The following is a 72,089-nucleotide window of genomic DNA, read 5'->3' on the forward strand; positions in this document are numbered from 1 at the left end:
GCAGGGGTAAGAAGCAGATTGTGCAAACGTGCACAATTAGAAAACCAAATCATACTTTACAAGGGATTTGTAAAGAGAATCGGTGTCAATCACCACCCTCCTCCTCAAACAAGATTATAATAAATGCAACCGCAGTGCTGGGGGAATAGAGGGTAGAATGTACAATTGATGGTAATTAGGGAAGGATGTAGCACCTGAAAATGATTTTGGAGGCCACATCCACCTTTTTTTTACAGAAGACCTCTGCACTGCTTTGATAACTGAACACAAAAACAGGTACTGTTTTCTACCCGTGAATACTAATGTGTCATACTATTATGTTATTTTCAAAATCACCACACAGAGTGACTTGGGAAGCTTATTTTTTCCCAGCTTATGATTTGGCCAGCGTGAACGTACAACCTCAGGAAAGAGCAGGCTACCTTTACAAAAGTATCATTGTGTGTGGAATCACAAAGTAGATGAACAGCACCCAGTAAAAGAGATAAGGTTATTATGTGACTTCAGAGAAGCCATGTCATATGACCCGAGGTTACAGGCCTCAGTTATGAGTGGGCAGGATCAGTCCCCCAGGATGAGTGAGGCCCCTGAGATCTTTAAGAAATGCTATCAATATTGTAAAGGAATTAGCCTCCAACTAATAAAAATAAATGGGAAAAAAATAAAATTAAATTTAAAAAAAGTAATAAATGACTTGTTCTGGAAAAAAAAAAAAAGAAAAAAAGAAACGCTATCAGCATCATGTCCTGCCGTGCTGATGTAGAGGCCGTAAAACCCAGGCTCCGACTGCTGCGGGCAGGAGGACCTTCGGCACTCATCACTCATACACAGGCAATTAGCTTCCTTGCCCTGCCTCCTCCTGCTGCTTCTGCAGAAGCTCCGGGAGGAGACGGGTCACCCGCTTCTCGTTGGGAGGCCCTGTGATGTCCACTGTCCCCTCTCTGTACTGCCAACGGCCACCTCACTGTTTCAGATGAAGGATCGTCCTATAATCATGGTAATTGGTGATCATTAGCCTGCACATAATCCCAGACAAATAAGCTTGATGACATACACAGTCACAAAAATGGTGGGCTCTTTTAGTTCCCAATATAAGCTATCCTACTATCATTCTTTGAAAGGCTTTTAAGATAATTTTCAAACAGCGCTGCAGATAGTTTTCCAAAACGCGTAGGCTGCCAACATCCTTTTGAAGACAACTGTGAATGCAGCGTACTGTAGCAGAAAAAATCTAGTTAACAATCCCAGCTCAGCCCCTTATTAAATCTGTGACTTTTAATCATGTTAGTAATGACTCAGGCCCTAGATTCCTCATCTGGGAAAGAGAGGTACTATTTTCTAGGACTGTTGTGAAGGTAATATACACAGGTTTGGGGACAAAGTCAGCACACAATAAGTAATAACTCTGAACATGATTCATTTTATTATGATTATTACCTCTTCTCTTTCTTCAAATCTAGACCTACATCTAACAAGCCAGGTTCTCTGTCACATTCTTTCTAACAAGCAGTTCTGGGAATTCTCTTAACCGTAACTTTTAGTTAAATCTGTAAAATAATAAGAAATTTCATATACTTTGGAATTTGCAATATTAAAGTCCTATTTTCTTCACAACTCACTTGGCAAAAGGGCTTCCCCAGTGGCTCAGATGATAAAGACTCTGCCCGCAACATGAGAACCCTGGGTTTGAGTCTGGAAGATCCCCTGGAGAAGGGAATGGCTATCCACAACACTTGAACACTTTCAGATGGTAAAATAAACCCACAGACCGAAATGTAGAAGAAGCTCCCTGGGAGACTAGTCCTGCTAGGGCCATCAAACGGAGGGACCCAGGACAGGTGGTGGGAGCAAAAGCTGGGCTGGAAAAGCTATTGGACTTCTCTCACATCACGATGTAAGCAACATAGTAGAGACGTTATATCAACAAATGTGTGGAGGGCTCTCTACGTGTCAGGAGCCGTTCTAGGCACTGGAAATAAAGCAATTAACAGAATTAAGTTCTCGACATTATAGATCTTGCCCTTCACTTGAGGAAAGAGGCAATGAATAAGGAAATGCACAGATCTGTGAAGGTAAGTGCTACGAAGGGAAGTAAAATGGAGCGAGGAATTCCAGTTGTTGGCCGGGGAGCCGAGGAGCATGCCGTTTTAAGATGACCTTTAAAACGGACAGAGGAAGTCTCACTAAATGATGATACTTGAGCAGAGACCTAAAGAAAGTGAGGGAACAGCCAACAGCCATCTGGGGGAAGAGGGTGCCAGGCAAAATAGCAAATGCTTTTGGAAAATTTTGAACAGAAGAGTGATGTGACATGATGTTTTTAACATGTAAATCCATGGCTGATTCATATCAATGTATGACAAAACCCACTGGAAAAAAAAATAATAATAATAAAAAAAAATAAATAAAATAAAATCTTTCTAGATGATGTCTTAAAAATCTCTCTAAATGCTATATTGAGAGTAGATGTTTACATCAAGGTCAGAAACAGGGAGACCAATAATCCAAGAGAAAAGAGACAGTATCATGGCCCAAGGTAGTAGTGGGAAAGATATTAAGATGTACACAGTCTGGAAGCATTTTTTAATTGAAGTATTGATTTACAATATTATTAGTTTCAGTTGTACATTACACTGATTCAATATTTTTATAGATTATATACCACTTAAAGTTATTATAAAACATTAGCTATATTTTCCTCTGATGTACAATATATCCTTGATATACAATGATATACAAAAGTTTGTACCTCTTAATTGCCTCCCCCTATCTTTCCCCTCGAACTTTTCCATTCCCCAGTGTAACCACCAGTTTTTTCTTGATATTTGTGAATTTGTTTATGTTTTGTTAGATACATTTTTTTGTTTAATTTTTTACATTCTATGTGTAGGTAATATCATATAATTGTCTGACTTATTTCACTGAGCATAATACCCTCTAGGTCCATCCACATTGTTGCAAATGGTAGCATTTCATTCATTTTAATAGCTGAGTAACATTTCATTGTCTATCTATAATATCTCTTATTCATTCATCCATCAATGGACATGTAGGATGCTTCCATATTTTTGTTGTAAATAATTCTGCTATGAACTTTGGGATGCATGGATCTTTTTGAATCAATATATTGCTTTTTGAGAAAATTCCATACTTTTAACCATAGTGGTTGCACCAATTTACATTCCCACTAACAGTGTATTATGGTTTCTTTTTCTCCACACTGCCTCCAACATTTGTTATTTTGTTCTTTTTGATGATAGCCATTCTGACATGTGTGAGGTGATATCTTACTGTGATTTTGACTTGATTTCTCTGATGATTACCAACATTAAACATCTTTTCATGTCACTGTTGGCCATCTGCATGTCTTATGTGGAAAAATGTCTATTCAGATCTTCTGCCAACTTAGGTTGTCTGTTGTTTTTTCATGTTCAGTTGTATAAGTTGTTTATATATTTTGGATATTAATCCCTTATCAGTCATTTCATTTGCAAATATTTTCTCCCATTCTGTACGTTGTCTTTTCATTTTGTCATTGGTTTCCTTTGCTGTACAAAGGCTTTTAAGTTTAATTAAACCCTATTTATTTTTGCTTTTATTTATTTTGCCTCAGAAAGCTGATCCAAGAAAATATTATTAAAATTTATGTCAAAGAGTGTTATGCCTAGGTTGTCTTCTAGGAGTTTATGATTTCAGACCTTTCACTTAGGTCTTTAATCCACTTTGAGCTTATTTTTGTATTTGGTGTGAGAAAATGTCTTAATCTCATTCTTTTACACATAGCTCTCCAGTTTTCCCAGCAGCACTTACTGGAGAAACTGTCTCTCATTCACTGTGTATCGTTGCCCTTTTGTTGCAGATCAACAGCCCGAATATGTGTGGGTTCATCTCTGAGCGCTCTATTCTGTTCTATGTGTCTGTTTTCATGCCAGCACCATGCGATTTTTGATTCCTGTAGCTTTGTGGTATCAAAGCCAGGGAGTGTGATACCTCCAGCTTTATTTTCTTCCTCACGATCACTTTGGCAATTTGGGATATTTTTGTGGTTTCACATGAATTGTAGTTTTCTAAAACTAAACTAGCTGTTCTAGTTTTGTGAAGAATGTCTTGGGTATTTTGATAGGGATTGCATTAAATCTGTAATTGCTCAAAGATTGCTTTGAGTGCTATGGACATTTTAACAATGTTAATTCTTCCAAATCTAAGAAAACAGGATATATTTTCATTTCTTTGTGTCATTTTCAAATCTTTAATCAATGTCGTATAGTTTTCAGAGTATAGCTCTTTCATTTCCTTAGTTAAACTTATTCCTAGGTATTTTATTCTTTTTTGATGTGATAGCCTGGGTTTATTTTAAAGAGAAAGTCAGAGAATGTCCCAATGGATTGGGTACGGTTGTGAGAAAATCATGGATAATGCTAACATATTATGCTGAGTATCTGAAAGAGTGATGATGCTATTTACGGAGTTGAGGAAGACTGAGAAAGGAGTAAGTTTGGGAGGAAGAGAAATAGTTCCATCTCAGGCATGTAAGTTTAAAAGACCTATTAGACAGCTAAGTGGAGATGTTGAGTAGGTAACTGGTTATTCAAATCTAGAATCTAGCGGAACGTCTGGGATGTAAACACAAATTTGGGAACCATTAGCTCACAGATGGTATTTACAGTTTTGGTGCTAAATAAGATCTCCAATGGAGTGAATACAGGATGGCAAGAGAAGAAATTTGAGAACTGAAATTTTATTAAGTAGCCAAAGCAGAATGAGACAGAAGTCTGACATAATTAGAAAATCTTTAAATTGTATGTGACGTAGAAGGGCTTCCAGAATTTCTGCATGCTCTGGGGCAGACTTGGAGAGTAGCTGATGATGCTGGTTGGTGAACTTGTCAGGAAAGTAGTTGATCGTGCTGGCTGGTGAACTTATACGAAAATGTGACTATACTGAGAACAAGTGGTCCCAAGGTGAGAACTACAGCAAAATGTTCATACCAATGAGATACTCAGCCTAATCCAGGACCAAGGTGGGGAACTGAATCCTTAGTCTCTGAGTCCACCAGGATCTGACTCAACCAGGAAAGAAAATTTCCCAAGTTTATAAACTGTAGATTTAACCATCAGATGCCAGTAAGGCACCACTGCCCAGAGGAATCATGGCATGGCCTGGGCCTAGAGGAGCCACGAAGATGCTCCAAGGACCCAGGCTCTTAGCACTGGGACATCTCCCCTTCCCTGCCTCCACGTGGTCACCTAATCTCCCTGCTGCATATTCCAAGATCCATATTGGAGAGAAGCAGAAACTGGGAAAACATAAAAACAAATCTATCCAAAAGAGACTGAATTATATATCAGATGCTATTTAAGTTAGCAACTGAGTTTACTGAATTGGACTAAGTTTAGTATCCTCTTGCACCTGCTACCAAATAAGGAAAGGCCTCTTTTGAGATGATTAGATGAATTATGAAAAGTACAGAAGCTATACTTTCTCTGCATATTTGAATGTGCTATGTAAATTTACAATCAGGAAAATTTATAAATGCATCTTGTCAAGTGTGAACTACTTAGTCTGAGACATGTAGGAGTGTGGGGTGAGTAAAGAAGCCCTGAAAGTTTCAAGAGGTTGAAACACAGGACACATACTCAGAAGTTTCTATAAGCTGGTGATTAGGTAAAACTATTAATATGTAAATTAGACTTCAGTGCCTGGGAAGATAATGGAATCAAAAAGGAAATAGTAAATATCTCAGGGAATTAACACAGTCACATCAAATAGTACTATAAATTATATGGTGTGCTTAGGGTTATTCTTTAAGAAGCAAAAATTAATTTACAGACATCTCCTCAGTTCAGTGAGTCTTTTTGGATCACCTTGACACTATGTCACAACAAGCCTCCCAGCATCCCCACATGGCAGGAAAGAAGGGATATGCCAAATATTTAGCCTCTTTTCAATTTACTAATGGAGCCATGAGTCAAAGGGTGGTAGAATATCGTGAGTCAGTCTCTTCTGCGTCCCTGTTCCAGCGTTCCCCTGTGCTGGGAAAAAGCATGAGAATATGCTGACAGGACTCTGACTTGGAGGCTTCGCAAATCCAGCAGGATCTGAACTGCTACTTAACATTTGTTTTAAGCTTTTAGGAATAAATGTTACACATATGTAAAGCTTGTATCAGTCCCACTCACCACACACACACACACACACACACACACACACACACACACACACACACACACACTTACACACATACACACAATTCTCCTTCACTTTTGTTCATTCTTTCATTTACAATTTCATTCAACAAAGAAATAGTGAGAACCTACTCTATTTCGTACATTCACCATTATGTCAGGTTCCAAGTGTAAAAAAATGCCTCGCACCTTACCTTAAGCTGTTCACTGTTTAATAAGAAGAGTCAAACATACCAACATATGATGGAGATGCAAAGGAAAGAACAGTGCCTCACCCACTTCACGTCCAGTCAAGGACAGCACTTATTTTGCCCATCAGCCTGCATGCAGCCTTGTAACCACTTCCAAATTTTTATTTTATCCATCATCTATACCTTCCTATTAAAACCAGTTTGCTCTCTAAATTTCCCTATTTTTATCAGGGTTATGGTCATTTACAAGTTGCACAGAATTGAATAACTTGGGTATCCCTCAGTCTTACTTATCTTTCATTATTTTTAATCCAATTCAAACTAATCAAAGCCTCATAGGTCAAATTAGCAGAAAACCCAGGATCTTCCTTAGCAATTATCCAAGGACTAGGGGAACTTGATGGGCTTCCCTGGTAGCTCAGCTGGTAAAGAATCTGTCTGCAATGCATGAGACCACAGTTCAATTCCTGAGTCAGGAAGATCCCCTAGAGAAGGGATAGGTTACTCACTCCAATATTCTTAGACTTCCCTACAGTAAAGAATCTGCCTGCAATGTGAGAGACCTGGGTTTAATCCATGGGTTGGGAAGATCCCCTGGAGGAGAGCATGGCAACCCACTCCAGTATTCTTGCCTGGAGAATCCCGTGGACAGAGGAGCCTGGTGGGCTGCAGTCTGTGGGGTCACAAAGAGTCGGACACAGCTGAGTGAGCACAGCACAGGGGCACCTGGTCCACGGGAATGACAGACCCTGACCCGGCACCAGCCTGCTGACAGTGACACAGGTGGTCTGGAGGTCAGAGCATCCACTAGTCACCCGGATGCTGACAAGGTGACTGGACCCCCTTCCCCAGCCGAGTGTTCCTCCTCTGGGGCAGAGCGCCCCCGACCCTGCCCAACACTTAATGTCCAAGCCCAATATCAGCACACAGTCAGCCACACACAGACCATAGTCACTCTAAGACCAGACACAGAGTGCAGTGGTGGACCTGTCGCGTGGCCTAGATGTCCCTATTCTGACCAAATTCCCCGATTTCTCCAGCTACCCAGAGTGTTGTCTGCTGAGGGTTCTCGATTTAGTCCCTGCCCAGGAAGAAAGTGTCTTCTTTCTTAGCATAGGCACTTTCCCCTCCAGTAACCTTGCACTCGAAGAGTCTCTGACCAGGCAAGGATACACAAAGATCCAGCCCCCCGGGCTAAATTCAGGACACCTCCAAGGGGCAGCTCAGTTTTCAAGTCCCTGAGAGCATGAACTGCATCACAGTTCACCAGTCCTGCTGGTTTCTGTTGCTCAATGGCCCTGAACACAAACCTCCATCTCAGGCTATTTCCTGGGCAAACCAACCCTGGAAGGTGGTAGGTGACTCGACTTTGGAAGACTTACCCATTCCCCCACCCTGCCAACCTCGTCTTCCATCGCCTAGACCTTGTGTTGAATTGGACTGACTCTTCAGCAGTAAAATTTTTCCCATTCAGTGTTTCATCTCTGGCCTCTTAATCTTTATTTTGCATTTATTACGAGGCTGTTCTATCTGCAAATGCTTCAGGGAGCTAGAATATAGATCTAAGCCGCCTCTTTCACCTGCTTTTACTTCTGCCACTTTCGCATGTTGTCTCTGTGAAAACTGGATCATTGAACCTGCAAAAATTCCATCCTTACTGTTACATATTCAGGTACAACTCACAAAAGGAACCCCAGTTCCAGGATGGCTGGGGCCTGCTAAGCACAGTCAGTGATACTAAACGTAAGCCTTTCTGGTTATCAACCCAACCAAGATGCTGAGGCCGAGGAGAGTTTCCTCTTGGGGCTCCTTTTTTTCTGACTTTCAACCTCACCAGGAGCTTCTAAATTCAAAAGACTTTCTTATAGCATTAATTTCAAGCATTTCAGAGACAAAGCACTTGGGAGTCTCAAATGTTCTTCTGGCAGGAAGTTTCAAGGACCTGTATCAATTTGCCTATTTCCTAAGAATTTAGAAGAGTGTTAGGAACACAAGAGCCTATTTATCTCACATTTGCCTCAACAAGAGGGCCCTGACCAGAACTCTAGAAACAGTACCCAGATGATGATGCAGCTGGCAACTTTTCCATAGAAGCTTTATTTTTTTTAAAAAAAATTGTAAAAAGTCCATCAAATCAGGCAGCCCATTACATTACTCAGTACGAATTCTTGGTAATAATCAAAGTTTTAAATGGCAAATAATAAATCCCTTAATCCACTGCTTATTCTTATTTTCAATTTTTAAGTCAGTCTCTGTCTTCTGAGGGAGTTTCTGATAGAGAATGTAGGCTGAACTTCTTTCCTCTGGTAAAATTAAAGATTTACAGAACATAAGCATAATTTAACTGAGTAATAGACACTAGTGGCCTAAAATAAGCTCATAATCTTTTCCGCTGACAATTGCCTAGTTTGACTTGTAAACAACAGTTTGTAAATGTGTTTATCATTGTTCCCTGCAGAGGATATTAACCTATCCTTGGACTTGGCCTGAGTTTTCCATTTTAGATCACTAAATAAATACATGAGCAATAAATAAGGAAAGAGGGAAGGAAGATATGGTAATAGATTTTTTTGCTGCAATTCTTCTTTTGAGGCAAGAGACTCAATTTCATATCCTACCCCAACCACATAAATTTGAACTTTTCTTGCATTCTCCATCTTGGTAAATAGCACCAAGTAATCAAGGTATTATTCTAGCCATCTCTCTCACACACTAATCTTCCACCAAGGCCTGTATATGCCACATTCTGCAGAGCACTTAATACTTTCCCGCCTCTGGTTAACTGAATTAAGCCATATGGACCCTGCTCTCGCAGCCTAACCCAGCAAAGGCTCTGTGCCTTAGTAGGGAAGAGTTCTTTTTCCTTTCCATTTGAGCAGTTGAACGATAAAGCTGAACTGACACAGCACAAGCTTTATTCAGTGGCCAAAGAGTGGAGAAGCTGTAACTACGTTTATAGACAAACTTCTCACTCACCTTGCAAGAGGGACTTTATTTTTAAGACTAAAGACAAAGGGAAGAGGAATGGGGTTAGTGATGGGGAGGCATGCACATTAATCTACAGAAGGAGCAGGGCTTGTTCTAGCACTTTGTGAAGAGGGTAAACTGGTCAAGATGGCATGTCCAGACTCTCTCCCCCACGTTTTGTAAATAATGGCCATGTAACAGCTGAGGTCACTCACAGCATTGCAAGCACACGCTTCACGAGGTACTCGCTTGGCCTGGGGCTACTTTGGGCGGTACACCTGTGTAAGCTTCGCCTGGAAAAGCCCGGAAGGGTTGTGTGTGGTTATGCGTGTTATATTGTGCCTGCTCTGCCCGCCAGGAGAGAACAAACGCATCTACAGTTCCTCTGACTGGTCAAGCTTTCTTCCAGCCTCTTAGCTCGCGCCTTGCCTACCTATGCGTTCAGCAAGCAGTGCGCACAGTGAGATACAGGGAGACCGCTGGCATCACGAACAGGATCGGCGATACAATTGGCAGAGTCCTCAGTATCCCCAACAGGTAGAGAAGCCTGAGGCTTCACGGAAGAACAGGGAGGATACCCAGCAGCTAGGGGAGCCTTTAGCTCCGCTGGATGGAGGGAGCCAGTGGCCACCACATAGCATGTGGTACCACGTGTCCGTGATCCTCTGGGCGTGGGCTCCAGTGGAAGACTGGGAGGCGGTGGACACGTGACCGGATAGCACTGAAAAGGTATTATAGGTGGTGAGTTCCCGTTTGCCGAACAAGGCGGCACGGTCTGTCAGCGGAACCGTGGGCTGGATTTTCCTGACTGCCCTGAAAGCCAATATGGATAGTGCCCTACACGATGCACCAGGGCACGGTGTGCAGAGACGCTTGGGAGAACTAGAGCAGCGTATACTGGTGCCAGAGCAAGAACCCCGTGGCCCTGGAGACGCAGCATCTCAGACAGTGAGGCGGTCAGTGACGGAGATGATGAACATTATGAGACCAAGATGATGGTGGTGAACGCTATGAGACTGCGGGTCCCTGCTTGGCAGAGAGGCCTGTTGTGCAGCAGAACGTGAAGCAAGAGCAGCCTACGGCCCGAGGTGGGGGACATCTTCAAGGGGCCCCCAGTGTGACTGAGTTCATGACGTATCGACCGTATACTCAAGCGGAGTTGGTCAACTGCTGTAGGCAAGTTCAGCAAAAGCAAGCATGCCTCTTGCAACTTTGGGACCCGGGGGTGGACAGCATCCTGTGTGCTGGGGGGTGAGGTGGAATGGCTGGCATGGATAACCACTCACCCCTCGTTGAGACAAAGGTGCAGAATGCTAGGCCACTCCTGCAGGGGGCGCCCACCCAAGCACACAGCCTCATGGAATGGATTAACTCTGCCATCTGCACCGTGTAGGCAAATACGGGGAGCTCCTGGATACTGTGAGTAAATGGCACACCTGTACCGAGTTGACCCACGTGGTGAGGAACTGGGCATGAAGCTGTCGAAGTTTAACCCAAATACCCGAGGACCAGGTGATGAGTATTTTACTGGAGGCATTCGAGACGCCAGCTTGAACAATGCCCCATCCACCACTTTCAGATCCCTGGCTGCTATTCTTGCACCCTATGTGGGGTTCCCCATCTATGATGTGACCTCAGTGGTGGCTAGCTTGGGAGAAATAGAGGGACGGTGGCAGGCAAAGGGGATTAGAAGGGTGAAGACCCTGAAGGGCGCCTGAGCTGGTAAAGGCCCTGTCTGGATGATGAGAATACAAATGTGGGCTGGTTTGCTGGCAGCGGGAGTAGGCAGAAATAAAACTGACAGACAGCCCAATGCTCTGCTCCTAGAGCTATGGAGGCAACTGAGACCAGACCAGCAGTTTACCAAGCTTGGGAAGCACGCACAGCAAGAGGTACAGGTGATTCAGTGAGAAGATTGCATGGTGCCCAAGGTTGTTCCTTTTAATGATGCCCTTTTCTGCTTTGAATGGGGCTCAGACCAAGGTGTCCTCCTGAAGAGCCCAATCAGGGACCGGAGGCCCACGTGGAATCTGCACTTCCCTGGTCACTTGCTGATTTACAGAGAGGAACGGCCCTGGCTGACACTGGTGCTGAATGCAGCCTTGTTTACAGCAAGCCGAAGCCGTTTCCCTGTCCTAGTGCATGCTCTGATGATGGCTATGGCGGCCAAAGGACGTAGATGTAGGCTGTGTCCTATGGTGTAAGTTTGGAACAGTGTCCTGTAAAGGTTGTGTCCTCAGATTTAGAAAAGTGTGACCATGTGGGTGGGCTGTGAAGGCTGCAAAAATCCCCTCCTGGAAGGGGTGGACTTAGCACCTCTGGGGGCTTTTGCCGGTCCTGAATAAAACCGTACAGGAGTGGAGTTGCCCCTGTGGAGGCTTTCCGGCAATCTCTCAAGGACAGACAGTGGACTTGGTCAAGGCAGATAAAGGCACTCCACATGCAGTGGGTGGTCCTTCTAGCCCCATGAAGGCGAGGACTGCAACATGAGTTCCAGATAATACCTGGTGTTGGATTTTGCTGTGTGTTGGGGATTTGACTGTTCGTGTTTGTAGCCACTGCTGTTGCAAGATGTAAATCCAAGGGTCAGTGTTACTCACCAAGGGATTATTGCAGATGATGGCCTGCACACAGAATGTGAGGTGAGAAACGCCTGAAGGGGTGGAGTGTGGGGAGAGAGCAAATTAGCCAAGATGGCGTGTTCAGGCTCTCTCACCCCACCTTTTATAAATAACGACTATGTAACAGCTGAGACCATTTATAGCACTGCACGTGTGCATCATGAGGTACTCACTTGGTCACGGGCTACTTTGTGCGGTACTTCCGTGTAAGTTCCACCTGGAAAAGCCCAGAAGGGTTGTGCGTGGTTAAGTTGTGTTATGGCTGCTGCATCAGCCAGGAGAGAATAAACTCATCTGCAGTTCCTATGGCTCCTCGCATTTTCTTCCAGCTCCTTAGCTCGTGACTTGTCTACCATGGATTCAGCAAACCGTGCACTGTGAGATACAGCGAGACAATTGGCGCTATAAGCATGATCAGCGATCAGCTTTCTGTGCTTTTTTGATTCTCAATGCCTGGTCTAGGCTGCCAGTAGATGTGTCATTTAATATGCTGATAGGCTTCTGCAGTGGTTCAGTGATAAAGAATCTATCTGCAATGCAGCAGATGCAGGTTCGATTCCAAGGTCAGGAAGATTCCCCTCGAGGAGGAAATGGCAACTCACTTCAGTAATCTCGCACAGAAAACCCCATGGGCAGAGGATCCTAGTGGGCTATACTCCATGGGATTGATGAGAGTCGGACATGGCTGAGCCCTGACTGCAGATGGTAAAAATCAGTGTATAAGTCAGGGTCTGTTGGAGGTCAGAGTCACTGTCATCTTGGTCCTAGCTGGCTCCATTTGAGTTTTTTGTTTATAGCTTCCTTTCTTGTCTCTGGACTCGTTAGCTTAAAGATTTATGCTGAAAAAGTGAAGTGAAAGTGTTAGTCACTCCAGTCACGTCCAAATCTTACTGACCCCATGGACGGTAGCCTGCCAGGCTCCTCTGTCCTTGGGATTCCCAGGCCAGAATACTGGAGTGGGTTGCCGTTCCCTTCTCCAGGGGATCTTCCTGACCCAGGGGCTGAACCCAGGTCTCCTGCTCTGCAGGCAGTCTGTTTACCATTTGAGCCACTAGGGAAGCCCCAAGATTTATGCTAATTCCTGCTAAAAGTGGGAGTTGGCAGGTTTTAAGCAAGGACACTCCTGCTAAAGGTGGGGTTGATGGATTCTGAGCAAGGACCTGTAGCAGCTCTGGCAACACTGTCATCACCTACTTCAATTTCTTTCCCTCAGGCCCACTCTCTTCCCCAGTGACTCAGATTTTCGCCGTTATCTCCAGACTGATCTCCCCACCCCTAACTTTATCTTTCTCTGATATTTCCTCTACATTGCAACTAAACTGATCTTTCTAGAGTGAAAATTTGATCAAATCACTTCTTTCCCTTCCCTCTGTACAATATTTCAGTGGGTTCATCAAAACAAAATCTGAAATGATTATACTTAATTTTCCTTATTGATACTTACTCACCTCTCTGGTTTCACCTCTTAAAAATTTCCGTGTCATGTTCTAGCTCCACTGAACTTCTTACACTTCTCTGAATACTCTGTCTTCTCTCTTCACTCTGTGTCCTTGACACTCCTCAACCTTTGATTGAATGTTTAAAAATGCCATCTTCTTTATAATCTCCTTTACACTCCAATCTTTAACCGTTTAGGGTAAATACTTTTTTCCTATATATCATCACAGTAGCTATTATAGCTCATGGGTCACATTAGTTACATTACACAACTATCAACCAGTTATGCACTTGTCTTTGTCTTTAGGTTCTAACATCCTTAAAGATGAGGAAACATTTTCAGTTTTGATCCCTAGTGCTCAGTGAGAGCCTAGTATTTAATAATTTCTCAGTCAAAACTTATAGAAATAACTAATCCAACAACAGAACAGTAAGAAATGTCTAGGCTCCCCAGTTGGTGCTAAATCACTTCATGGTGACATCAGCTCTTCGTGATTAGCAGAAAATTTTGTAAAGATAAACGCTTAGTTGCATGAACTCCTCTTTCACCAAAATCACATAGATTGACCTTCCATCCCTAACTCTTTGGAACAGCATCTCAGAGCTATGTGAAATGCTGTCTCCTGGGTGATGGTCCACATTTTGCCCCAGATAAAACTTAACTGGTAACTCTGATGTCGTGTGTCTTTTTTAAGTTGACAAGAAGAAAGGAAAGACAGTTTGCATCTTCCCTTTGAAAGCATCCTTCCAAACATCCCACTCAATATGTCAACTTACATCTCATTAGCCAGATCATAGTAACCTAACTATATTCAGTGATAAGATAGAAACTAGACTTAGTCATTCTGGCACATGGCACATTGCCCTGAATGTCTATTTTGCATCATTTTAAGTGGGAAATATACAGTATACTTCATTGTTTTATTTCATAACACATTTAGTGCTCACAACAATCTTGTGAGATAGTTATATGAATAGTTCCATTTTAATAGGTGAGCTTAGACATCAAACACAAAAGTTGAAGTAATTTCCCCAAGGTCGTGCAGCTGAATTTGTTAGAAATGTTGACTCAGGGATGCATCTAGGGGAAAAAAATTAGTTAGTTCCTTGGCTAAAGGAATCCTTATTTCTTATTTAAAGACTATGTTTATTAATTGAACAAATATTTACTGACCTTTCACTGTTTTCCAGATAATATCTCAGGTTCTATGGAAAGATTAGTGAATAAGAGAGATAAGGTCCCTAACCACATAAAAGTTACATTTCAAGAGCAAAAAATCCATAAAGAGATTGTGAATTATGAGCTACACTGTAAATAAACAGTTAAATTTGCTATGAAGTGTATCAGTCAGGATAGGCTAGGAGGTTACGCTACAGTTACAAACCAGCTCCCTCTTTGTTCACAGGGGAGCCTGACTCACGGTGCTATTTTGGGAGAGCCTTAGAGAGACACCATCTCTAAACTCCAACATCAACTCAGCAAGAAAATAGCGTCGGCTTCATACTGTCATTAAATATTTCCTCTCAGGAGCAACGTATCAACACATGTCACTTTGACTCACATTTCAAATCATATCAGTTCCTTAAGCTCATGTAGAGGGGCCATGCTCCAAGCATGGGATCAGAGGAGGAGAATGGCCTGGCCTGATGGAAGGGCAGGAGTACCCTCTGTCCCGCAGGGAGAGAGCTTGGCAGCTGCTCTTTCCTGAGCACCCCTCTAAGGTCACCAAGCCTCTTCATCCGCAGACTGGACCCCTGAGTAGGGTTTTGGTTGGGCTATTTTACCGTAAATACAGGAACATGCGGTCATGCCCGGAAGTCCGTCTGCTTTCCACTCTTTCCCTTACCGTGAGGGCTTCTTATTATATCCCCTTATTTGTCCAGTCGTATCTCCATAATCCTGGCACCTCTGTTCTTCTGCCCCTAAACCTAACCATGGGAATCTGAAAGAAGAAATTCACCAGTCTATCCACCATTTTTGCTGAAATACAGCACAGAGAATGTCTGGAGTCACAGTGACCGCAGTGCTTCCTAAAGCTGCAATGTCAATAAAGTTTGTTTCACTGTGTATAACCTCAATTGATTGAGTCTCAATCAAGCTCATATTTCATTCTGAAGAACATTTTATAATCACCATCTGAAGTTTTCACTAGCAGGATATGTCTATGTTCTACAACTTTCTTTCAATCCAGTAAGAGGGAAATGACCATGCCATTTCTTTGGGGACGTAATTGGTCTATACCAATAATTTCACTAAATGGCTTCAGTACCTGGTAGATTTTTGTAATATTTTTTGGAAACTGTGATAAAAATTTTAGAGCCATCCATCTTGTCTTGGCACATTTCCACTCTTTGAGTCTCTAATGGTTTCCATTATTTCTTCCCCTACAATATACCTCTCTAATTTTTCTTTATTGCTCTGTGGTTACTGGTGCATTGCTATTTCTGTAAAGAAACTTTGGAACCTGCTATATCCTACAGGTTTTGTTCTGATTTATATTCATTTTTGTGAAATGTTACTAAAGCAGAATTAATTTAAAATTTGTCAATTCAAAACATTCCAAAGAGCCACCTTCTAAACCTGTAATTGAGCCAATTATTTCATTTAAACAATAGAAAAGAACAGTAATTTCCGTGATCCATTAATGAAATGACAATGGATTGGTTTTGTTCTAAAAAGAACTACTTTGGCTTTCAATATTTGTGGTGCAACTCATTTTAGCTGATGTCCTTGGTTCAATAAGGCTCAATAACATGGTTTAGTCTGAACTGAAAACGTGTTGTACCAGACACTATTCACCCACCTAATAGTTATCCTCCCCTTTTTAGAATGACAGAATGTACTTACACTCTGGGAGGCAACATGCCTGTCTAGGAACTGTGTTTCCTGACTTTCTTCGCTGCTGGAATAGCCAAGTAACCCAGTTTGGGTCAGTGGGAAGTAAGTGATAGTCACTGGACAGGAATTCTGGGAAAGCTACTTAAAGAGTAGGCTAACTTAGATGGCTTACAGATTTGCCTTTTTCCTACTCCTTCTTCCTTTATGGATTTCAAGTATGATGATAGATAAAAAAACAACTATCTCGTGTTCATGGAACTGTATCAGACACTACATTGGTTTTTTGTTTTGCTTGTTTTGTTTTGTTTTTTAAGCCAAGGCAGAAAGAGGCTGGTCCCTGATGACATTGTGAAGCTGCCATCGACCCTGGGCTGCTCATTTCTGGAGTTCTCATTAAATGAGATAAACAAAGGAACTGATTTATTTCAGGTACTGCTTTTCAAGTTTGTTACTCAGAATCTAAAAATCAATTTGAGAAAAATCGCCATCTTAATAATATTCAGTTCTCCAGTCCATAAAAATGGAATGCTTCTTTGTTTATTTGGATCTTTAATTTCCATCAGCAATATTTTGTTGTTTGCAGCATACATATCTTGTACTTATAGTTGTTAAATTTATTTTTAAGTATATTTTTCTCTTTGACACTATAATTAATAGAATTATCTGCTTAATTTCAATTTTGGATTGCTCATTAAAGGATATAGAAATACAATTGATGTGGGTATATTAATTTGTTAGTATGGAGTATTACATTAATTGATTTTTCAGGTGTTAAACCAACTATGGTGGACATAATCTTAATGTGGTCCCCATGGTCTCTATATCCTGACACTAACCACCATCCCCTTGAGTATGATCAAAACTTGTGGCTTGCTTGTGATAAATAGAATACAGTAAATATGACTGACTGTATAAAATTACATGATCACATAAGATTGTAATACCTGGAGTCTCTTTGCACCTTGCTGGCTTTGAAGAAGCAAGGGACTACACTGAGGAATTTCAAGTTGTAAGGAAATGGAAGTAGTTTCCAGATTAGAGGGGTCTCCAGTCAATACCCGGGAAGTAACTGAGGTCCTTTGGCCACAAGGAACTGACAGAACCTGAGTGAGCTTGTAGGAAGACCTATGTGTAGCTGAGCCTTATGCAGCGCCGGATAACCCCGGGGCCCAAATAAACCGTGCCTTGGCCGCTGACCCCCAGAACCAGTGAGATAACAAATCAAACTGGGATAATTAAAATAAACTGCGGCTAAAACTATGGTAACATTCTTACTTGGCAATAGGTAATGTACCAACTTTGTGTTCCTGAGATAAATCCTACTTCACCATATGTTTCTGGATTCCATTTGCTAATATTTTTTTGAATATTTTTGGGTCAGTTTTTACATGTGACATTGATCTGTAGAGTTGGCTTTGTTATCAATGGCCCCAGAGAATTAATTGGAAAGTTTTCCTTTTCTATTTTCTGGAAGAATTTGTGAAGCACTGATAAGATTTATTCTTTAAGTGTTTGATATAATTTACCAGTGAAACACCATTTTGGTTTTAAACTTCTCTGTATCTTTCTAGAAATTTCATCTAAGTTGTCAAATTTATTGATATTAGTTGTCTGTAACATTCAATTTAATTTTAATTTTTGTCAGCAATTATGTCCCCACTTTCACTTCTGACTTTGGAAATTTGTGTCTTCTCTCTTTTTTCCTCTTGGTCAGTCTTGCTAATACTTGTTCATTTGAAAAATATTTCCAGAGAATCAACTTTTAGTTTAGTTGATTTCTCCATTGTTTTTATATTTTCTATTTCATTGATCTCTACTCAGATTGAAGTTGTTTCCTTCCTTTTGCTTGATTTGGATTTTATTTGCTCTTCTTTTTCTGTTTTCTCAATGCAGAAGCTTGGGTTATTGTTTCAGGATCTTTCTTCTTTTCTAATAAATGCTTTTAAAGCCATAAATTTCCTTCTAGTTACTGTGTTAGCTGCATCCCATAAATTAATTTGTTGTGTCTTCATTTTTGGTCAATTTAGAATATTTTCTAATTCTCTTGTGATTGATGCTTTTGAACTTGGTGTTGGAGAAGACTCTTGAGAGAGTCTCTTGGACTGCAAGGAGATCGAACCAGTCAATCCTAAAGGAAATCAATCCTGAATATTCATCAAAAGGACTGATGCTGAAGCTGAAACTCCAATACTTTGGCCACCTGATGCGAAGAACTGACTCACTGGAAAAGACCCTGATGCTGGGAAGCATTGAAGGCAGGAGGAGAAAGGGACGACAGAGGATGAGATGGTTGGATGGCATCACCAACTCAATGGACATGAGTCTGAGTAAACTCCAGGAATTGGTGATGGACAGGGAAGCCTGGCATGCTGCAGTCCATGGAGTTGCAAAGAGTCGGACACAACTTAGTGGCTGAACTGAACTGATCTTCTTTTAGAGTATGCTGTTTAATTTTCAAATATTTTGGATTTCACAGATTTTCTTCTGGTGTTGATTTTTAATTTAATCCCATTGTAGTCAGAGAATGTACTGTGTATGCTTGTGATTCTTTTAAATTTATTGAGAATTTTTATTGCCAAGCATGTGGTCTAACCTGGAAATTGTTCTGTGTATGTTTCAAAAGCATTTACATCCTATTGTTGTTGAATATTCTACTGAGTCATGTTGAGTGAAAATATTCAGGTTTTCTATATATTTTTTTGTTTATCCTGCTTGGAGCTCATTTAACTTTGTGAATGTGTTGATCAATGTTTTCCTCAAATTTCAGAAGTCTTCAGCCATCATTTCATTGAATGTTTTTTTCCATTTCCCTCTCTCATCTTCTTCTGCGATTGTCACTACATGTTTTTCGGGATGCATAATACTGCCTCATATTTCACTTCATTTTTCCTCAATCACTGTTCTCTCTGTTCTTAAGTTACATGGTCTTGACTGATCTGTCTCCAAGTCCACTGATTCTTTCTTCTGTCATCTGAAATCTACTATAAAATCCAGTATAGTAAATTTTTCATTTTTGTTATTTTACTTTTTAATACCAGAATTTCTATTTGGTCCTTTTAAAAATAATATTTCTTAGTTGATATTCCCTACTTGTAATAATACTTTTGTTTAATATTTAAGAATGCTTTTATTCAGTTCTTTAAGCATATTTATTATACTATTTTGAAGTCTTTGCTAAGTTGAACATCAGGGAGAAATCAGAGATAACTTTTATTTTCTGCTTTTATGCTGGGGATACTCATTCATAAGATTTTTTTCATACCTTAGTGGAAACTGGACCTTTGAAAAACATCATAGCAGCTGTGGATTTTTATCACCTGCTATTTGTTCCCTTGGTAACTTAGCTGAACTAAGTCTCTACTTCTCTCTCCCACACTGGGTATGGCCTCTGAAGCCTCAAGCAGTTTTGTAACTCTTTTGTTGAGATTTTAAGTCTGACATTCAAGCAGTCAGTGTAGGGCTAGCCTAGCTGAGTGGTCCACAAGGATTGGTCAGATTGTGTGCTGAAACACTTACCAGGAAACCTTCCACTCTTCACTAGTGGATCTGCATTTGGGTTGAATACATTCAGAATGCAAACAGTTTTCAAGTTTCCTCTCTTTTTCTTTCTGTGCTTTAGCCACCACGTTTAGCCAGGGACACATAAGTATCTAGAGACGTCTTCAGTCCCTCCTGTGCATACATGCAGCCTTGTGCCTATTTTCAGCTGCCAGACCGCCAGGGGTGTGTAGGAGCTTATCAGAGCTCACATATTGCTGTTTAATTTTTGACTGGTCTTCGGTCTACTGCTTGTCTCAAAGCTTAAAGAGTCTTAGGTTAGGTGCGTTATTAGATGGCCTTGATCGTCATCTAAGATAAAACTATTGTTTTTAATAATGTCCCTGCACGTGAGTCTCTTTCCAAGTCAACCCTGCAGAACAGTGAAGCTGCCGTGCCCACGGCTTGCTCTTCCCTGGTTACAACTACCGCGCCATGGAGCTGCAGGGAGGAGGATGAGGATGAGGGCATCCTTAGATAAAAAGGTGCAGATTCTCACTGTTCTTGCCAAGGTTTACTATTTTTTTCTTTAAAATTCTTTCCATTTGTTGTATGATTGATTCAGAGCCCTTAAGGACATTCAGAGTCCTTAAGTGATTATTCGTATCTATTCCATTTTATCATTGCTTTTTGGTGAGTAAATTTACGGAACTCCTCTTTCAGTCAATCCAGAAATAATCTTTAAAATTTTCCCTCATATAACTAAAAGCTCTCTACATGTGCTACTTTTAGAGATAATTCCTCAGTATTATTTTCCAATTTCTAGCCAGGTCTATTCTTTTTACATCCTTTGTTTGAGTTGTTTTGTATAAATGAGTCTGGCCTGGGGTGATGGGTGGCAATTGTGTATGTGTGTTAAATTTTCAAGTTTTTCTCTAGTGGTTTCCTTCTTATGAAGTCTTAGTCTAATTTTATGATGAAATATCCTGTTGACATTCTCTAGGCAGAATTTTTAACTTCTTTGCCATTTTTTGCACTTTATTTCCTTGAGGGTTTTGTCTTTTAGATAATCCATTTGCTGCCTCTGTATTAATGGCAATAATACTAGTGCCCTACTCCAGTCTCAAGGAGAGAATTCTGTTCTTCACTCATACATTGTTCATGAGGCATGACAACTACTATCCTAAGAGCTGTTCTGAAAGCCTGTACTACAAGGACTGACCTCAGACTTTATTACTGAGAGGCTCCTTGCATGGGCCAAACTTCATGTGGCAGAGACAAGTTATCTAACAACTTCCTGGGATCGCAAGTATAAATATAATTAGGAACTAGACCTGTTTAACTGCATAATTAAAAAGAAGTGCAGGTGGTAAGTAGTTTTCAGAACAATGGTAGAATCTGTTTTTGGAAGCAGAAACTGTTTTAAAACTTTTTTTAAAATTTTCATGGGGAGTGAGGAGAAGAGTAGAATTAACATGCATGTGTCAGTTCAGTTCAGTCACTCTGTCATGTCCAACTCTGGACAGCAGCAAACCAGGCCTCCTGGTCCATCACCAACTCCTGGAGCTTGCCCAAACTCATGTCCATCGAGTTGGTGATGCCATCCAACCATCTCATCCTCTGTCGTCCCCTTCTCCTCCTGCCTTCAATCTTTCCCAGCATCAGGGTCTTTGCCAATAAGTTCACATCTGGTGGCCAAAGTATTGTAGCTTCAGCTTCAGCATCAGTCCTTCCAATGAGTATTCAGGACTGATTTCCTTTAGGATGGACTGATTGGATCTCCTTGCTGTCCAAGGGATTCTCAAGAGTCTTCTTCAACACCACAGTTCAAAAGCGTCAATTCTTCGGCACTCAACTTTCTTTATGGTCCAACTCTCACATCCATACATGACTACAGGAAAAACCATAGCTTTGACTAGATGGACCTTTGTCGGTAAAGTAATGTCTCTGCTTGGTAATACACTGTCTAGGTTTGTCATAGCTTTTCTTCCAAGGAGCAAGCATCTTTTAATTTCCTGACTGCAGTTACCATCTGCAGTGATTTTGGAGTTCAAGAAAAGAAAGTCTGTCATTGTTTCCATTATTTCCCAATCAAGTTGCCATAAAGTGATGGGACCAGATGCCATGATCTTAGTTTTTTGAATGTTGAGTTTTCAACCAGCTTTTTCACTCTCCTCTTTCACATTCATCAAGAGGCTCTTTAGTTCCTCTTCATTTTCTGCCACAAGGGTGGCCTCATCTGCATATCTGAGGTTATTGATTTTCTCGCAGCAATCTTGATCCCAGCTTGTGCTTCATCCAGCCCAGCATTTCTCATGATGTACTCTACATATAAGTTAAATAAGCAGGGTGACAACATATAGCCTTGACATACTCCTTTCCCAATTTGGAACCAGTTCGTTGTTCCATGTCCGGTTCTAACGGTTGCTTCTTGACGTGCATACTGCTTTGTCAGCAGGCAGGTAAGGTAGTCTGGCATTCCCATCTCTTGAAGAATTTTCCATAGTTTGCTGTGATCCACACAAAAGCTTTAGCATAGTCATTGAAACAGAAGTACATGTTTTTCTGGAATTTTCTTGCCTTTCTATGATCCACCAGATATTGGCAATTTGATCTCTGGTTCCTCTGCCTTTTCTAAATCCAGCTTGAACATCTGGAAGTTCTTGGTTCACACACTGTTGAAGCCTGGCTTGGAGAATTTTGAGCATTACTTTACTAGCATGTAAGATGAGTGCAAGTGTATGGTAGTTTGAACATTTTTTGGCATTGCCTTTCTTTAGGATTGGAATGAAAACTGACCTTTTCCAATCCTGTGGCCACTGCAAATTTTCCAAATTTGCTGGCATATTAAGTGCAGCACTTTAACAGCATCATCTTTTAGGATTAGAAATAGCTCAGCTGGAATTCCATCACCTCCAGTAGCTTTGTTCATAGTGATGCTCCCTAAGGCCCACTTGACTTTGCACTCCAGGAAGTCCAGCTCTAGGTGAGTGATCACACCATCATGGTTATCTGGGTCATCAGAATCTGCAGTTCACTTTAACATCATCATCTTCTAGGATTTGACACTGAGAACACAGAGCCTATTGACAGCCCAGAGTCTTAGCCACTGGTCAACCAAGGAAGTCCCACATATACACACGACCACGTGTAAAGTAGACAGCTAGTGGGAAGCTGCTGTATAGCACAGGGGTTTCTCCTCAGTGCTCTGTGATGACTTACACTGGTGGGATGGGGAGGTAGAAAGGAGGTTCCGAGAGAGGGAGTGTGTGTGTACACATAGCTGATTCACTGTATTGTGTAACAGAATCTAACACAGCATTGTAAAGCAATTATACTTCAATTAAAAATTAAAATTAAAAAGAAACACAGTCAGTGGAATATAATATATATTTCATGACCTTTTTTAGGGGGCATTTCAAGAAATAGTTTTATGTAGAATGTATTCTGGACAAAGTTTATGTGTGCAATATGTAGATATTATATTCATGATATAACACTACCAAGAATTAAATTAGTACTATTATTATCAATAGTCCTTGTTAAATCAAAGGTAACAAACTATTTACCTCTCCCCACAATAATGATTGTGATTAGATAAAATAATGCCTCATACAACAGTAAAATTGACTGCAATTTTAAATTCAAATGCAAACTTTATGGATAGTGGAATAATACAGACTTAAATTTTAATTTCTCAATGAAAAAGGAAAGTGGTTTTGCCTGACAAAGGTACATTCTGATGATGCCTAGTAAAATGACTAACAACTATAAAGTTCCATAGTCTGTACTTTAAATTATTTTTTCATACTTGTTTACTTGTTTCAAGATTCCTGAATTCCAGGGAGAAATAAAACCCAGTTTCAAAAATAAACTTTGCATTTTAAAGTGAAAGCAGGCAAGTTTTCCCTTGTGCAGAACAAGCTATTTTTGAGCTGTAGTGAAATTAGTCAGCTTGTCAAAGGGCAGCATTATTAGGCAATGCAAGACATTTGTTGAACAAATAACTATAGAGACTTCTTCTATATGAGAACCCTGACCTTAAGAACATATCTATCTTATTGGGAAGTTGCAAGAAAAACTCAAGAAAGCTTTGGTAAATGCCATATGAGTCAAAAAACCTTGGTGAGGAGAGTGAGAATATTTACCTGAAATGTGTAGAAAAACTTCCTAGTAGATTTAGCACTTGGACTGAACTTTGAATCAAGGCATCAAAGAATGAAAGAATCTTAGATCTGGAGACTCAGGGTGCAAATTCAGGTTCCAGGCAAGTAGTAAAAGTAAAACATGTGAGCTAAAGCTAAAATAATTGGGAATATTGGGACTGTGGTGAACTAGGAGGTGCTTGACTTCTCTAAAGGAAGTAATCTGTTCTTTTTGTTTTTGTTTTATTTTTTGTCCCACTCTCTAGCAAGGGGGATCTTAGTTCCCTGTGCATGTTCAGCCATGTCCAGCTCTTTGTGACCTATGGACTGTAGCCTTCCAGGCTCCTCTGTCCATCAGATTCTCCAGTCAAGGATACTGGAGTGGGTTGCCATGCTCTCCTCCAGGGGATCTTCATGACCCAGGGATCCAACCCACATCTCTTCAATCTCTTGCATTGGCAGGCAGGTTCTTTATCAGTAGGGCTACCTTGGAAGTTCTATTCTTGGCAGCACCAACTACTGCCAAATGAGAATGCAGGCCCAGTATTGTAATTTCTGAAAAATTTCCCCTAGAAAACCTGAAATATCAGATTTTTAATGTAAATCTTGTATAAATCTTGAATCATAAACATTCACAACTAAACCCATTTGTTTTACAGCATCATGTAGGCCAGATTGGCTGTGAGCTGTTGATCTGGTTTAACAATTGCTTACTTCAGAATCCTTGGATTTCCTTCATGAGTTTTCCACCAAGTGGTTATCCACCCTCTACTCTAACTCCTCCTGAAATGGGAATCTCAATGCCTGGCAAGGCAAACTGACTGGTAGAACTTTCTTTCTTTTATTTGTCCCCAAAATTATGCTAGTTTTTTTCTGTGCACTATGCAGTTTTTCTACATAAAGACTTGAAGTATTTGCAAATAGCCATTATGTTCCTCATAAATTTTGTCTAGTACCTTCCACTTTTGCCCAACTGACACAATTTCAAGTTCCTTACCACCTTCAACTGGATGGATTCGATGATCCATTTTCCTCAGTGCATAATACCCAGAACTAAAAGAGGTAGTCTAGGCAAAGAATGAATATTACCACCCTAGTTCTAGGCATTACAGCTAATATCAGTCAGGTATCAAGTGCCTGAAACTAAATCCCATATAGTTTAGTAGAAAGGGATTTACATACTATGAAATCATTAGAACTGTTGAAGGAGAGTGAGCTAGAAGGTCATTCCTGGGCTTCAAGGATATGGAACTGTCAAACTTTTGCAAAGCAGCTCGGCCTTTTTCCATTACACAACACTGAATGAGAACTCATTTCTCTATATTCTCAGCAGCATTTTACATAGTCCATCTTTAGTTTCAAATCTTATGTTTTTAAAATATTTAAATAAGTTTCATTTAGATTCCACCATAGGAAGAGAGATATGTACAGTTTTTCTCTACTAATATTTTTAAGAATTGATTAATATTGAATTGATTATTACCATTACAAAAGCAAAAGTAATTTATTCCCTTTAAGCTACAGAGAATGACCTCATCTGAGGCTTTGTGCCATCCAAAAGACATCATATGGTCCAAAACTGTCTTATATATAGATACTATACTTAGCCCCCTTACTATAATTTGGAACAATTCTGTTGTCAACCCAGCAATGGTGTTCCCTATAGAACTGACCAAGGCCTCAGTCACACTGAGGCATTGAAAGTTACCTTTTCCCTCAGCCCAATTCTGCTCTTATTTCCTAAGAGAAGTATCTCCTGAAAGCACTCTCTAATCACCCTTCTACACAAAATTTTCCATCTCAAAGTTGTTTTCAAGAACCCAATCTAAAATAGCCTCTCTGACTCTTAGTCCCATGATCCATTAAAGCGAGGACAGCAAAAATTTCCCTGTAAAATCACTATATGTGCACATTTGTCATTCCTCTGAACTCCTTTCCACGTTTAATAAATTGGTAGGAAATAAAAACTGTCCTAGCTGAAAACACTAGCTAGTTATTTTTCTAAACATCTTTGCTGCAAGTGTAGAGCCAAATGATGTCAGCTCTTCAACATATTTCCATTGTCTCAAGAACTGGTAATGTAGCAGCAGTACAACAGTTAAAACTTCATGGGGGCAAAAATGGCAGTAATATTAATGGTACAAGCATTTGCTATGAAGTTTGTTTTCTAGCATAGAAGGTGATGGGTGCACCACTCTAGTCTTTGGTAGAAGCTGTGATTTTTCTCATCAGACCAGTTTAGGTGGTATAGGTATCGCCCTAGATAGGTCAGTCTTGAGCCTTGTTTTCCAGCCCTCCAAACATCTCTGTGGAATGGCCAAAAATGTGGAACTCTTTATAATGGCATCCTTTTTGCAGAGTCAGTCAATTAGGCTCTGCTGTTTGCAACTAAATACCTGATTGAAGATTAAATAGTGCAATGTGTATAAAGCATGTGACATACTATGTAAAGAAGCTCATAGTATGTATTAGTACATGGCAGGTATTATAATTTGATAGCCTTTCTGATGGCTGTGTGTGGTTTTCAAATCATGGTTTTGGTATTGTGAGGAACAATTAAGTTAATAAATGGAAAGCGGTTAGAACAATGGCTTGCACAGAATAATCATTCAGTACATGTTTGCTCTTAACACTTTTGCCATTTAGTCACACAATCATCTCTATATACCAAGTTGTTAATTCAGGCTGGGTAAGGGATTTGGGGACTTGGATTGAATCAAGATGTCTTTGTGTTGACAAGATGTCAGAAGCAGGACCTGAACCCAGCTCTCCTTAGGAAGACCTGATTCCCAAATGAGCAGTGTTCTCTGATTAACTGGTATTCTGGGCCAAGTCCTGCCATCTATCCCATGTATTTGAAGCTAAAGGCTTTATGAAGAAGAAAACTTTTACTCTCAAGCCACAATTGTAATGTCATCATTTGCCATGGAGGAGAAGCAGATGGTTTCAAAGGACATTCAGATCAGCATTTGTCAGAAAACTCTATATACTTGCTATGATCTGTGTTTCCAGGATGACCTGAGCATTTTTTAACATTCTTTATTTACCACAAGAGAACTTAATAAAATTTTTTTGCAAAAAGTTTGTAAATCAAAGATTTGGAAGTTGTCTCTTTGATGACTGATCTCCTCGATTTCACTAAGCAAAACCTTTCTGTCTTCTATAAAAGAATATACATTTGGGCTTCCCTAGTGGCTCAGTGGTAAAGAATCCACCTGCCAACACAGGAGATGTAGGTTCGATCCCTGACCTGGGAAGATCCCACGTGCCATGAGCAACTAAACCTCTGTGCCACAGCTACTGAGACTGTGCTCTAGAGCTGGGGAGCTGCAAGTACTAAATCCACGTGATGCAATTACTGAAGCCCATGTGCCTTAGAGCCCATGCTCTGTAACAGGAGAACCCACTCTAATGAGAAGCCTGTGCACCACAACTAGAGAAAAGGACATGAGCAACATGACCTTGCAGAGCCAAAAATAATTAAGTAAATAAAAAATAAATAAAATTATTTAAAAATGTATATATTTATTTTCCCTTTGTTGAGACTTGAATTTACACAGACTAAGTTTCTCACGGTCAAGGCAATGATTTCCGACATGGGTCTTGGTCAGAAGACATGATTCATTAGTCTTCATTTTCAATAATGTGAACAGGAAAAATATCCTCAATTAAAATGGAAAAAGAGAGCCTCTCCAAATTTAATCTGTTTGTCTCTAGCACTCAAACAGAGGATATGCAGAAAGAAGTGGTCTTGAATGTGTTCACTCTGCTTAGAAGTAGAGATTTTAGTAATCCAATGTGCTTTCAGAAATAAATATTAACATATTGAAGTACAAAGTAACTAAATATCTCAATTATACTTCTCCATGTAAGATGATGCATATGCTTTTAATAAGCTCTGATTATTTTTTCCAGGCAAATTAATTTTTGAAATTACAAAGTAATGGGACATTCTGCTCTGCATCCTCTTTTTGTGAGGTGGCCACTCTTGGAGTCACAGCCTGTGCTTCTTCAGTGAACAGTGGTAAGGCCATCTTATCTAGTGGCCATTGTTAAGAAATCCACAATAGTCTGAATCTAAGGCACATTCAACACCACTATCAATACTAAAGCTGAAATTTGATCTCCATTAGCCCTACTCCCAAGTATATCTCTATGACTTAAAAACTCAATAAGGAATAAAGAATACAATTTTTGTTTTCTCCACAAACCCCAACATCAAGGACCCTAAGGGCATCATTGAAATGCTGAATTAATCAGCCTTACGCCTCTCACTTTGTTATGTGAGAATACTAAGATCTGCACTTAAAGCTGAAAGCAAGAGAATTTGCTGAGAGCAAAAGAACTCCACCCTTCTTTCTTTTTCATCCATTCAAATACTTATTGAGCATCTTCTCTGTTTCAGGCATAATGCTTCCTATGGGAAGCTACTTCATTAGTAATCGTTCTTTCATCTATATTTTCTGCTTTTCCCTCTTAATAGTTTCCTTACCTCAAGCCAAGCAGCCACTCTCTGGTGGTCCTGCATGCACCCCTGTGATGTCCCCCTGACTCATCCTCACAGCATCCTCCTCCACTTCGCATACTGTGTTGGTGTAATACTGTAAATGTTGGTGTAACACTGTAAATGTTGGTGCAATATTGTAAATGTTGGTGTAACACTGTAAATGTCGGTGTAGCACTGTAAATGTTGGTGCAATATTGTAAATGTTGGTGTAACACTGTAAATGTCAGTGTAGCACTGTAAATGTTGGTGCAATATTGTAAATGTTGGTGTAGCACTGTAAATGTCGGTGTAGCACTGTAAATGTTGGTGCAATATTGTAAATGTTGGTGTAACACTGTAAATGTCAATGTAGTAGCACTGTAAATGTTGGTGTAATACCATAAATGTTATACTTAAATGTTGGTGTACCCCATTTCCATTGTCCAGAGTTACACTGCAGGCTCCCCCCATTTTCATTTCCATTCACATGAGAATTAAAAGACCCACCAAATCTCCCTTGTCAGATTAAGAAATATAATGGTTTTGAAAGTGCTTCCAATTAAGAAAAGTGATTTATAGACTATCGTGGAGAAATATCAACAACTTCAAATATGCAGATGATAGCAATTTAATGGCCAAAAGTGAGGAGGAACTAAAGAGCCTCTTGATGAGGTGAAAGAGGAGAGTGAAAAAGCTGGCTTAAAACTCAACATTCAGAAAACAAAGATCATGGCATCTGGTCCTATCCCTTCATGGCAAATAGACGGGGGAAATATGCAAACAGTGTCACATTTCATTTCCATTGCTTTTGTAGAGGAATCCCTTAAGTAATAGTGTGGGGAAAATAAAAGTGGTCAGCAAGCTTATTTTGAATAAGGGCTGTATAATCAGAGGGTACTCCAGTCAATTTGGGAGGCTAATGTAATGTACAAACATATAATAACTATAAATAAAATATAACCCTCCCCCTGGTGGCTTAGAAGGTAAAGAATCTGCCAGCAATTCAAGAGACTCAGGTTCAATTCCTGGGTCAGGAAGATCGCTGGAGAAGAGAATAGCTACCAGCTCCAGTGTTCTTGCCTGGAGAATTCCAGAGGAGCTTGGTAGGCTACAGTCCATGAGGGTCACAAAGAGTGGGACAGACTGAAGTGACTAACATTTGCACTTTCACTTTCCCTCAGTTAAATATAGCACTGAGTTCAAACCAAGAAAGGAAAATTCCTAGTTCCATAGATAAAGGAGAAACTCAAAGCCAAAGAAGTGAGTGGCATCCAAGTTCAGATCCTCACAGAGGTTTTAAGCATAAACACTAGTTTGTGCTCGTGGTAAAGAAGTGGACTGCCAATACAGGAGAATCAAGAGATGTGGGTTCTGTCTCTGGATTGGGAAGATCCCCTGGAGGAGGGAAAGGCAGTCCATTCCAGTATTTTGCCTGGAGAATCCCATGGACAGAGGAGACTGGTGGGCTACAATTCATGGAGTCCACAAAGAGTCAAGCATGACTGAAGTGGCTTCGCACAAGTGCAGCTATAATGACATAAAAGTGGGGGCATGTGGCCCTTGCTTACGGACTATAGGACTAAACACTCTAGTGAATCCAGCAGCCCTGTAAGGCTGATCCAAATGTGAATTGAACTCTAGAAGACTTCTGTTTACCACCCCAGAAAGAAGATTGGATGTTTGCTAGTTTGCTATCAAATCAGAGTCCTAACAGGAAAAAAAAAAAAAAGTTTTTTCTGAGATATTGTAGAATATTATCTCTTGAAAATAGCATGCAAATTTAAGCCTTATACTTAATTTTTATAGCCTCAATACACATAGATAAAAGGTCAAAATTAATCCTTCTCTTTTGGTACAAAAGTAAAGCATGGCCCAAGTCTTGTGTGTTCTATAGGTCCCAGAGGCAAACTCAAATCTTTGAGCATACTCTTAGCTTCACAACTCCAGAGAAGGTAACTAGCCTGAACAGGAGATTACAGGCTCAAATAAAAAGTTGTAATGCACAAAGATAAACTACCATGACCAGAGAATTTGTACCACAAGATCTGAAGATGGTAAAATCACCTGAAAGAGACTTTAAAATAGCATGATGAAACATTCAAAGAGATGAAGGAAAAAATAAAAATCAATGAAAGGAAAGGAAGGTATAGAAAAAAAAGAACAGCTTGAAAAATAAGAAAATAGAAATTTTATAAGTGAAAAATAAGAAAACAAACTTCAAGTGGTGATTATTGTAATACAATTCAAGAGAAATAATGAATTAGAAGGAAAAAAAAGAGCTGAACATAAGATTGTGATAACAAATATGAAAGAGATGCTAAAAGATTAAGTAAATGTGAGAAAGGTTAAAAGACATGTGCACACACACACACACACACATACAATTGGAGCTCCTAAAGAAGAAATAGAGGAAAGGTAAGTGAGGTGATATCCAAAGAGATACTAGCTAAGAAATTTCCAACACTGATTGAAAGCATGAGTCCTTACATTGAAGGAACACATCAAGATTTGAGCATAAAAAATCAAAACAAATATACATCTGGACTCATGGTAATAGAGCACTAAATACTCAAAGTCAAAGTAATGAAAGCTACCAGAGAGGGTAAACCTTGAAACATTGATTGTCTTTGCTAATGAAATAATTCATCACAATGAATTTTACAAAAATCCTTCTTTATAGTTGAGGGTTATATTTAGTATTATATCAGAGTGTTTCTGGGCTTCCCTGTTTGCTCAGATGGTAAAGAATCTGCCCAAAATGTGGGAGACCCAGGTTTGATGCCTGGCTTGGGAAGATCCCCTGGAAAAGAGAATGGCTACCCACTCCAGTATGCTGGCAGGAGAATTCCATGGACAGAGGAGCCTGAGAGCTCTAGTCCACTGGGGTCACAAAGAGTCAGATACGACTGAGAAGCTAACACTTTCACTTTCATGGCACTTCTAGTAGATGAGGAATTAAAAAATAAAGTTTTACTGTGCATTTACTAATTGGTAGTCAGATCTTGGTATAATTACAATCATTTTGCCTCACTTTTTAACAAAACTCTCTTTTGCCCCTAAACCCATGCTGTGTGGTTTATACACATATCACGTGGCAGTGTCTCTTAGTTAAATCCGCCCTCACTATACCTCTGTCTCAACTTATCTGATCCTTGGCTAAGAGCTTCCTCAGAGAAGGTGAGGCAATTCAGTGTTTGAATTTAGAAATAATATTAAAATTTCAACAGGGACCAGTACTTGTCTATTGGAGCGGCAGCTGCATGGCACTGGAGCTACTTTGAGGAGATGCCCCATGTCCAAGGGCAGAGGAGAAGCCCCAGCAAGACGGCAGGTGGGGGAAAATCGCATTTAGATCAAACCCTGTACCAGACAGAGACGCTCAGAGGGCTCAAACAAACCTTGTGCACACCAGGACCCAGAGACCCCACGGAGACTGAGACAGAACTGTGTCTGAGCATCTCCTGTGGAGCTACGGGTCTGCAGTGGACTGCCACAGGGGCAGGCGCTCTGGGTGCAGCAGACCTGGGTGCGGCATAAGCCCTCAGGAGGAGGTCGCCATTAACCCCACCACAGAGCTGCCAGAACTTACACAGGACTGGGGAAACAGACTCTTGGAGGGCACAAACAGAAACTTGTGTGCATGAGGACCCAGGAGAAAAGAGCAGTGATCCCGTAAGACCCTGACCCAGACTTGCCGTCAGTGTTCAGGAGTCACCGGTGGGGGTGTGGGCCGTGGTGGCCTGCTGCAGGGCTGGGGGCCCTGAATGCAGCAGTGCCTACATGGGATCTTCTGAAGGAGGTCGCTGTTATCTTCACTGAAGTAAGTGAATTAAAATTGCTCGGTCGTGTCTGACTCTTTGTGACCCCATGGACTGTAGCCTATCAGGCTCCTCCCATGGGATTTTCCAGGCAACAGTACTGGAGTGGTTTGCCATTTCCTTCTCCAGAGGATCTTCCCCACCCAGGGATCGAACCCAGGTCTCCAACATTGTAGGCAGACGCTTTACCATCTGAACCACCAGGGAAGTCCTATTATCTTCATTACCTCCACCATAGTGAAGTGGTTTGCAATTCCCTTTTCCAGTGGACCACCCTTTGTCAGAACTCTCTACCATGACCCGTCAGTCTTGGGTGGCCCTACACGGCATGGCTCATGGTTTCATTGGGTTAGACAAGGCTGTGGTCCGTGTGATCAGATTCGTTATTTTCCTGTGATTGTGGTTTTCATATTGTCTGCCCTCTGATGGAGAAGGATAAGAGGCTTATGGAAGCTCCCTGATGGGAGAGATTGACTGAAAGTAAACTGGGTCTTGTTGATGGGTGGGGCCATGCTCAGTAAATCTTTAATCCAATTTTCTGTTGATGGGTGGGGCTATGTTCCCTCATTGTTATTTACCTGAGGCAATAGTGAAGTATGAAAAGGCAAAAAGATAGGACACTGAAAGATGAACTCCCTAGGTCCGTAGTTGCCCAATATGCTTCTGGAGATCAGTGGAGAAATAACTCCAGAAGGAATGAAGGAATGGAGCCAATGCAAAAACAACACCCACTTGTGGATGTGACTGGTGATAGAAGCAAGGTCCAATGCTGTAAACAGCAATATTGTATAGGACCTGGAATTTTAGGCCCATGAATCAAGGCAAATTGGAAGTGGTCAAACAGGAGATGGCAACAGTGAACATCAACATTTTAGGAATAGGTGAACTAAAATGGACTGGAATGGGTGAATTTAACTCAGATGACCTTATATCTACTACTGCAGGCAAGAATCCCTTAAAAGAAACAGAATAGCCATCATAATCAACAAAAGAATCTGAAATGCAGTACTTGGATGCAACTCAAAAATGACAGAATTATCTCTGTTTGTTTCCAAGGCAAGCCATTCAGTATCACAGTAATTCAAGTCTATGCCCCAACCAGTAATGCTGAAGAAGTTGAAGCTGAAAGGTTCTATGAAGACCTACAAGACCTTCTAGAACTAATATGCAAAAAGATGTCCTTTTCATCATAGAAGACTGGAATACAAAAGTAGGAAATCAAAAGATACCTGGAGTAACAGACAAATTAGGCCTTGGAATACAGAATGAAGCAGGGCAAAGGCTAATAGTTTTGCTAAGAGAATGCACTGGTCATAGCAAACACCCTCTTCCAACAACACAAGAGAAGACTCTACACATGAACATCTACCAAAATCAGATTGATTATATTCTTTGTAGCCAAAGATGGAGAAGCTCTATACAGTCAGCAAAAACAAGACCAGGAGCTGTCTGTGGCTCAAATCATGAACACCTTATTGCCAAATTCAGACTTAAATAGAAGAAAGTAGGGAAAACCACTAAGCCATTCAGGTATGACCTAAATCAAATCCCTTATGATTATACAGTGGAATTGACAAATAGATTCAAGGGATTAGATCTGGTAGACAGAGTACCTGAAGAATTATGGATGGAGGTTCATGACATTGTGCAAGAGGCAGTGATCAAGACCATCCCCAAGACGAAGAAATGCAAAAAAGGCAAAATGGCTGTCTGAGGAGGCCTTACAAATAGCTGTGAAAAAAAGAGAAGCCAAAGGCAAAGGAGAAAAAGAAAGATATACCCATTTGACTGCAGAGTTCCAAAGAATAGCAAGGAGAGATAAGAAAACCTTCCTCAGTGATCAATGCAAAGAAATAGAGGAAAACAAGAGAATGGGAAAGACTAGAGATCTCTTCAAGAAAATTAGAGATACCTAGAAAACACTTCATGCAAAGATCGGCTCAATAAAGGACAGAAATGGTATGGACCTAACAGAAGCAGAAGATATTAAGAAGAGGTGGCAAGAATACACAGAACTATCCAACAAAGATCTTAATAATCCAGATAACCACAATGGTGTGATCACTCACCTAGAGCCAGACATCCTGGAATGTGAAGTCAAGTGGGCCTTAGGAAGCATCACTGCGAACAAAGCTAGCGGAGGTGATGGAATTCCAGTTGAGCTATTTTAAAACCTAAAAGACGATGTTGTGAAAGTGCTGCACTCAATATGCCAGCTAATTTGGAAATCTCAGCAGTGGCCACAGGACTGGAAAATGTCAGTTTTCATTCCAATCCTAAAGAAAGGCAATGCCAAAGAATGCTCAAACTGCCACACAATTGCACTCATCTCACACACCAGCAAAGTAATGCTTGAAATTCTCCAAGCCAGTTTTCAACAGTACATGAACCATGAACTTCCAGAGTTTCATGTCAGATTTAGAAAAGGCAGAGGAACCCAGAGATCAAATGCCACCATCCGTTGGATCACTGAAAAAGAGAGAGTTCCAGAAAAACATCTACTTCTGCTTTATTGACTATGCCAAAGCCTTTGACTGTATGGATCAGAACAAACTGTGGGAAATTCTTAAAGAGATGGGAATACCAGACTACCTGACCTTCCTCCTGAGAAATCTGTATGAAGGTCAAGAAGCAACAGTTAGAACTGGACATGAAACAACAGAGTGGTTCCAAATCGGGAAAGGAGTACATCAAGGTTGTATATTGTCACCCTGCTTATTTAACTTCTATGCAGAGTACATCATGAGAAATGCTGGGCTGGATGAAACACAAGCTGGGATCAAGATTGCCAGGAGAAATATCAATAACCTCAGATATGCAGATCACACCACACTTATGGCAAAAAGCAAAGAAGAACTAAAGAGTATCCTGATGAAAGTGAAAGCTGCTGCTGCTGCTAAGTCACTTCAGTCGTGTCCAACTCTGTGTGACTCCATAGACGGCAGCCCACCAGGCTCCCCCACCCCTGGGATTCTCCAGGCAAGAACACTGGAATGGGTTGCCATCTCCTTCTCCAATGCATGAAAGTGAAAAGTGAAAGTGAAGTAGCTCAGTCATGTGGAAAGTGAAAGGGGAGAGTGAAAAAGTTGGCTTAAAACTCAACATTCAGAAAATTAAGATCATGGCATCTGGTCCCATCACCTCATGGCAAAACTATGGGGAAACATTGAAAACAGTGAGAGACTTTATTTTGGGGGCTCCAAAATCACTGCAGATGGTGACTGCAGACATGAAATTAAGACGCTTGCTCCTTGGAAGAGAAGTTATGACCAACGTAGACAGCATATTGAAAAGCAGAGACATTACTTTGCCAACAAAGGTCCCTCTAGTCAAGGCTATCGTTGTTCCAGGAGTCATGTATGGATGTGAGAGTTGGACCATAAAGAAAGCTGAGCGCTGAAGAATTGATGCTTGAACTGTGATGTTGGAGAAGACTCTTGAGAGTCCCTTGGACTGCAAAGAGATCCAACCAGTCCATCCTAAAGGAAATCAGTCCTGAATATTAATTGGAAGGACTGATGCTAAAGCTGAAACTCCAATACTTTGGCCACGTGATGTGAAGATCTGACTCATTTGAAAAGACCTTGATGCTGGGAAAGATTGAAGGTGGGAGGAGAAGGGGACTCCAGAGGGTGAGATGGTTGGATGGCATCACCAACTCAATGGACTTGAGTTTGAGTAAGCTCCAGGAGTTGGTGATGGACAGGGAGGCATGACGTGCTGCATCCATGGGGTTGCAGAGTCAGACACGACTGAGCAACTGAACTGAACTGAACCAAACTTGTCCATTTTAGGTTCTAACTCCCATTCTAAGTCTCTCTCTTGTCCTTTCCCCACTGAGCCTCTCCAATATTCAGCACACATGGTCGCTCTCCAACGTGGTTTTCTTTCCTTTGCTGTCTCCTCTTGGTCAGCATCCTGGCTTCTTCCTTGACCTGCTTCTTTTCTCACTTCAGACCCTCTTGAAGGTTGATCTTGCCTGTTCCCTCAGTGTCAGTGTTTCCACACTGATGTCACCAGCCCAGCTCCTTCCCTGGGAACTGGCCCCACCAGCATGACAAAGGCAGAAAACCTAAAATAACCTGATGAGCCCCTCTCTTCCTTCTCCTTTCTCTGTGTGAAGCCCCTGTTTAGGGAGGACACCAGACCCTTTCTTTGTTCATGAGGTGGATTCCAAGGACCTCATGGTGAAGCAGAGAAGCCACTGAGTAGGCTGGGATGGGAAGACCCACCGAAACAGAGTCAGGACGCAGCCCTCTCAAGAGCACTGAGAGACAGAGCCGGGTCTGGAGGCCACGTCCAGAGGGCCAGGGGTGCTCCTGGATGGAGGCACAGGTTCAGGAAGATCGTCACCGTGTCACAAGTCGGGTGCCTAGTTCTGGAGTTGGTTAGGTAAAAGTGAAATGGGTGCTTGGACAGCCCTTGGGCTTTCTTCTGTCGGCCAGGAAGAGTGTGATCCTGAGGATGATGTTTGGCTGCTCAAAGCAAAATAGACAGAGAGGACAGTCTCAGCCTCCTAGACTGGAAACGAGGAAGTATCATTGGCTTCCCCCTCTTCAATCCAAGTGCCTTATCTGTCGATTTAAATTCCATTATCTCCCTACCGCAGGCCCTTCTTTCTCATTTGGCCATAATCAGAGTTGGCCATCCGGATCTACTGCATCTAATCTTGCAGCCTCTCATCCATTCATCACACCAGTTCCAGAATATTATTTTCAAGTTACTAAGTGATTGTGTTATTTCCATGGTTGAATCCTTCAGCAACTCCAGCCATGACCCATATATAACCTTGGTGGTGCAGTAATGGGATATTAGAAAATATTTTTGGAAGAAAATGGGTTGGGAAGGTGGAAAGAAAGATTATATCCAAATTCTAAATTCCTTAGCATAGCATATAAGACCCTGCCTAATTTCAAACCTTATTTCCTGCCTATCTTTCTTCTCCATGAAGATTAACCACACAAAATTTTGTTTTCCCCTAAGTTAATGATGCTGGCATAAAATAAACTGTGGTTAGATAAACACTGTCACATAAATAGCTGCCTGGGCCCCGAAGCCCTGTGCTCCAGCTATGGAAAATGTTCTGTGTTTAAAAGAGGTACCATTGAGAGCCTTTGATGGGCTGACCTGCCTCACCCTTCAGAATTGCGGGTCTTGCTCTTTGGTGCTGGAGATATAAGCCTCACATCTAGCCCAGTAGTCTGTGTGTTGACTGCGGCAGGAAGTAGAGAAATACTTTTTTAAAGATTGCGGTGTACTTGCTTTACAATATTGTATTAATTTCTGCTGTACAGTGAAGTGAGTCAGCTATATGTGCACATATATCCCGTCCTTCTTGAGGCTCCCTGCCAGCCCCTCGCCCCATCTCTCTAGGTCACCGCGGAGCACCGAGCTGAGCTCTCTGCACTGTACAGTAACTCCCCACTAGCTGTCTGTTTTACCTCCGGGAGTGACATACATCAATCCCAATCTCCCAATTCATCCCACACAATGCATCTCTATTGCTGCCCTGAAAATAGGTTCATCATCATAATTAGAAGAGCTGTGGTTCCAAACTTCTGGTTGAGGTTTTGTGTAAAGATTTTGAGTAGAGACTGTGACATTTCCATTTAAGAGTTGGAAACAAACAGACAATAGCTGGTTTTCCTCTTCTTTCCTTTTCTTTCCTTCCTCTCCTCCCTCCCTTCCTATTCTCCTTTTTCTAAGTTTTATTTTAGAGTTGTCAGGATAGAGAAAGCACTTTACCATGATTTTTGAGCTCCCAGATATTTCCAGAGATCACTGCACAGATCATAAATCCCTGGACACCCTACAACTCCTTTTGCATGTTTCTACTCAGTCATTTGTATTCCACACAGCTTTTCTTTTGTAGCACCTTATTCTTGGCCGTAGCCAACAGCCTACTTGTGTCTGCCTACCCTGATGCATAGAATGCAGAAAGGTGAGTGATTTAATTATGTTCTTTTATGAAGTCTGATTTTGGGATTGACATTGGCATTACTAAGATCATGGCATCTAGTCTCATCACTTCATGGCAAATAGATGGGGAAACAGTGACAGACTTTATTGGTGGGGTGCTCCAAAATCACTGCAGATGGTGACTGCAGACACGAAATTAAGATGTTTGCTCCTTGGAAGAAAAGTTATGACCAACCTAGACAGCATATTAAAAAGCAGAGACATTACTTTGCGAACAAAGGTCCGTCTAGTCAAAGCTTTGTTTTTTCCAGTAGTCATGTATGGATGTGAGAGTTGGAGTATAAAGAAAGCTGAGCTCCAAAGAATTGATGCTTTTGAACTGTGGTGTTGGAGAAGACTTCTTGAGAGTCCTTGGACAGCAAAGATATCCAACCAGTCCATCCTAAAGGAGATCAGTCCTGGGTGTTCATTGGAACGACTGATGTTGGAGCTGAAACTCCAATACTTTGGCCACCTGATATGAAGAACTGACTCACTGGAAAAGACCCTGATGCTGGGAAAGATTGAAGGCAGGAGGAGAAGGGGACAACAGAGGATGAGATGGTTGGATGGCATCACCGACTCGGTGGACATGAGTTTGAGCAGGCTCCAGGAGTTAGTGACGGACAGGGAAGGTTGGCATGCTGTAGTGACATGACTGAGCAACTGAACTGAACCAATTGACATTATTCCATAACACAATTATAAGACAAACTTTAAAAATTAATGGACTTGGGGGAACTCCATTTACCTTCATCACCAGAAAGGCTAGGTGAGCTCACTGAGGCTCCCTGTGGCTGGTGTGGCTTTCCCAGGGCAGAAACAGACAGCAGGGCCAGGAAGTCCTCAAAGGGGAAAGAGTCTTTTCCCCCTCTATCCTAAGTTGCCATAAATCAGACAGAGATTATAGCTTGATAATTAAGCTATTTCTTCCTGACTCATGACTTTCTTTTAGGAAAAACAATCACAAGAGTCACCCTCTTTCCATGAATCTGATGGCCATGGTCCCACATCCCAAATCACACAGAGGAGATGTTCTCACCTCTTCTTTCACCCTCACGCCTCCAGTCACCTGCTAGGGAAAATGCTCAGACCTGTCACCAGTGACTTGGAGAAAGAGAACAAGTCAGCTGTCCCTAATGACAGGGACCCGTGACAGCAAATGCCCTATGACCCTGGGGTCCACTCCTAGTGGGGGCCCTGTTTCTAACCACCACCTGCCCATAACCAGCCCTCTCCAAACCAGTCACTGTTTTCTGCTTCCCCTGACATCTTCTTCAAGTTTCTCCTGAAGCAAAACGTGAACTTGAGAATGCTTCACGTGATGTGCATCGCCTTGGATTTTGCAATCAGAGCCTCCTCTTTTTTTTTTTTTTTTTATTTTTATTAGTTGGAGGCTAATTACTTTACAATATTGTAGTGGTTTTTGTCATACATTGACATGAATCAGCCATGGATGTTTGGGAATTAAGAAGGCAGAGAGCAGGAAGGAATAGGTTATGCAAATTTCCTGGGTAAACTGAAGACTCTGCAAATTTTTAGTTTAAGTAAATATGCAGAATATAAGATTTGCATCAAAGGGATATTGAAGAACAGGAGCTTAATGCTTCCCAGTACAGCCTTATTTGTAGGAGACCCCTGTTTGAAGGAAGAAGTGTTACTTAATACAGCTTCTCAGAGAAAGATTCACTGCAGCCCTAGGAGCCGTGGCACAGTCAATAAGGCTGGTGTGATCAGTGATGAACAGAGTCAAGTCCCATTGAGAGCCGAGGTAGGAAAACTGCTAATGTAATTGCTTTTCGAAACAATACCACCTAAGTGAAAAGCCTTATCTTTATAGACAGTATTGTCTCTGCTTCCAGACCCCACGAATATAGCCAGACTCTCTGCTGATGCAGCCTGGTGCAATTTCCTCCCTACTAGCTTAGCAAGCACTCTGGCTGCTGCAGCTTCCAGCTCCTGGAAATCTGTTGTGACTTTGCAGTTCCCAGTTTACAGCTAGGAGCTGTTCTTTTAGCTGGAAGTGCTCCAAATACCATCTTGTTCTTTTCATGAAAACACAGTGTTGAATCTTCTCTTGCCTCCTCTGAGAAAGGAAGGAAGGAACTTCTATAGTCAAGGACACCTGGGGGAGCATGCAAGTGAGAGTATGCTTCGGGGAAATTCCAAAATAGGGAGGAGAGCCCACTGTGCTTCTCAAGAAGTGCTAGTTCTAAGCAGCGTGCCTCTCCACTCCCAGGCTCTGAAAGAGGGTCCCCACTCCCCCCTCAGCACCCCTACTTCTTCAAGCACCAGACTAGATTCCTCTACAGCCCAGATGGATTTGCTTTTAGCCTCTATTATAACTGTCCCATTGCCTTTCTGTGTTTTCTATCTTATGTAATTTATCCATATCCATGCCATCATTTGACACTGAACTAATTATTTTATTCATTCTTGCATTCCATTTCTTTTTCAGTAAATAATAGTCATTCAGAAAACTGGATTCCAATATTTCCAAAGGCAGGACTCTGTTATGTTTGGCTTTCCTGCTCCCTAGACAGGGTCAGGCTGACATAGACAGAGTGATACGCTGGTAAATTCACTCTCCAGAGAGCAAAAATACTCCTGATTTGTAGGGTGTGAACAGTGCGTACTCTCTGCAGTATAAACACCACATTCACAACTGGAGTGAAGCTACAAGTCTGACATCCCTGAGTGTGGAATTCAGCAGCAGTGTATGCAATCAGCTCTCACAAGCTGACTGGTGCACGCCACGTCTAACATATATACCACTTACAGTGGCATTTCTGTGATCAAATTCTATCATAGGAATGTAAGGAATTCAATTTCTAGGTGTCTTCTCAAACTTGATTAGACAGCACCCCCCCCCCACCCCGACCTTTCACCATCCCTAGCCCTTTTTTAGTGTATGTGGAGGGCAGGGATGTAAATAGAAGGGAGAGAGATTAATCATAAGAATAGAAGTAATATTAATTTTATTCTGCTTTTTTTTTTTTTTTCTGTTAAGAACGCACTCTCTTGGTGGTGGAGTTGAATCTAGAGAGTGAACTCCCCCACTCTGCCCCCACTATTTCGAGTTCTTATTTTAAGCTCCAAGCAGTAAAGATGGCCGTGAATTTGTCAGCACTCTTCCTACTGAGAAGTGGGATCTATGACTCGTCTCCTTCGTAACAGCTTAAACACAGAATATGGTAAAAGTGAGGCCGTGCCAGCTTCCGAGCCTGAGCTGTCAGAGAGGAACAGCTCTCATTCCCGGTTTTTGGAAACGCTTGCTTTTGCACCTACCTGCCATGTTGTGAGGGAGCCCAAGCAGCCCCAGGAAGAGAGATCCGGCCAGACAGCCCTGCCCGCCCGCAGCCTCGTTCAGCAGCCGGCACCTCTGTGCCCGCCTGCGGGGACTCCCATTAGAAGCAGCTTCCCCAGCCCCAGGGGACTGCTGCAGCCATCGCCGCGTGACACAGATGAGCTGTCCCGAAGCCATCCTCACCAATCTGCACATACATGAACAAAGAGAATGATCATCCTTTCCCGACACCAAGTGTTGAGATGGTGTGTACGCAGCAGTGAATAATCAGACCTTCTCCCTGCCCCTTCCCCCGAACCTCACCAAAGTTAGCGCCCAAAGTATTACCTGGACACATGCATCTCTTCCCCTTCACGTTGTCTCCCAGCTCTAAGTCGTGTGGATCTTAGAGAGACCTCTCCAGTGTCACGTTCTCCTTTTCCCCAGCCTTTTCCCTACCCGACCTGGGATACACATCCCTATCTCCCTTTTCTGTTCTGTAACACTGTGTGAACCACTTAGCATGTTTTTGGATCTTTAAATCTTATCTGAAATTTTGGGAGCCAAAAGTGTTTTGGCTCTTGCAATTTTTTCACATTTTAGATGGATAATGTGGTACTATGATTTTTTCAGTAGTCATGTATGAATGTGAGTTGGACCATAAAGAAGGCTGAGTGCTGAAGAGTTGATGCTTTTGAACTGTGGTGCTGGAGAAGACTCTTGAGGGTCCTTTAGACCCCAAGGAGATCAAGCCAGTCAATCATAAAAGAAATCAACCCTGAATATTCCTGATGCTGAGGCTGAAGTTCCCTTATTTTGGCCACCTGATGCAAAGAGCCAACTCATTGGAAATGACCCTGATGCTGGGAAAGATTGAGGGCAGGAGGAGAAGGGGATGACTGAGGATGAGATGGCTGGATGGCATCACCGACTCAATGGACATGAATTTGAGCAAGCTCCAGGAGATAGTGAAGGACAGGGAAGCCTGGAGTGTTGCAGTTATAGGGTCACAAAGATTCAGACATGACTTAGCAACTAAATAACAATAGCAACAATATGGTACATATACTGGTTATTATATAAAATTTGCAGCAGTGTTTGTAGCAGCACCTTGTAATCAGTACAGTAATATTTTAGCAATAAATTATATAAATACATTAATATGATAAATTTTAAAAATAGAAACAGAAAAAAAATCTACCATCTTTCAAAGCCTTTTGTCTTTAAGAAGTACAGAAAAGACACTGAAGACTGGTACTCTAGATTGATCTTCCATGTCTTCCACTAGGCATTGATACATGACATGCTGCTCATCAGGTATCCCTTCTGCCTGGCAAGTTGTAGATTCCAAAGAAGAGCGTGCTGATTCATCACACACACACCAACACCATTGGGTTTATTGACAAAGCCTATAATTCTGGAACCATTTGTTTCTGAAAAGACTTCCTCACCTGAAAACACCTTGAATCTCCTTGTCATAAGACAGTGAATGATAACATGGAAATCTAAATGGCTACAAATACAATTCATGATGTGTCTACAGGATGTAATAGTCCTGTTTACATTCCATAAGCTTTAAACTTCCTTTGGTTTAGACAATAATGTCAAATCAGTAAGCATGTTCCAGGTAACTTAGTCCTGGAATTTGTAAGATCATCAAATGTTTAAATGCCTTATTTACTCATCAAAAAGAATTCCATTTCAATAAGATAGATACTCGAAAGGCTTAGTAATGACCAAAATAGTGCCAAACTTCCAATTAAATTCATTTCTTTGAATTATCTGAAGTACAAACAAAAGGTGAATGAATAAGAATAAAGAATTTATAGATCCTGAATGTTTCTAAATTCCAGTTATGTCTGAGTAAATTTGAAGAATGAAATGGAAAGGAGACAGTGCACACTACCATAATTCAAATGAGTTCCATTTGAGCTTCTTCTGACATACAGCAGATCACTAAGGTAGATTTCTTTTTGCAACCTTTATATAAATTGTCAAAGAGAATCACTCATATTCCATGCCTGGCTTGCAAAACCATGTTAATTAATCAACATTCTTGGCACACTGTCAGTTTCAGATACTAATAAATTTGGGTGTTTGATAGAGCTTTGGATTTCATTACAATCATAAAACTCAAGTGGCTTTTTTATGATTTAAGAAATAACTTTTTAATTCATACCAAACATCTGCTGTAGGCAGTATTAATTTTCTATACCACTTGAATATTCAGGTTTTTAGTTTAGTTAAAAAAAAAAAAAAATGAAGCCTGGAAATGGTTTCTATAAAATCATTAGCACCAACTCTTAGGCCTTCATCATTCTCAATGAGAACTGGTTATATATAAAATGCACACAAGAGAGTTTGTAGTGAGTCTTTAACGTGTCACACTATGTGCTAGATGCTGTCCCAGACACAAGAAGTTATTTGGATCCTCAGGAGCCTTTGTGTTCGGGTGAGATTACAGCATTTCTTCCTTTTTCGGCTTCATTTCATTTTAGATCTCTATTTGTAGGATTTCAAAAGCCTAGAGACAACTTGGAAAACCACAGAAGTGGGGTTGGTTATTACTCTGGAAGCTATAAGCTGAAGCCATAATTTCCTATTGAAATTATTCTAGAATGAAGAACTGCCTATGTGGCTGGGTGTAGCCATTTACCAGCAAGGCACACAGTTCTTCACATTCCAGTTCCCAAACCCATCCCGACTTCTGACAAGAGTAAAGCACGGATAAGTTCTCTTGCGTTGGTCACCCCAGCTCCCTGGACACTGGTCAGTCTTGCCCTTGGTCTGATCTGAGGTCAAGGTACCCAGGGGGTCCTGAGTTTCAGTCTCTCAGCAACCAGAAGGGAACAGCTGGATTCCTTTCCATTCTACCCTATATGTGCATTCACAACCCCCCACACACACACTCAGCTCACACACTTTCACATGCATACCATCACACACGCTTACCCTGGTTCACACCTTCCTTCTTACATACTCTCAAGCATACGAATGCTTATATCACACCTGCACTGTGGTGCTCTGGAGGCATGGGCTTTTGACTCAAGTCTTTCATTTAGTATGACCTCAGGAAGCTGTGCACACAGAAGTTCAGTTTACTTATCCATATAATGGACTCTCTACTCTATGAGCCTTTGCAAGGATCGAAGAGGTTAATATATGGAAAATACTTAGCGTGGTGGCTAGCACATGGTAAACATACAGGAGACAGCACCCATTGTTAATAGGCTCTGTAAGCACACTTGAGCCCCAGACAAACCTGGACTGGCCCCCAGCAATGTGCCTTGGTTCTGGGTTTCTCATTCCATTCCAAAAACTAAAAATAAAAATTATTTCCTCATCCAGTTCTGGTTACAGCCTGGAGCCCTGCCTTTGTCTGGGTGACCTCTTCCTCTGTGGATGTGCTTCTCATGTCATTTTCCTTACGTACCCTGAAAATGTCACCTGCCACGCCTACTGGCAGCCCAGCCCCTATCACTCAGGAAAGAGGACAAAGGGCCTGGACCCGCCTCCCCCTACCGTGTAGCTTCTCTGGGACAAGCCATGACCATTAAGCTTTGCTCTTAATGGTGTAGTCAAAAGGAACTGCATTTCTCTGATGCATTTTTATTTATGAACAAATATAGGATCTAATGATTTGGATGAGCAAAGAAACATATGTATTATAGAAAACTGTATTTTGTCCAGAGAGATTTAAGAATGAGACACTCATGAACATTCTTTTTAGACACAATCCATGCAAGCTAACTGTAGGTTCCCAATTTTCTGAGAATTATAGTGCATAAAAAATGAAATTAAAACTCAATATTAAGTCTAAATTGCCTATTAAATACAATTGTATTGATCGTTAATGACTCAAGAGGTGCTTTGTGATTTTAAAGTGACCATTGCTTATCATCATTAATTTATAAGTGAAATATTTAGCTCAATCAGACCTAACTGTTACAAATTAGAGAGCATTAGATATTTTTCTATGTGATTTCTAGGCCTTCTGTCTCATAATTAGGCAGGGCTCACTTCAGGTTCTTTAGATCTGGGCTTACTGCTTATGTACTGTATTAACAGAACTGTGGGTCTAGTGGTCATTTTAATAAATCTCTAAAATAATTTTTTTTAGTTTTTATGGTGTTCTAACCATATAATCACCAATATGATGCATGAGATCACACACACACACACACAGCTTATGGTGTTTGGCCTCGCCATCCTAACTCAGGATCTTCTTGTCCAGACACACTTTTAAACTGTTAATCCACCAACACTCATTGCAGAGTCAAATGCAATAAAATGAGTCATTTAAAAGACAGAAAAATCAATAGAACTGATCGTGTGAGGGATTAATGAAAGGGTTGAATCAAAGATGAAACTGAAGTTTCAAAGCTAAGTTTAAGAAACATTTACAGTGAGGGGTATTTTTGAGTCTGAGGCAAGAAGCTGGAGAAAGATACTCATATCTCAATGAACCTGCAACATACTGTTCCACAACAGTGGCACAACATGGATGTTATGTGGCTAGAAAGATTAGATATTAAGCTTGATAATTTGAAAACTGTAAACAAATCCTTAGAATCTTAAAATTTTGTGTATTCAAGCTTCCTCCTTGACAATCCCAGATGTCTACATGTGTTTCTCCCCCAAAGAGTTCTAATTTCCTTTTCTGGTAAAAATATAGTAATGCTTTAAAGTCATGACAGCTACCTCAGAGATCCCAAGTATAAAAAGAGAAGTTGGGTCTCATGGTCACTCCCAGGATAGCTCTAGCCTGAAGTGCAGCAGATTTACTCATCAAGACAAGGAAAGCTGCTTTCTGGTTTAAAACTGAGAGCCACTGAATAAGGCTCAGGTATTTTTGGGGGCTGAAAACAATGTGGAGTGTGGCCATGTCCGCAGTAGCAGCTGTAGTAGCAGGGGGACTGGTCACATGCTTGAAGAAGAACTTCTAGTGGAAATAAATGATTGCTATCATCTTCAAGTTGTCTGGTTTTTGGATTTGTAGACAGTTTCTGAACTAAAAAAAATTTTTCATATCTGCCAATGTTGGAGTATTAGGATTCTCTAAAGAAACAGAACCAATAAGATGTATAATATGTAGAAAAAGATTTATTATTAAGAATTGGCTCATACGATTAATGAAGTAAACAAGTCTCAAGACCCAGGAAATCTGATGCTTCAGTTCAAGTCCCTAAACAGGATACACTGATGTCTTGGCTCAAAGAGGAGGAAATTTGAAATTCCCTCAAATTTGAAGAAAGAGTCAACCTTTTGTTCTATTTAGGCCTCCAACTGATTAGATAAGGCCCAATCACCTTAGGGAAGGCAATCTGTTTTACTCAGCCTGTCAACTTTTAAATGTTCAACTCATTCCAAATCTCCCTCACAAAATAGTGTCTGACCAGATATCTGACACGCTGTGGCCCAATCAAGTAGACACCCAAAAGTGACAATCATTTTCCCATTTGATAAGTACTTTTGGTGACTAAACACTCTGTTCAGTCAATGTCATAACCACAGTCTTCCCACAGGAAAGCCTCTGGAAACCGAATCCATGAATTGAGTTGTTGAAACTGTTAGTTCTGATATTGTGATTAGGAAGAGTTAAGAACCCAGAACTTAGAGAACATGTGAGACTATGGCGATGAAGAGACAGAGGCAGAAGAAATAGCTTCTTAGAAGCTATTTCCAGGAGAAAAGGAAAATATTATAGCCTCATTATTCTCTTAAACAGGCAAATTGTTCAAAGGGAAGAGAATCCTTCCAAGTTCCAATCAGTTCAGTTCAGTCACTCAGTCGTGTCTCTTTGCTACCCCAAGGACTGCAGCACCAGGCTTCCCTGTCCATTACCAACTCCCAGAGCCTGCTCAAACTTATGTCTATCGGGTCGGTGATGCCATCCTACCATCTCATCATCTGTAACCCCTTTGTTGTGATCCACACATTAAAGGCTTTAGTGTAGTCAATGAAACAGAAGAAGAATTTTTTCTGGAATTCTCTTGCTTTTTCTTTGATCCAGCGGATGTTGGCAATTTGATCTCTGGCTCCTCTGCCTTTTCTAAATATAGCTTGAACATCTGGAAGTTCCCAGTGCAAGTGTTCTAGCCAAAATTACAGAGACTAGATTAAAAATTGCAACTTCCTGTAGCATAGAATTGATTTGAAATATTTTCATATGGTAAAGAACCATACACAAAACTCTTAGCATACTTCTACAGTGTTTATTGAGAATATAGTGAATGCAATAATTATATTGTGTCTTTAAGGATATTTGTAAGATATCAAAATACCATAGTATCACCTCAAGGAATTTCTTCTCTCCAAATCAATAGAACCATAGAACCAGTATGAATATATCAGTTGCTAAAAACATTGACTATCACTTTTGGCAAACAGAAAGTACAAGTGGTGAGATCATCTATTTATTTATAATGTGTTCTGCAACAGACACTCCCACACCAAGCACACAAATTAGGTTGTGATTTTTTCAGACTGACTTTTAAGGAGAAAAATGTACAAATAATTCCTATCTTTGGTATGCAATATGTCCTGAAAATATATTTTAAAAGTGATTTTTTGAAAGTCAAAGGGAAGAACTTGGTGTGTGTGTGTGTCTGTGGGTAGGGGTGCATGCATGTGTGCTAAGTTGCTCAGTCGTGTCTGACTCTTTGAGACCCCATAGACTGTAGCCCACCAGGCTCCTCTGTCCATGTGATTCTCCAGGCAAGAATATTGGAGAGGGTTGCTAAGCCCTTCTCCAGGGAATCTTCCCAACCCAGGGATCAAATCCGCGTCTCTTGTCTCCTGCATTGGCAGGAGGATTCTTTACCACCAGTACCACCTGGGAAGTCCTGTGGGTGGGGGAAGGCAGGTATTCCATTGAAACTAAACATTATGAAAGTCTTAATAATACTTTGCCTTATAGAAATAATCATCAATAAGTATTTCCAACAATTCACTTTTTCTAAATTCTAACTTTTTTTCCTTTTTTCATAATTAATATAGCCAACCAGCTTAATTCATTAAGCATCTAATTGAGGCTAAAAAGTCATAGCTTCAGCTCATCTAATAATGGTCTCAATTAGGTTGAATTTATAAGTTCTCTGCTGTTTAATGCTGGTGGAAAAACTTTCATTTCCCCCATAATCACTTATTTTTATAAGTTAATAAGGGTAAAGACATTGAAATATCCAGCAAATACACAAACACTACTAAACAAAGATAGCAAACCATGCTGTAGCTCAAAATGTTCGTCCACTCAGGGCCAAAATTTGAATTTCAACAAGAGGCAGGTGGGTATCAGTGTGCATGTGTGAAAGGGCAGGTGTTTAAAAGGCCGTGACAAGGAGGACCCAGGAACTGCTCCATCATAGGCCATAATCCGCAGCTTAATTTATGAGGAAGGTACACCTGCTGTTGGGGGACTATTCAGGGAGTGCTGAGTAGTTTTACTTCAATAGCGCAAATCTCCTCCAGCCATGATTAATCTGAATGACAAAAACATTCTTTAAGAAAAAGATCAGAGCTGTACACATAGTTTTCTTTAAAAAAAAAACAAAACATATATTGATCAACACAGGAAAGACTAATATAAAGGCTTAACCTAGTATGGAACCCTGAACAATAAATTGTAAAAAAAAAAAAAAAACATATATACCTACATTGGATGCCTTACTTAATAATCCACTGGATTTCAAGTCAGAAGCTGTTGGGCTGCTGGGAGAAGGTTTTGAATTACCTATGTAGAGGGACATACCAGAACTTAGTATTAAGAACTGGTGAGAAACACTACTCCTATGTAAACATTATCAAACAGTGAGGTGTTTCTAAGTTGCGTAAAATTTGATAAGGGCACATTTTATGTAATATACTATGTAAGGGCAAGAATAAAATGCAAATGTCAAATAACCTACTTTAAATCTAGTTCTGCAGCAAACTTAAGCAGAGAGATTATTTAAATGAACCAGAATTCTTACCCAAGCTTTCGCATAAAGACAGAAATTCAGGGAGTACAAGGATGAGAAGGAATCATCATAAATTACAGAAGTACTTGGGTTATATTTAGACTAAAGTGCCCTCTTCTACCACGTTCTAAACAAAGCCACTCTAATGAGCTGGGAGTGGGTTGGGAGTAGGGGAGTCTCCATTGTATAAATGCCAAAATATTACAACAGAGTCATAAATATTTATGTCTGTCTCCTTCTTTTTCTGTTAGTCCATCTTGATGATTTTTTTCCTTATTTTTAGACTTTTTTCTTCCCACTTGCGAAACCACCTCTTTTTAACTACTGAACCTCACACCCTGACCCTCTCCCTGTCTATATACCGCTGCTCTAGCCCTGCATTCTCCATATAAGATCCCCGCCCCGTGTGTGTGTTAGTCGCTCAGTCGTGTCTGACTGCAACATCATGAACTGTAGCCCACCAGCTCCTCTGTCCATGGAATCCTCCAGGCAAGAATCCTGGAGTGGGTTGCCATTTCCTTCTCCAGAGATGCCCCTGGAGAGACACAAATAGAGCCCATTATCCCTTTTTTTCCTGTCACATTTCTGCAGAGACATTTCCCCTGCCCTGATGGGCCTGGTAGTGGCCCCCAACTGTTTCCCTAGCTGGAGGCGACACACGTCGGACACAGACTTGAGCAGCGCAGTCCTGATCCTCACCTCACTTGAGGCTGTATTAGCAAAACAGATGGTCTGGCTGCAGAGCCACAGACGCCAATCAGGTACTCTGTTGGCAAACATGTTCTCTAATCAGGCCCCTTTCAAATGGCATCTGCTGCTCTCTCCCTGTAGGCATAGGGAGAGATTCAAAACCTTCTGCGCATTTTCTCTTGCACTGGGGGTCTATGAACACACTTACATAACACTGTTACCAATTTAAGAAGGACTGGCTCACCTAGGCTGAGACAGAAAGGACTTTAGACCAGAATCTTGTGGTCTGGTCTAAATCACCAAAAGCTAAATTTGGTCTCACCCTGAGGGTGTGGAGCTGGAGTCTGGGAAGAAATAGTGTGAAGCAGAAAGAAGCAGCTCGAGGACTGGATGCTTCTGGTATTACAGAGGCCCGCCCACCAGCTTGAGGGAAAGAATAAAACACTGTTATGCTGGAAGACAATGTAAGAGATTATACCCATTCACATGGGGCCTAAGAGGCTTCCCTGGTGGCTCAGCTGGTAAAGAATCCGCCTGCAAAGTGGGGGACCTGGGTTTGATTCCTGGGTTGGGAAGATCCCCTGGAGAAGGGAATGGCAACACACTCCAGTATTCTTGCCTATACAGTCCATGGGGTCACAAAGAGTCAGACACGACTGAGCGACATTCACTTTTCACATGGTGTTTAAAGACATGTGAAACTGATCTAGAGTTATAGAAATCAAAAAGGTCATTACTTATGTGAAGTTAAGGTTGACCAAAAGGGAGCTTGAAGAATTTTCTGGGGTAATAAAAATGTTCTGTATCTTGACAGCATTATGCTCAGATGGTTAAATGCAATTGTCAACCTCATCAAAACAGACATTTAAGACCTGTGTGTTTCAGAGTATGCAAATTTTAAAGTATGATGCTGTCAATGTGAATGTTTATAAAGAATTTATAATGATACTAGGAATATCTCATAGTGTTAAAAAAGAAAGGTGGAGAATTTGTTGATATTAAATAAATCATATAAACACAAATTTATTTTTAAAGATTCATAAAATAAGACTTTGCCAAAATTATAATGAATGAATTTCTCCAATTTTTTTCAAAAATTTAATGATTTATTTAGGAATAATTGAGGTTCAAACTCTTCACATGTTTAAAGTGTATATAATTTGATAAGTTTTGACATATATATACAATTGTGAAACCAACAGTATCAAAACAATGAACACATGCATTACACTCAAAAGCTTCCTCTTGCCCATTAAAGTCCATTCCTTCCTACATCACCCCACACACCACTACCCCAAAACAACTACAACTGTCTGTTTTATATCACTGTAGATTAGTTTATATTTTCTAGAATTTTATGTAAATGAAATCACATAAATGTATTTTTGTCTGATTTCTTAAATCGGTGTAATTATTTTGAGATTCATCTATGTTGTTGCAAGTATCAATAGTTCATTCCTATTTACTGCTGAGTGTTACTCCATTTTGTGGCTGTATCACAATTCACTTATTCATTCACTATTTGATGGACACTTTAGCTGTACTTATTACAAACACGGCTGTTATAAAAATTTTTGTACAAGCCTATATGTGGACATGTGTTTTCATTTTCTTGGGTAAATACCTAGGAATGGAATGGCTGGGTCGTTTGGTAGGTTTTTGCTGAACTTTTTAAGGAAAAGTCAAAATGTTTTCCAAAATGGCTGTACCAATTTACAACCTTACTAGCAGTTTGTAACAATGTTAGGTACTTCTCATCTTCAAATCATTTGTTGGGTAGTCCTTATAAACTGAGACTTTCTAATGTAGTCTAGGTGTCTCATTGTGAATTTAATTAAAATTCCCTGAATAACTAAAATGCTGAACATCTTTGCATATGCTTATTTGCCATCTGTAAGTCTTAGTGAAGAGTCTGTTCAAATAGTTTATCTATTTTTATTTTTATATATTTATTTTATTTTATTTATTTATTTATTTTGAGGGAGTAGGGACTTCCCTGATAGCTCTCTTTGTAAAGAATCTGCATGCAATGCAGGAGACCCCGGTTCCATTCCTGGGTTGGGAAGATCCCCTGGAGAAGGGAAAGGCTACTCACTCCAGTGTTCTGGCCTGGAGAATTCCATGGACTGTAGAGTCCATGGGGTCACAAAGAGGCAGTCTGATTGTGAATTTAATTAAAATTCCCTAAATAACTAAAATGTTGAACATCTTTGTATGTGCTTATTTGCCACCAGTATGTCTTAGGGAAGTGTCTGTTCAAATAGTTTATCTATTTTTATACTTTTTCTTCAGTAAGAAAACAAGAAAAGTTCTTTACATAATGTTTTAAGTCCTTTTTCAGATTAATATTTTCCAAATATTTTATCTGAGGTCTCAGTTTGTCTTTCCATTTTTGTAAGGATGTCATGATGAGCAAAAGTTTTAAATTTTTATGAAGCCCAATGTAAGAATTTTTTGTCTTTTACAGTTCAAGATATTTATGTCCTTTTTACAAAATCTTTGTCACACTCAAAAATACTGGGAATATCTTCTGTTTGTTTTATTATATAGTTTTATAGTTTAAGAACTTATGTCTCAGTCTGATTTCTGGTTAGTTTCTGTGTCTAAAGAGAAGATCTAAAGATCAACACTATTTTTGGACATGGCTGTCCGATGGTCCCACACCATGCATTAAAAAGGCTTTTCTTCCTTCATTGAATGCCTCGATGACTTTGTCGAAAATCTTTTGTCTATATAGTTGTGTGTCTATTTCTGGGTCTGTAGTTTGTTCGAAAGATCTATATATATAATGTGTGTGTGTGTGTGTGTGTGTGTGTGTGTGTGTGTGTATGGAGAGAGAGAGAGAGAGTAATTCTCTGTATCTAATGTATAGATCATTGGAACAAACTACAAATCCAGAAAGCGCTAAGTCATTTTAGTCCTGTCTGACTCTGCGATCCTATGGACTGTAGCCCAGCAGGCTCCTCTGTCCATGGGATTCTCCAGGCAAGAATAGTGGTGTGGGTTGCCATGCCCTCCCCTCCAGGGACTCTTACCCACCCACGGATTGAATCTGCATCTCTTATGTCTCCTGCATTGGCAGGTGACCACCTGGGAAACCCTAAAGCTTCATAAGTCAACTTAAAATTGAGTGATACAACAGGTCCAACAGGCTGTTTTGTTTTTCTTTTTTTAATTTGTTGAAACTGTTATAAGTTCTTTGATTTTCTACACAAGTTTTAGAATAAGTTTTAAAATTCCTACCTTAAAATGTCTACCAGTATTTTAATTAGGACTGCAAGTTTCAGTTTGGAGAGAATTGACACCTTAAGGTATCAAATCTTCCAATCCACTAAGCATAATAATTTCTCTGTTTTTTGGGCGTTCTTCAGGTTTCTCTCAAGAATCTTTTGTATACTCGTGAAAGTGTCTTGCACATATTTTGAAAACTGAGCTGTTAAATGGGGATCATAAAAGTCCACAAGGTTATAAATTAAGTAAGGGAATACATCATAAGCTTATAGAAATATGCTTACTATACATATACACCAATAACACCAATAGCACCACCTGTCAAACAACCAGACCATCATAAAATGAAGGGGGAAAAGCCCTAAAGACTGGGTATCTTTCCCAAGGACTATTTAACCAGAGAATGACTTGGTAAGTCTAGTTTGATTTCAAATGAGCTTTCTTAACCTCTATGCTAATCTCTTTCCCAGTCAAAAACAGTGCTGCTGCTAGGATTTTCTTTTCTTTTTTCTGTTTTTTGTAATGGTTTCAACGTAGGAAATAATTTTAAAATATTTTTAACATAAGTAAAATTAATCCCATGGGCTTCCCCACTCTCATTTCAGAATTCTGTTACTCATACCTTCCACTTCCCTACTCCCTCCATCATATACCATGTTGTAGTCCTTTATATTAAAACTCTGTGCTTCTTTACACAATTAGTCTTTCTTTCAAAGTAATTCTAAGTGGAATTTCTAACATATATGATACCTTATAGGACCCCTTCAAGGGACTAGAATAAAATACCTTCATTTTTTAAACATGAAAAGGTTAAAAGATGAGCTATAATACACTTTGTGTGATGAATTTCTAACACTACGCCTCATAACTTACATAAATTACTTACCATCTGCTATAGTAAATTAGAGCTTGTTTAGAATAATATAGTTAATGCTCTTGATCTCATTGTATGAATAAAACACATTCTACTCTTTCCTGTGGTATATGTTTCCTCCCTTCTGCAGAGTCCCTAGGGTCCAGTCCAACAAGGGTTGTAAGCACATTTCTAAGAAATGGCTCGAATGCAAGATTCTCCATTTTGGAAATTTTTAAGAAATGTCATCACTAATGTTACTTATTTATCTTGAATATTTCTCATGAAACAGAAGGCAACCCACCCATTCCTGGCTGCTGATAAAGTTTCACGCATTGTGAAAACTATGGCAATTTCTATTTTAGCTATTCAACAAAAAAGGAATTGCTTTCTCTTCTTCTTGATGTCTCCCTCAGCTTTCTCAAATTCACTATGCTACTTTTCAGCTTTCAAGAAAGACAAATTGGGAAAAGAATAGAGGGGCTCTCAGTGGTCCACTTTTCAGACTCTCTTAGAATTAAGCAGGTCCCCAAGGACATAACTTGAGAAACACTGGGCTGGAGGAAGCATAAGCTGGAATCAAGATTGCCAGGAGAAATATCAATAACCTCAAATATGCAGATGACACCACCCTTATGGCAGAAAGTGAAGAAGAACTAAAGAGCCTCTTGATGAAAGTGAAAGAGAAGAGTGAAAAAGTTGGCTTAAAGCTCAACATTCAGAAAACTAAGGTCATGGCATCTGGTCCCATCACTTCATGGCAAATAGATGGGGAAACAGTGGAAACAGTGGCTGACTTTATTTTTCTGGGATCCAAAATCACTGCAGATGGTGATTGCAGCCATGAAATTAAAAGAGGCTTACTCTTTGGAAGGAAGGTTATGACCAACCTAGACAGCATATTAAAAAGCAGAGGCATAACTTTGTCAACAAAGGTCTGTCTAGTCAAGGCTATGGTTTTTCCAGTGGTCATGTATGGATATGAGAGTTGGACTATAAAGAAAGCTGAATGCTGAGGAATTAATGCTTTTGAACTGTGGTGTTGGAGAAGACTCTTGAGAGTCCCTTGGACTGCAAGGAGATCCAACCAGTCCATCCTAAAGGAGATCAGTCCTGGGTGCTCATTGGAAGGACTGATGCTGAAGCTGAAACTCCAATACTTTTGCCACCTGATGCAAAGAGCTGACTCATTGGAAAAGACCCTGATGCTGGGAAAGATTGAGGGCAGGAGGAGAAGGGGATGACGGAGGATGAGATGGTTGGATGGCATCATCAACTCAGTGGACATGGGTTTGGGTGGACTCCGGGAGTTGGTGATGGACAGGGAGGCCTGGTGTGTTGTGGTTCATGGGGTCACAAAGAGCTGGACACAATTGAGCGACTGAACTGAACTGAACAAGGACATAAACTTCTTCTAGGTCCTCTGGGCTTGCTTGTGAGCAAGGCCTGAAAAGAAAGCCTGGGAGTTGTGGTTAGATCAGTAGAAGAAGGCATCTAAAATAATCTGCTCCAAAGGATTCAAGCCTTGGTTTTGGAGCCATATAATACTGAAAGGCTAAGAAAAGGAGGGAAAGCTAAGTTTCATGTAAATTTTCCCCATAATTCTATCTCAAGTGCCAAGGTGTCATATCACTTAGACACAGCCAAGGTCAAGAATGAGTTATATGTTCTCTTACATATTTCTTTTGTAAACATCTCTTCAAGTTTTCCAGAACTCTGAATCCAGCCAAATTTTGCCTCACTCTATTTTCACTTCTTCATTCAGTAGGTTTGATTTGCTATGTGCTAGGGGTTCACTAATAAGTAACTCAACTTCTTAACTTAGGCATTCTTGGCCTAGATAGAGGGTCAGACTATAATCACACAATCCAGGCCTTAAAAATCAGATACCCTGGGTTCAAGTTTTTGCCCTATTACTCATTAGCTATGCGACCTTGGGCAAGTTACTGGTCCAAAAACCAAGTGAGCATCCTGAGGGGAGACTGTCTGGGGGTATCTCTCCCTCATCCTATATTGCCAATGTCTCAAACCTCTGTTTTGTCATGTGTAATACAGAGATAACAAATCACTGATTTTATGGTCTTACAGTAAGAACTGAAGGAGATAATGTGGATAAACAGAACACACAGTATAACCACTAACTATTCCCTGTGCAACAGAAGGTAGCAGGAGCTAGAGAGTTGGTTAGGGATAGGTAACTGAGGTCAAAAGTAACATCTGAGCTGCAAAGATACAGTTTTCACAGGTAGAGTTGAGAGGCTTGATAAGATGATGTTCCTTTTGGAATCCAGCAAAAGGCGTGAAAGAGAGGGTAGTTGTACAAGTATCAACAGGAAGAAAAGTCAGAAGCCAGAGGGATGAGGCCTTCAAAAGCCACAGAAGGAGTCTGAGTCAATTCATGAGGAAGTAGGAAGCCACCAAAGGTTTCTCTGTGAGAAAAGGACATGGTAACATCCCTGCTTAGGAAGCTGAGAAAGGGGACTGCTCAGAGGCTTTTACAAGAATCTGGTGAGGTAGGAGAGTGCCTGGACTGAATGAGAAACATCGTGACAGGGCAGGGCGCTAAGGCTCTGGAAGACTGGGGCGAATCAGGGCTGTGTGAGGGCGGGGCTCCTGCTAATTCTTCTGAACTGATGATAACTGGCAGGTAGTAAGGATTTAACTAATGTTTGTGAGTGAGGAGGAAGGAAAGAGGAAAAGAAGAAAAGATAAATGAAAAAATAATGAACATCTAGATATAGTGGAATATATAGTGAATCATCAGTTCAGCCCAGTTCAGTCGCTCAGTCATGTCCAACCCCAGGGACTGCAGCCCACCAGGCTCCTCTGTCCATGGGCTTCTCCAGGCAAGAATACTGGAGTGGGTTGCCATGCCCTCCTGCAGGGGACCTTCCCAACCCAAGGATGTCTTACAGTTGCCTCAGGACCTTAACAACTAAGCAAGACAAAACAAAGTATGAGAATAAGACACTTACAGTTTTAAAATCACCCTACTTTTCTTCCTTTGATGGTTGTTGTAGAGTCCATTGTCTTGACTCTAATTGCCTCCAAGTAGAAAGGATGTGAGGCTCAAGTAACTTGTAGGAGTCTCTTGTGGCTTTGAATTAATAAAATTAATTATGTAGTATTCATTAGAATGGAAGAGCCCAGAAGAGCGGGGTGGGAGTGGGGGGTGGGGGGAGTGCTCAATAAGAGGAGTGTGGGCTTGTCAAGGGTCGATGGAGGTGGGATTGGTGACAAGCAAGTGAAAGGGCAAGGGGATGGAGGCTGGTGTGGGTGGCTGTATGCTCACACAGACTGATATGGAAAAATAAAAGCTATGCTTCAAGACAACTCCAGGTTAATAAGAGAAGACAGTGCCAAGCCTACAGAGATGGAGCACCAGCATGGAGCAGGAATCAGAGAGTTTCTGAGCCCAGAGACAAAGAAAGACCCTTGTTCAATCAGTAATGACTGAGTGATCTGGGAATGATGTATATATGGAACTTAAACCCCACAGACTTAAAATTTAAACCTCACCCTATAATCTTACACCATGCGAAATGTCTGGCTGGCTGAAGCACAAGCTGGAATCAAGACTGCCGGGAGAAATATCAATAACCTCAGATACGCAGATGACACCACCCCTATGGCAGAAAGCGAAGAGAAACTAAAGAGCCTCTTGATGAAAGTGAAAGAGGAGAGTGGAAAAGTTGGCTTAAAACTGGACATTCATTGTCATACATTGATATGAATCAGCAAAATTTTAAAAAAAAATTAAAAAAAAAAAAACTGGACATTCAAAAAACTAAGATCATGGCATGTGGTGCCATCACTTCATGGCAAATAGATGAGGAAATAATGGAAACAGTGACAGACCTTATCTTCTTGGTCTCCAAAATCACTGCAGATTGTGACTGCAGTCATTAACTTAAAGGATGCTTGCTCCTTGGAAGAAGAGCTATGACAAACCTAGACAGTGTATTAAAAAGAAGAGACATTACTTTGCTGACAGAGGTCTGAGAGGGTAACAGGCAGGAAGGCCAGGGGCTTCCAAATGGAGGAAATAGGTTGCAAGTGCCAGACATTTTTATCTCTCTTAAGCGGCAGGAGGAAACAAACTAGCGATATTTTTTTCTTCTCTATACAAATATACAAAGAGGTTTCTCTTAAAATACTGTGTTGCCATGACACCTGGTTTCACCTGAAGCTAACTATTCTCAAACCTTGAGTTAACCAATACATTTTCTCTTGTGGAAATGTTTGTCTTAAGCTATGTTAATGTGCTATGCATTTACCCCAGACTCTGTCTTCAAGTTGGTTCGGCAAATGGCTCAGAACCTACTTGACAAACCAGTATGTTATACTCGGATATTGTTCCCCTAATCTATGTAAACAAAACTATTTGTATGGTAATCTGCCCTTCTACAAGATTCAAGTCAATCATTTTATGGCCTGGGATGAATTATCTGCTGCCATTCTGAGTTTTAAGACATTCCTTTCTTTCCATTAACAGACTGCTAGTGACATCCAGCTGAAGACTAGCAGGGGGTGGGGGTACTCTTTCTGCCCCCTTCTGATGCCTATGTCAGAAGCTTTCTCTATCTCCTTTACACTTTAATAAAACTTTGTTACACAAAAGTTCTGAGCGATCCAGCCTCGTCTCTGGCCCCAGATTGAATTCATCTCCTCCAGAGGCCAAGAATCCCAGCATCTTATCATTCAGCAACAACCTTTCAGGTCCCTCTAGTTAAAGCTATGGTTTTTCCAGTAGTCATGTAGGATGTGAGAGCTGGACCATAAAGAAGGCTGGGGGCCAAAGCATTGATGCTTTTGAACTGTGGTGTTGGAGAAGACTCTTGAAAATCTCTTGGGCTGCAAGGAGATCCAACCAGTCCATCCTATAGGAAATCAGTCCTGAATATTCATTGGAAGGATTGATGCTGAAGTTGAGGCTGCATTACTTTGGCCACCTGATGTGAAGAACTGACTCATTGGAAAAGACCCAGATGCTGGGAAAGATTGAAGGCCGGAGGAGAAGGGGATGACAGAGGATGAGGTGGTTGGATGGCATCACTGACTGGATGGACATGAGCTTGAGCAGGCTCTGGGATTTGGTGATGGACAGGGAAGCCTGGTGTGCTGCAGTCCTTGAGGTCACAAAGAGTCAGACGTGACCAAGCAATTGAGCAACAACAACCTACAATCTTGGGTTTGAGCCTTTAGTTCCGGGAGCCACAGTGTTCAGCATAGATGGTCTCCATAAAGAAAGGGACATAAAATGAAACACTGAACATGTGGCAAGAAATCCCTGAAGGATCTGTCCTGCCAGTGCGTCTTCTCACCCCACATTCTCTCTGCTACTTCCTTCTGGGCTCTGATGACCAGCTTCCTGACCCAGACGTCATGCCACCCTTGCTCCTTGAGGCATGTCCCCACCCCCTGAGGTAACACAAAAGGGGAAGAGCACACAGGCCCTGCCCTCTAAAAGCTGATACCTACCCCAGGCTAGCAGATCAGGGAAAGAACACTCAACTAGGGGTCAGAAGACCCAGATTCTCATCCTGATCAAGAAACTACAGAAATTATTTTGTACCCCATTTATTCAACATCTCCAAAATTCAGTTTCCTCATTTCAAAAGGGTAGTCATTCAAGTTTTCCTCATAGATTTATTAAGAGGATCAAATAATACTAACAGCTAACAGCTAATACATATATAGGGGCTTCACTGGTAGCTCAATGGTATAGAATCTGCCTGCCAATGCAGGAGACAGATGCAGATTCAATCCTTGGGTCAGGAAGATCCCCTGGAAAAGGGCATGGCAACCCACTCCAGTATTCTTGCCTAGAGAATCCCATGGACAGAGCAGCCTGGTAGGCTACAGTCCATGGGGTCACAAAAGAGTCAGACACGACCTAACAACTAAACAACAACAATACACATATAGAACTTATTCTATGCCAGACACTGTTCTAAGTGCTTTTCACATGTCATTTGATTTGTAAGCAACCCTATCATACAGGTATTAATATTACCCCCATTTTATAGAAACCCAAACTGAGGTACCTGGAGGATTAGCGACTTGTACATGATGCAGCTGATGAAGGGCAGAGCTGAGATTTGAATCCAGACTGCCTGAAAAGTGCTTCCAACCACTGAAAACCATAAAACGCTACTCAAATGAGGGGTCAATTTTTCCACAAACTGGGACGCAGAGAGGGGATGGATGTTAAAGACTGAACCTGAACCAATAAGCACGGTTTCACCTAGGACATATAGTTAAGTGCTCACCTCCTTAAGAGATGCTGCAAACATGTTCACAAGAGTTTCCAGTTTGTGGCATTTCCTAGTAGAAAAAAGAAGGGGAGACATTTCAAGAGCACTTACCTTGTCTCAGCTGTCCTGGGCAATGCAGTCTCAGGTACCTTAATAGTTGCCACGCTGGTTCTCTCAAATGGCTCTCCTGCCACGCAAACTGTGCCTTAGGGTGGTAACACGATGTCCGTTATCCACATAGAAAGAGCATGAGCACTTCCATTATGTGTTCTCCAGGAGTTTGCAAGCTCTTTGTCCACAACCATTGCTGAGAAAATCAATTTGGAGTGAGACTGAGAAGAAGGCAATTCTTTACAGCCCAGAAAGGCTTTAACAGGACACCTAATCTGAAACAAAACCTTAACAAGTTGACTGTCAGCCACGACACATAAGGCTTGTTCATAGTGAGTTTACAAAGCAAGGGAAATGCAGATTCTGGGTAAAGCTAACTGCTCAGTTGAATCCATGCCTCATTTGAATCCTACATTCAACTAAAATTTTAAATTTTCTTTGAATTATGTTTAAGCAACTAAAAAACCATTATGTGGATGTACAAATACCATGTGTTTATAAGGTAATGTGCACCTGTTTTCAAAGAAGTTGAGGTATTTGCAAGTGTTGGACAATAATATTATTAGGAATACCTAGGTGTAGCAGTTTTTGTAAGTGAAGTTTAACTCAGAATAGACTTTAGATTTAATTAGGCTAGGAACAAAAAGATGTTTGTTGTTTTCCCAAAACACACACATACTATGAATAAGTGTCGAGGGAGCAGTGGGTGTTGCTGGGAGGTGAAGGCTTGATAGATATCCTGCTGTAAGTATCAGAAGATTCATTCTCTCTCCTGACACATGTTTGAAAGAAATACTTGTCTCCAAACCACTTGACTCCAATAACCTTGGCGGCAGCCTTACCAGTTCTGATGGAACAAGAGGCCACGACACTCAATGCCACAGCTTTGCTTGTCATCTCCACCACTGACGCATGCTGGCCCAATTACTGGGCTGCACAAATCTGTCACGCACTAATTTGCTTGGAGTGTCAAGGAAAGCAGAGCTGAATTCTTGACATATGAATCTTCTGTCCCAGAAGCTCTCTGCTGGGCTCTGCCGAGTGCAGAAAAAGCTGGCAGCTGAGTGGAGTTTTGATTAACTGCGCTGGTGTGTACCCACTCAAGCTTCAGTGAGATTGTGCATTGTCAGTCGGCTGTCTCCTGGGTGCTGAATTTTCATTTAAGCTTTTGTATTTAACGGAAGTTCTCTCACACTCTAGAGTTTCAAATGAAGTTCAAATCAGATGTAATTTACAATTTTATAACGGTCATGTAATATTTTCTGTCTCTGTAAGTAGCTCAGAAACAAAATTGCCTTTAGTGATCATAACTTCTCATTCTCAAATTTGCATTAATTTGAGCTCCCTAACAAGCTAAAAACATTTCTCCACCAAATACATCCATATGGGGGGTTATGCTTATGCATTTTAGTATTCCCGGTATACCTGCCACATTTTAGCTGCTTTGACTTGACTTCTATTGTTTTAAGGGCAATTTGAATGCATGGGATTCATTGAATCACAGATGCACTCTCCTTATCCTTTGAAACAATCAACAGTTAGATTACAACAGGCTGTGATTTATGTGGGGCTTGCATGGAAATACATGCCAACATGTGCCTAATTGTTTAGCAACAAACATAGACTCCATATAATGCTCTGAAAGTTAAAGTTCTCTTTAGAAGCAAAATCAGATATTGCATTCTGGTCCTACAGAACACAGGTGTCTAACAGTCTACAGGTACTACTGTTTCCCTATAGAATAACAGTGCTGTTTTAACATAACAAGATTTTTAGTGAAGGTGTGCAGATTTTAGCAAAGTCTTTAAAAAGTCTGTAGTGCTGCCAGCCATATGCATACAATGGAATGTAGTACCAATACTACTTAACCAAGAATAAAGTCTCCGACTGGGTAGAACAACTTCTGTAGGAAACGCACACTAACAGAATACTAAAATCTGAACTAGGTAAGAGCAAGAAAGTATTTACATCCTATTTTTTAACTGTTTTGAACATGTCTCAATATATGTTTCTGACTTTGACGTTCTGACTTCCTTTCCTGATATCCCCTGAAATTCAATACAACCCTAATAAAAGGGTTCCTGCTTACATAACTGCTAATATGAGAGGTCAAATAAGTCTCAGAAGAAATTTAAGAACAATCAGTCAGGGTTCACTCAAGAAAAAGAGAAAACCACACCCGTTATTGTAGCAAACATTTAAACAGCTACTGGAGAGCAAACCAGCAAAAAGGAGAAGACTAAGGTAAAACAGAGCAGTAATTACCAAAAGGCAGCTAACCATTTCAGAGAGTCAGGGGAAGTAAGGGAAGAAGCTGGGCTCATCAGACCTGTTAGTTCCAACCAGGGCTTCGTGGGTAGACTTGGGCAGCCACACAGCACCCCAGGGTCAGAAGGGCACCAGGCGTGGTTACTGCTTCTGCTCTCACCATCTTTAATCCTTAATAATAATTTTTCAACATCCTCCTCATTTTCAGTTTGCACAGGCCTCCTCAAATTATAGAGTTGGCCTTGGTTTGAATCTTACAAAGTCACTCTGTTTCCAGACAAAAATGTTCATGCATCAGCCGTTTCCTGTGGGCCAACACAGTCAAAGCTTATAGAGGGGCCCTGAGGAACTAAGACTCGGACTGCTGAGAGACGAGCATTATTGAGCTAGTGCTGGAATCCCCGAGGGCCCATGAGACTGCCGCTGGGTGTGTGAAGAGCCGAGATCCGAAACCAGCGTTCTCTGCGGGGAAAATGGTGGCTCCAACCCTGAGAGAAGCAATGACGCAGCAGGAAGGAGGGCGCCCACCCGCCTTCTCCAGTCTTCTGTCTCCCTCTGGGGCCCTGTTGGCAGGACTGCACAGGGAGCCACCTCACAAAGAAGAAAACGTGCTTTGAGGGGCCCACCAGGCCCAGGTTCACAGAGAAGCAACAGAAGGCTCGCCTTGGAGGCTACAAACAATAGCTGAGTGAGGACAGCAAAGAGAAGAAAGCTCAAGGGACGCTAAGCCAAATAACGAGGAGGGGTGGCCCCTATGACGTCAGAATGAAGCGATTTAAAAAAAGAATGATCACTGCTGGAAAACTGCTGTATTATTCTGGAAGGTCAAGCAGAAGAAATATAGCACAACAAAGAATATAAATAAAATGTCATAGAAAGCATGAGTGAAAAAGACAAGGACCATAAAAACCAGACGATCCAAATAAATAAAATCAGAAGTGCAAAGGAGAACTAGCAACCAACACCACAGATATGCATAGGATTATTATATGCCAAGAAAATGAACAACCTAGAAAAAATTGACAAATTGCTAGAAAAGTACAATCTACTAAGATTAAATCAGGAAGAAATAGGAAATATGAGCATACTGATTTCTATTAATGAAATTGGATAAGTAGTCTAACAAAAAATTTCCAACAAAATAAAAATATAAAACCTAGTGCTTCACAGGTAAATTCAATCCAACATTTTTTAAAAAGTTAATACCTATCCTTCTCAAACTATTCCAACAAATTGTGGAGAAACACTTCTAAATCCATTCTGTGAGGCCAACATAATCCTGATACCAAAGCCAGAAAAAAATCACAATAAAAGAAAATTACAGGCCAATATCACTGATGAATACAGATGAAAATCATCAATAAAATATTAGCAAGCTGAATCCAACAGTACATTAAATGGACCATACACCATAATCAAGTAGGATTTATTCCAGGGATGCAGTAATGAATGATTTAATATCCACAATATAGAAGTCCTATAAATAAAACAAACTAACTTTGCATAAAGGGAATATAGGAAATAAATACACCAGTATGTTAATTGTAATTTTGTGTTTGATTGTAATCTGAGTAGATTATTTGGCATCTATTTAAAATTTATAATTATAAAAATGTGTTTAAATGTTAGATACTTAGTTAGATAGACAGTTAGATAGACAGGGGTCATAAAAGATAAATTCAGAAAATGTAATATGTGAAAATAGAAGCTTTGAGGTACAGAGACACACATTATATACAAAGGATGAATAGAAGAAAAGTTTCTAGAGCTGAAAAATGTGAGATTTCAGATTCATCAAATCAAACGGAAAATAAGATAATACCTACTTAGATATCCTTTTCATACTGTTCATGGCATCCGGTCCCATCACTTCATGGCAAATAGATGGGGAAACAGTAGAAACAGTGACAGACTTTACTTTATTGGGCTACAAAATAACTACAGATGGTGACTGCAGCCATGAAATTAAAAGGTCCTTTCTCCTTGGAAGAAAACCTATGACAAACCTAGACAGCATATTAAAAAGCAGAGACATTACTTTGCCAACAAAGATCCGTCTAGTCAAAGCTATGGTTTTCCAGTAGTCATGTATGGATGTGAGAATTGGACTATAAAGAAAGCTGAGTGCCCAAGAATTGAGGCTTTCGAACTGTGATGTTGGAGAAGACTCTTGAGAGTCTCTTGGACTGCAAGGAGATCCAACCGGTCTATCCTAAAGGAAATCAGTTCAGAATATTCATTGGAAGGGCTGATGCTAAAGCTTAAACTCCAATACTCTGGCCACCTGATGCACAGATCTGACTCATTGGAAAAGACCGTGATGCTGGGAAAGTTTGAAGGCAGGAGGAGAAGAGGACGACAGAGGATGAAATGGTTGGATGGCATCACCGACTGGATGGACATGAGTTTGAGCAATCTCCGGGAGTTGGTGATGGACAGGGAAGCCTGGCGCGCTGCAGTCCATGGGGTTGCAAAGAGTCAGACATGACTGAGTGACTGAACAAACTGACTGACCTAGATATGCTGGTGAAATTCCTAGACTCCAAAGATAAAGAAAAACTTTTTCAAGTTTCCAACCAGTGAGAACTGTTTACCTACAAAGGTAAGAGAATTGGAATAGCATTAAATTTCTCATCTGCAACAGAGGAAACTAGGATGCACTAACATTTATGAATTGTAGACAGGTTAGGAAAGATAGCCATTAAAATCAGGGAAAAATGAGGCAAATTTTACTTTTTGAGTTTGTGTGATTGTATATGTAACAAAGTCCTGACAGCTCATCTGAAAGCCCATTAAAGGGAACGTATCAGTGGGAGATAGAGGCTACATGATACCTCCCAATGTCTAGAATGGAGCAATCTGAACAACACATAATAGTGTAGCAATATATTATAATGCAATGTCTAGAATACATACCCACGAGGACATATTTATATAAGTAAATGGTTGTTTGATTGAATAAATAAACAAACAAGAAGAGAATAATCTTCTTTACAGAAGAATTACAAATAAGATATGTAGACACTCTCTCCTCAAAAAGGATAAGCTTAATTATCCTCCTTCCCCCTTGACTGTGGGCTGGCCTTAGCAACCTCCACCTAAAAAAAACAACAACCAGTATATAGAGAGAGGTGAAGGGAGAAGCCTGGCAAACACTGTCTCAGTCAGGTGATCAGGATCAATATCAGCAGCGATATGTCAGGGTGACAGTTCACGCCTCCTCACAGGAAAGGGTCAGAAGGGCCCCATCCCCAGCCTAATCATGACGAAAACACCAGACGAAGGCACACCGAGGAACATTCCAGAACATACCTGACCAATGCTGCTCAAAACAAGAAAAGAATGGGAAACACTTACAGACCAGAGGAGACTGGGAACACGACAATTAAGCATGACGTGTTAACTTGGGTTAGCTCCTACAGCAGAACAGGACATTCATGGAAAAACTAGTGAGAGCCACATGAAGTCTGCATTTTGGTCAATAATAATTTCCCTATGTTAGTTTTTTGTTGTTGTTGTGACAAAGTACTATGGCAATATAAGATATTCACAGTAGGGTAAACCACATGTGGGATGTGTGTATTTTCTATAAACCTAAGGGTATTTGAAAATAAAAAGTTTATTTTTATAAAACCTGTAAGAACTAACAAAAAACTGCTAAGGTGGATATGGCAGAAAGTGAAGAGGAACTAAAAAGCCTCTTGATGAAAGTGAAAGAGGAGAGTGAAAAATTTGGCTTAAAGCTCAACATTCAGAAAACTAAGATCATGGCATCTGGTCCCATCACCTCATGGGAAATAGATGGGGAGACAGTGGAAACAGTGTCAGACTTTATTTTTGGGGGCTCCAAAATCACTGCAGATGGTGACTGCAGCCATGAAATTAAAAGACGCTTACTCCTTGGAAGGAAAGTTATGACCAACCTAGATAGCATATTAAAAAGCAGAGACATTACTTTGCCAACAAAGGTCCTTCTGGTCAAGGCTATGGTTTTTCCAGTAATCATGTATGGCTGTGAGAGTTGGACTGTGAAGAAAGCTGAGCACTGAAAAATTGATGCTTTTAAACTGTGGTGTTGGAGAAGACTCTTAAAAATCCCTTGGACAACAAGGAGATCCAACCAGTCCATCCTGAAGGAGGTAAGTCCTGGGTGTTCATTGGAAGGACTGATGCTGAAGCTGAAACTCCAATACTTTGGCCACCTCATGCGAAGAGTTGACTCATTGGAAAAGACCCTGATGCTAGGAGGGATTTGGGGCAGGAGGAGAAGGGGACGACAGGGGATGAGATGGCTGGATGGCATCATCGACTCGATGGGCATGAGTTTGAGTAAACTCCAGGAGTTTGTGATGGACAGGGAGGCCTGGCATGCTGTGATTCATGGGGTCGCAGAGAGTCGGACACGACTGAGCGACTGAACTGAACTGAACTGAAGATGGATGAATATAAGGGTAAGGATTTAAAAATCAAGAGTTTTATTAATATTAACCATAAAAATCAAACCCACATACAATAGTGGAAATAACTACTATAAATGTCCAGGAAAAATTATGAAATCTATAAAACTGGGAAGATCTGAAAATATTGACTATTGTCCATATTTCTGAAGGAGAAGCTTTAACATTAAAAAATTATTAAGCCTTTCTCAATTAACAAATAAATTTAACAATTTCAAAACATTTTTTATATAGCAGTACAAAATATTACCGTGTAGTACAGGGAATTCTACTCAATACTCTGTTATGGTCTATATGGGAAAAGAATCTAAAAAGGTGGATATATTAATATGTAAAACTGATTCGCTTTACTGTACACCTGAAACTAGCATAACATTGTAAATCAACTATATTCCAATAAAAACTTTTAAAATGACACCAAAGACCATACTTGATAATTAATATGGAAGAATTAGCAAGAAAATTTATAAAAACACAAAGAGTCAAAGGAGAGTTATTATGTCAAATATTAAAATTTACTATTATTTTTCAGTAATCAACAGAATATGATCCAGAAGTAGAAATAGATCAGTGGAAGAGGTCATAATGCCCAGAAACATACCTAGGTAACTTACTGGGAAAAAAAGATGACATTTTAGTTAAGTAACTAATTAATTAATTATGCTGTTGTTGTTCAGTCGCCAAGCTATGTCCTACTCTTTGCAACCCTAATAGTCGGAAGCACACCAGGCCTTCCTGTCCCTCACCTTCTCCCAGAGTTTGCCCAAGTTCACGCCGATTGAATCAGTGATGCCATCCGACCATCTCATCCTCTGTTGCCTTCTTTTGCCTTCAATCTTTCCCAGCATCAGGTCTTTATACAAATAGATATACTATGAAGGAAAATAGAGCTTGTTAAGACAATTGAGAGTAACAAAGGAGTCAGAATGGTTTCTTTGAGAAGGTGACATATAACAGATCTGAGTAAAGAGAAAAGTTAATTCTTACAAATATTTGAGCAAGAAGTAGTTTTGAAATAGAATAAAGTAAGTACCATAACCCAGAAGAGCTGAATCTTGTCATGCTCCAGGAAAAGAATTAAGAGCAGGCAAGAATCATAGGAGAGATTGGAAATATTGCCCAGGGTCAAAAAAATGTCATATTTTCTTGACTTTTACTCAGAGTGAGATGGGAAGTTTCAGGGGTGGTTTGAATACAGGAAATTTGACATTTTGCAAAAGAATAAGTTTGACAGCTCTATGACAAGTAGACTATAGGAAGTCAAGAGTGCAAATGAGGAGCCAAGTTAGGAATTTAATACAACGTTCCAGGAGAAAAAGAGAGTGACATGGGCTAACTGCTAGAGATCGTGAAAAGTGGTTGAATATTTAATATATTTTGCAGGCAGAGCCTCCTGGACTGTTTATAGATTGGATGTGGGATTTGAGATGTAGGATAAAAGCCCAGAGCCTCCCTCTATTATATTCCTCAGGCCAAGAGAATAAAAGAGAAAAGGAATGATTAATCTATTAAATGTACCCAGAAGACTGAGCAAGAAGGAGTCTTAGGATTTTGCAAAGTTGAACATCTTTTTGTTAACACCAGCACAACCTGTTAATAAGATAAAGCTGAATTGATCACTTACTGGGTAAAAGAGAATATCACCTAGAAAAAAACAAAAATTAGACAGGTACTCCACATCATATAAAACAATCTGGTTAATTATCTAATTGTAAAAAATCAAACTAAAACAGTGTAATGTTTATGTTACTATATTCTTGGGGGTTGATGTGCAGAGGGAGAGTAGTCCTTAATTTACACAGGAAGCTCAGAAACCATTAAGGAAAATATTGATAGGTTTTATCTCATAAAAGTTGAAGATTTTCATATGGCAATAGATCACTGAAAATGAAAGTAAAGTGAAAGTGTTTGTTGCTCAGTCGTGTTCGACTTCTTGCAACCCCCATGGCTGGCTCCTCTGTCTGCCTGGCTCCTCTGTCCGTGGAATTCTCCAGGCAAGAATACTGGAGTGGGTTGCCATTCCCTTCTCCAGGGGATCTTTCTGACCCACAGATCAAACCCAGGTCTCCTGCACGGCAGGCAGATTCTTTACCACCTGAGCCCACAAACAAAGAACAAAAGAAAGAATGAGAAAAAAATAGTTGGAAAACGAATGGCAGGGAAAGGGTTAATAGTACGGCCATAAAAAGAAGCCCTTCATATAAAAACCTGGCATGTCTTCTTTGGAGAAATATCTGTTTAGTTCTTTGGCCCATTTTTTGTTTTTTTTTTTTTAACTTTTTTTTTTTTATTATTATTATTATTTTTTTCCAGTGGGTTTTGTCATACATTGATATGAATCAGCCATGGATTTACATGTATTCCCAATCCCGATCCCCCCTCCCACCTCCCTCTCCACCCGATTCCTCTGGGTCTTCCCAGTGCACCAGGCCGGAGCACTTGTCTCGTGCATCCCTCCTGGGCTGGTGATCTGTTTCACCATAGATAGTATACATGCTGTTCTTTTGAAATATCCCACCCTCACATTCTCCCACAAAGTTCAAAAGTCTGTTCTGTATTTCTGTGTCTCTTTTTCTGTTCTGCATATAGGGTTATCGTTATCACCTTTCTAAATTCCATATACATGTGTCAGTATGCTGTAATGTTCTTTATCTTTCTGGCTTACTTCACTCTGTATAATGGGCTCCAGCTTCATCCATCTCATTAGGACTGGTTCAAATGAATTCTTTTTAATGGCTGAGTAATATTCCATGGTGTATATGTACCACAGCTTCCTTATCCATTCATCTGCTGATGGGCATCTAGGTTGCTTCCATGTCCTGGCTATTATAAACAGTGCTGCGATGAACATTGGGGTGCACGTGTCTCTTTCAGATCTGGTTTCCTCAGTGTGTATGCCCAGAAGTGGGATTGCTGGGTCATATGGCAGTTCTATTTCCAGTTTTTTAAGAAATCTCCACACTGTTTTCCATAGCGGCTGTACTAGTTTGCATTCCCACCAACAGTGTAAGAGGGTTCCCTTTTCTCCACACCCTCTCCAGCATTTATTGCTTGTAGACTTTTGGATAGCAGCCATCCTGGCTGGCGTGTAATGGTACCTCATTGTGGTTTTGATTTGCATTTCTCTAATAATGAGTGAGGTTGAGCATCTTTTCATGTGTTTGTTAGCCATCTGTATGTCTTCTTTAGAGAAGTGTCTGTTTAGTTCTTTGGCCCATTTTTTGATTGGGTCATTTATTTTTCTGGAATTGAGCTGCAGGAGTTGCTTGTATATTTTTGAGATTAATCCTTTGTCTGTTTCTTCATTTGCTATTATTTTCTCCCAATCTGAGGGCTGTCTTTTCACCTTACTTACAGTTTCCTTTGTAGTGCAAAAGCTTTTAAGTTTCATTAGGTCCCATTTGTTTAGTTTTGCTTTTATTTCCAATATTCTGGGAGGTGGGTCATAGAGGATCTTGCTGTGATTTATGTCGGAGAGTGTTTTGCCTATGTTCTCCTCTAGGAGTTTTATAGTTTCTGGTCTTACATTTAGATCTTTAATCCATTTTGAGTTTATTTTTGTGTATGGTGTTAGAAAGTGTTCTAGCTTCATTCTTTTACAAGTGGTTGACCAGTTTTCCCAGCACCACTTGTTAAAGAGGTTGTCTTTTTTCCATTGTATATCCTTGCCTCCTTTGTCAAAGATAAGGTGTTCAGAGGTTCGTGGATTTATCTCTGGGCTTTCTATTCTGTTCCATTGATCTATATTTCTGTCTTTGTGCCAGTACCATACTGTCTTGATGACTGTGGCTTTGTAGTAGAGTCTGAAGTCAGGCAGGTTGATTCCTCCAGTTCCATTCTTCTTTCTCAAGATTACTTTGGCTATTTGAGGTTTTTTGTATTTCCATACAAATTGTGAAATTCTTTGGTCTAGTTCTGTGAAAAATACCGTTGGTAGCTTGATAGGGATTGCATTGAATCTATAGACTGCTTTGGGTAGAATAGCCATTTTGACAATATTAATTCTTCCAATCCATGAACACGGTATGTTTCTCCATCTGTTTGTGTCCTCTTTGATTTCTTTCATCAGTGTTTTATAGTTTTCTATGTATAGGTCCTTTGTTTCTTTAGGTAGATATACTCCTAAGTATTTTATTCTTTTTGTTGCAATGGTGAATGGTATTGTTTCCTTAATTTCTCTTTCTGTTTTTTCATTGTTAGTATATAGGAATGCAAGGGATTTCTGTGTGTTAATTTTATATCCTGCAACTTTACTATATTCATTGATTAGCTCTAGTAATTTTCTGGTAGAGTCTTTAGGGTTTTCTATGTAGAGGATCATGTCATCTGCAAACAGTGAGAGTTTTACTTCTTCTTTTCCTATCTGGATTCCTTTTACTTCTTTTTCTGCTCTGATTGCTGTGGCCAGAACTTCCAACACTATGTTGAATAGTAGTGGTGAGAGTGGGCACCCTTGTCTTGTTCCTGATTTCAGGGGAAACTAAACAGACATTTCTCCAAAGAAGACATACAGATGGCTAACAAACACATGAAAGGATGCTCAACATCACTCATTATTAGAGAAATGCAAATCAAAACCACAATGAGGTACCATTACACGCCAGTCAGGATGGCTGCTATCCAAAAGTCTACAAGCAATAAATGCTGGAGAGGGTGTGGAGAAAAGGGAACCCTCTTACACTGTTGGTGGGAATGCAAACTAGTACAGCCGCTATGGAAAACAGTGTGGAGATTTCTTAAAAAACTGGAAATAGAACTGCCATATGACCCAGCAATCCCACTTCTGGGCAAACACACTGAGGAAACCAGATCTGAAAGAGACACGTGCACCCCAATGTTCATCGCAGCACTGTT

This window comes from Dama dama, chromosome 1, assembly GCF_033118175.1.
Source record: "Dama dama isolate Ldn47 chromosome 1, ASM3311817v1, whole genome shotgun sequence".
Lineage (NCBI taxonomy): Eukaryota > Metazoa > Chordata > Mammalia > Artiodactyla > Cervidae > Dama > Dama dama.